The following is a 64,916-nucleotide window of genomic DNA, read 5'->3' on the forward strand; positions in this document are numbered from 1 at the left end:
GGACCTCAAACATGAAAACTGGAGCAGGGTGACCATACTATGAATTATGGGCAATTAAAGAGGCCCTGTGCAGCTTGGACCTCAAACATGAAAACTGAGAACAGAGATGATCGCTTCGTAGCGACTAGATCAAGCACTTGTGCATGCAGCTTGGACCTCAAACATGAAAACTGGAGCAGGGTGACCATACTATGAATTATGGGCAATTAAAGAGGCCCTGTCAGCCAAGGACCTTGTAGTCCAGTGGCATCAAACCCTTCCCTTTATACGAGAGGTGGTGGGTTCGAGCCTCAGTGGAGGCAATGCTGACTCTTGTGCTTCGCTTCAATAGGTTGAGAAAGTAGTTATGAACCCCATCCTGGGGAAGATCGTTCATATGCCGTGGCAGGCCCATGATTTGGCCAAATCCACTTCCATGTATAGAAACTCTAGGTATTGGTTTTTCGAACCCCGCATGTACCTTTGAGTTTTCTATTACGTAATGAAAGTTTGGTTGTGGTTTTCAAAAAAAAAAAAAAAAACTCGGAGCTACACTAGTATTTTATAAAACCATTGTTTATTTATGTATTGATTTGACCTCCAATCTCCAAGAGTAATCAAGCCAGATGCTGCAGTGTTCGACTTGGAACCGATTTCCATTATTTCATTTTCCAGCATGCATGATGCATGGTCGGAGGGATATTTTCAAATTTATTTCTTAGACTAACAATTTGATCACGTATCAAGTTATGATTTAATTTTTCCTTGCTAATTTTGTCTGGCCTTAGTGAAATCTAAGGGTTTAAAGGTATATTGTTAATTTGTCAACAGCGGAATCAATCACTGATTTTATTCTAGCAGCCAAATTAAGACACGATATGATTTTAAACACCTAAATCCATTGAAAACAGTTCCTATAGAGTTAAAAAAAAAAAATCTGTAACAAAAGCAATTTATGGAGAGATAGTGGCCAATGACTAAAATATGATCAAATTATTAGTTTATCACGTACTAAATTTGAACATATCATTGGATCATAATTATTAACTCTTTACAACTATGACACTGTATAGTCTGAGTCTCTGAGAAAGCAGACCCTACGACTGTTATGTATGATGGAATCTGGCCTGGAACCTCATGCAATGGCAGAGACATGGTGCAGTGGTCATTGAATCATATCATGATGAAACTTGAAAAAAAAAAAAAAAAAAAAAAAANAGAGGCCCTGTGCAGCTTGGACCTCAAACATGAAAACTGAGAACAGAGATGATCGCTTCGTAGCGACTAGATCAAGCACTTGTGCATGCAGCTTGGACCTCAAACATGAAAACTGGAGCAGGGTGACCATACTATGAATTATGGGCAATTAAAGAGGCCCTGTCAGCCAAGGACCTTGTAGTCCAGTGGCATCAAACCCTTCCCTTTATACGAGAGGTGGTGGGTTCGAGCCTCAGTGGAGGCAATGCTGACTCTTGTGCTTCGCTTCAATAGGTTGAGAAAGTAGTTATGAACCCCATCCTGGGGAAGATCGTTCATATGCCGTGGCAGGCCCATGATTTGGCCAAATCCACTTCCATGTATAGAAACTCTAGGTATTGGTTTTTCGAACCCCGCATGTACCTTTGAGTTTTCTATTACGTAATGAAAGTTTGGTTGTGGTTTTCAAAAAAAAAAAAAAAAACTCGGAGCTACACTAGTATTTTATAAAACCATTGTTTATTTATGTATTGATTTGACCTCCAATCTCCAAGAGTAATCAAGCCAGATGCTGCAGTGTTCGACTTGGAACCGATTTCCATTATTTCATTTTCCAGCATGCATGATGCATGGTCGGAGGGATATTTTCAAATTTATTTCTTAGACTAACAATTTGATCACGTATCAAGTTATGATTTAATTTTTCCTTGCTAATTTTGTCTGGCCTTAGTGAAATCTAAGGGTTTAAAGGTATATTGTTAATTTGTCAACAGCGGAATCAATCACTGATTTTATTCTAGCAGCCAAATTAAGACACGATATGATTTTAAACACCTAAATCCATTGAAAACAGTTCCTATAGAGTTAAAAAAAAAAAATCTGTAACAAAAGCAATTTATGGAGAGATAGTGGCCAATGACTAAAATATGATCAAATTATTAGTTTATCACGTACTAAATTTGAACATATCATTGGATCATAATTATTAACTCTTTACAACTATGACACTGTATAGTCTGAGTCTCTGAGAAAGCAGACCCTACGACTGTTATGTATGATGGAATCTGGCCTGGAACCTCATGCAATGGCAGAGACATGGTGCAGTGGTCATTGAATCATATCATGATGAAACTTGAAAAAAAAAAAAAAAAAAAAAGGTATGGAGATGCATTATGCTTACTTTTCATTTATTTGGTTAGAGCATCCTTATCAATGGAGTTTTTTCGCAGTTTTTGAGGGATTTTTGTAAGTGTGATTAGGAAAGAGAAAATGAGAGAAGAAAAAAAAAACAAACAAATCATATTTTTAAAACAAAAAAATAAATAAATAAAAAGAATGTCAACCCGCGCTCAGCAGGCGCGTGCACTCATTAGTTGCGCCTGACGCGGGTGGTGTGAATGCGCGCAAGGAAACTGCAGTACAGCTTTACTGTTCCAAAAAATGGGTTGTTGCAGGTTGATCCCATTTCATTCTCTCTCCATTTCTCTCCCTTCCGCCTCAGCAAATACTATTCTAATTATCTATTGATATAGATGCTCTTATCATACCCTTCTTAAAATCGATAAGTAGGTGAGCATTAACTATTTAACTACATTCATCCATGGTAAGTCATAACGCCACGTCTCAAATCAAGCAAGATTGAACTCGACCGACACCCAACACATATCCTCCCACTATGCATGATGCATTCATGTGCTTTTGATTGGCCTGGATCCCTAACTTTCTGAAATGATCAAATGAAGATGGAAAAGTGCATGTTTATCTGAATTCCATCTGTGGATGGAGAGAATCCCCTTTTTCCTCAAAACAATTAGCTGCAATTCTAAGCCACTAGTCCAGAGAATACAAGAATCTTGGATGGCCTAATTATATGTGATGATGAAAAGGCAAGTTGAGTGTAAAGCTACTTGCCTTTCCCTATACATAGATTTATCATCAGGGAACTGAACACCACCAGGAATCTACAAAAGCTAGCATATCAGATGGATGCCAGAAAAGCATTACAAATTTCATACCAAATAAAAAGGTGATTGTTTCAACTTGGAGAAACCTGACCACCATATTCTGTCTCCTACAATTGTTTTCTGGGAGACATTTACAACAAAGGCAAAAACTTCCCATGCAACCATAAAACTAACCAAAAAAAAAAAAACACAACAATTCACATCTTTCTACACTAATCTAGCCCTAAAAGAAAGGTTTTTACGAGGCGTAAACCAACCATTAAAGCAGAGGAATGAAATAAGCACTCCAATGGTCATGGGCATTTCTCGTTTCTGCCAGGACCTCCATAGTAAAAGTAATTTCCCCAGTCACCATTGTTTCCGAGCTGCACAGTATAGCAGTTGTCGTCCTCGGTGTAAATACCGAGGTCTTGGGGAGGCCTCAAGTTATTAGACCCATCCACCACCTGTATGTTTCTGAAATAACTAGCCTTGCCAAACCCTTCCCCGGGGAAGTGGCCGCTGCCCATTTGCGTGGTAGTGTGCATCCCATCGTTCTCCGAGTTCACCACCTCCCCGCCCCACTCAACCATGGAAGCACTGTCTTGTAGGTTAGAAAACAGAAATCCGGGCCAGTAACCCAAAACATAGTTATTCCCAAATTGCATCCACCAATTACCCTCTTTCTGGTCCTGTAAAATTAAACCGGCCATGAACCATTGAACCCACAATTTATTAATGTATCATACTAGGTTAAATCGTATTATATTGATGCTTATGAAACAAATGGCAAAAATTACTACAAGCATAAAGACAAAGAAAAAGATGAGCATACAATCAAGAACACATGTCAGAGATTCCCTTTGTTTCCAATAATGTATTTTTTATTTATTATTCAGTTACACCCAAATTATAAGGATATAATAGTTTGTGAAGTGTGGAGCATAACAGTTCTGTCAACAAAAGAGTCCAAGATTCATAGTTTAATGAAAATAAAAACTTAAGAAATTACCTTCCAGACAAGAATGCTGATATCATATTGGGAACCTTGATAGCTGGAAAGGGGGAAGATGGTGGCCCCCATGGCTATATCATTATTGATTTGAATAAAGCCTGAGCATAGCAGGTTGTAGCACCCCGTGGCTTGATAGGCATCACTCTGTCAATATTTGTGGAAATCAAAACTTGTATTATTGTATGTATTGCTAGCTCAATGAAGAAGAAGAAGAAGAAAAAGTGTAAACATACAGTCCAATAGGTGAAGAGTCTTGTGTTATGATCACCATACAAATCTGGGCTAACCTGTTCATTAAACAAGAGATTGTTAAACAATAGAGCCTAGGCTAGAGGATTAAAAAGGTACAATTAGCTATAAAAGTTTATCCCACTAGCAGCTCTAAATGTAACTATAGCATGACTTTTTTTACACATGACAGCAGTACAATAATGTTTCTCTGCAAGTCACGGACTAAAATCAGTATCACATTTGAATTATTGGAAAGCACTTACCATTCCTGGGGTATAGCTTGAAAAGATCTAAATGAGGACTTGGGAGTTAATTTATTGGCTAATCATTCTTTTTAAGTAGTAAAAATGGGGGTAATGTACAGTTACCGGACAATAAATAAATCTGAATTTTACTGTCTTTATCTCATTGAAAATTAAAGAAAGGAGGAAGGAGGGGTAGCCCCAGCCATCAGGATACAAACTTGTAACCACAAGGTTATAAATTCAAATCCCAGCCCTCTTGATTTGAATCCGTCTGCTATGGGCAATTTAGGCTGGTTTACCACCTTGTGATCCTTTGCGGGCAGGGTCACAAGGCAAGGCATACCCTCGGTACCTAGGGTTGGTTTTAGTCTTTTGCCAGCTATAGCCACAAAGCGGGGCACACCCTCGGTAGCTAGGCCGGTTTATCTTCTTGTGATCATTTGCCAGCTAGTGTCACAGAGGCAGGGTTTACTCTGTACACACCCTCAGTAATGGTTGCGGGTTTACCTCATCACCCGAAAAGAAAGGAGGAAGGAACTACCTGCCAACCAGCTTCAATGCTGTTGAGATCTGAATTGAAATCACCTCCCAGAATCCAAAGCTGAGACAAACTGAACTCATTAGATTGCTGGATTTTAGGCTCCCAAACGTTGATTGTGGCTTTTGCACCATAGTATTGCCCTCCTTCAACATAGGCTATTGCATGCTAAGAACTCCAAGAAAACAAAAGCCCAAGAGGAAAAAATTAATTTCAAGAAATTCAAAGAGGGTAGTACCAGCCACCAATTTCACTTCTATCCCTTTCATTCTAGTCAATTTTGATTTGGATATAATAAGGTGGAATGAAGTACCTGATGACCATTTTGAGAAATCAAGTCAGGCTCAGCAGACCTGGGTTTAGGAACACTTTTAAGATGCTTCTTTCCATAGCTCTTTATAGAGCTGGCTCTCAAAAGGTCTTCTTCTTTTGTCCTTCTAATAGGAATAGTTCCTTCTGGGCACTTCCCACTCAAATGCCAAAGCTGAGGAATTGTGTTTGACCCATCACCCCCAGACTTCAATGTGGAGGAGAACTTTCCATCCTTAAACAGCCCTTCTGGATGATAATTTGGCCTCATCTACCACAAACAAAAACCCTTTATAAAAATTTGGAAAACAAAAATAGAAGAATTGTTCTGAAAAAAAACAAAAAATACCTGAATTGTATGGTTCTTGAAAGAAGGATGCTGAAAAGCTGGTTGGTGAGATACATGAACACAATCAATAATATCACCATCTGGGCTCTGTTTTTTGGGGCCAAACAAAAACAAGGAAAAGAAAAACCACCATAACTACATGCATATATACATCGACAGAGAAAGATAGATAGGCAAAGAGAAAGGAAGGGGGAAACCTTTATGGACTTGATAGCAGGCTTGTTCAAACGATTCAAGTGTTTCTGCACCTCAAGCTTTTGAGTAACCATGCCCTCCTTTCTGACAGCACCAGAAAGCGAAATCAAGAATAGCAAAACCAAAAAGGCGCCCATTTCCACATTGAAATTCATAGTTGCCTCCTTTTCTTTTCTTTTTTCTCTTGGAACCTCAAAGGTCTCAACTTTCAGGTTTCAGCTCTGCTGATTATTATTATTATTCAAAAAGAAAAAAAGAAAGAAAGAATGCAAAGAATATGAAGAAGTGAACAGGGAGGAGTGGAAACAAAAAAGAGCAGAAAATTCCAAGATAGTCTGCCGACGCTCCTCGTGAAGAGGTAGATGGGTAGAAGAGGAAAGAAACGGAATGCAGAGAGGCGCGAAGTGTTGGGCGGTAGGGGTGGGGGTGAGGGGTAGAAGTGGTGTCGGTTTGCTTTCCATCTTCTCCATTTAACAGCTGCGTTTCTTTGTCTTTTTGGTCACACTCTGCTTACTATGGAGTTTGTGGACCTGCGATGTGATTTACTCTTCTTCTCCTCTTCATACACTCTTTTTTTTTCTTCTTCTTCTTTTTTCAAATTAAATAATTTGAAAAAAAAAAAAAGAAAAAAAAAACTAAAGAAATAATTGCGCCTTTTTATTGATTATGATTGCCCTTGTTTGGGAAATTTTGCGCTACTTTCATTGTATTACTATCAAGTCAAATGAAAATGGCAATTCTATTTAATAGGTTTGATAGCTTTATAGGTGATGAAAATATAATTTATCATTTGCACCACTTTTGTTAAAGTTAGTCAAATATTATGTCTTCTATTCCTTAAAATATTTATTATTTATTTGTATTTCTAATTGTGATAGTATAATAATATTATTTATAATATTTTTTAATTAATTATTTAAAATATTTATTATTTATTATTATTTCAAATTGTGATAGTATAATAATTTTTAATTATTTTCTGTAGTATCTAGCATTTAATAAATTTTCATGATAATTTTTTTTTGGTATTCTAATATTCTTTATAACTCAAATTTTTTGTATACATTATTTTACCTTATTATAATAATATAATAAATTAATTTTGAATCGCTAAAAACGGTAAAAAACACATTAACATCACAATAAAATATAAAAAGAAAATTTCATTCCATTTCAATCTAATATAACATTCTCATGAGTACGACTAGAGCGTACATACTCATTGTAACTATTGATCCGATTCACATATGGAGTAATCCATGCATCTGGACAATCATATTTAAAATAAACCCATTGTGGAGCAATAGTATGCATTGGGTACCCTCCTTTCAATGTTACCGTAACATAATGATTATTATTAACGTAACCAAGGGCAATTGCTACATGCTCGTACCAAGGTGGTGGGCTAGATCGGAGCGGTAAATATGTCGTACTGCCAGGTGGTGGGCTAGATCGGAGCGGTAAATATGTCGTACTGCCAGCCATACTCAAAACACGGAGCGGTAAATATGTCGTACTGCCAGCCATACTCAAAACATGTAGTATCAAATTGTATCTGGAAGCAATTAGTACACACATTTCCGACATAGTCATCTAGTGCTCAACTAGTCCACACCAATCTAATTCAAAAAAATTCAAAGAGTTATAGATGTTATACCATTCTTGAGGTCCGAACATATTGGTATATTCCATCTTGTGAGACTCTAGTTCTTCCATTAAATTAGATCGAATTTTGAACCATTCGTCCTTCGAAAAACCAAGACAAGTAGGTACTGCTCAAAATCCACAATTTCTGTCAAGTCTCACATCTTGCACTTGCATAAATATAAATGTGTGTAAATATGTCGTACTGCCAGCCATACTCAAAACATGTAGTATCAAATTGTATCTGGAAGCAATTAGTACACACATTTCCGACATAGTCATCTAGTGCTCAACTAGTCCACACCAATCTAATTCAAAAAAATTCAAAGAGTTATAGATGTTATACCATTCTTGAGGTCCGAACATATTGGTATATTCCATCTTGTGAGACTCTAGTTCTTCCATTAAATTAGATCGAATTTTGAACCATTCGTCCTTCGAAAAACCAAGACAAGTAGGTACTGCTCAAAATCCGCAATTTCTGTCAAGTCTCACATCTTGCACTTGCATAAATATAAATGTTGGCTAAGAAATTTAATTACACAAAAGATTAGGTATTGGAATTAGGATTTAAAAAAAAAAAGTATTGGAATTAGAAATATTATTTAAATTAAATTAAATTAAATAACTATTTAAAAATTTAAAAATAAAAATATTTAAAACAAAAAAAAACAAAAAACAAAGCTTTTTTTTTAACTATTTTTATTAATTTAATTTAGTTTAAATAATATTCATTCGATTAATTTGATAGCGGCATCATAGGGACACTCGAGTGTGTTTTGCAGAATGGAAGAAAGTGTCTCAATTTCACGACCACCATTGTTGAAAGGAGTACGCAATTATGCTTATTGGAAGGCCATGATGAAAGTCTTTATCAATTTTTTGGATGAAGAATGTTGGGATGTCATTGAAAATGTTTAGACTCCACCCATGATGACCGTCGAGAACGAAAAAAAAAATCCCTTAGCCAGTGGACAACAGACAAAAAGAAAAGATCATCAGCAAACAATAGGGCTATAAATGCTATTCACAGTGCACTTGGACTAGATCAATTTGTATTGATCTCAGCCACATATATTGCAAAAGTTGTAAATAAAAATGTTATATTTTCTAAACTAAAAAGAGATAAAGATCTACTCAAAAAAGAAAAGAAGAGAGAAAAGATAAAGATATGAATTGTATAAGCCATTAACTTGTATTACTCTTTATTTTGAAGAAGGGAATGCTTCTTACTCATTGATTGGTAAATACACACTAAGACTACTCGTTAGGTCATCTAACAAAGTGCCCCTCGATTTGTCCTCCAGAACCACCCGGTCAACCAGATCCCAGCCGTTTACAGCTAATTGCGTCGCTCATGTTGAAGATTGAAAAGCCTAGTGATGAGTAAAGACGCTCTAAGATTACCCATGAAGTTAACGGGCAGAGTGTCACCCGATCAGCCCGCTAGAGCCACCCGGTTGGTCTGCTATGTGACCTGCTTTGTAAGATGGAGAGTTTAGCGTACATCGCAAGCAAAAGAAGACCCACTTGCACTTGCAGGAAGGGTGGCTAACGACGTGTGAGAATGAGAACTCTGTCACCTAGGATAATCAGTCTACGCATAGCTGTAGAGTGACTGATTGGCTAGACCAACGAGAGCATGCCACGTCAAGCCACTTACGTATGAGCATTAAATGTATAACTGACTTCCTTAGTATAAATAAGAGGGTCCTCCCTCAGTTGTCATATTCACTACATTTTAACATTACACCACTTGTAATACATATTCGTAACGTAGTCGTGACCCCAATCTAATTTACACTATCATTGGTGCGTATTTACCCATTCGTAACGGTTGTAAACATTGTAACCTTAGGTTTTATTTTTTTTTTATTGTAGGGGTTACAAATTTATTTGTGAAATTTCATTAGTGCTAATAAATTTCATTTGATCCTATAAAAACCTACATTGGGGAGAATGCTAAGATGATTAAAATTACGAAGTGCTCATTTGTTGTTTAAGTTTGTTGAAAGTATTATATCTGAGTGCTCAAATATTGTAATCCATTTTATCTTTGGAGACTGATGCTGCAATGCTCCTAGCACCTCTCGGGAGGTAACGAATCGGTTTCAAGAAGAGTGTATGGTACACACGACTTAGATTTTTATTTGGAATTATTTTCTCATAAATTAAAATCTAATTGTCTTTATTTTATCATAAATTATTTAATCTTATCATGAATTTTTTTTTAAAAAAATTAATTTATTATAAAAAAATCTAATCAAAGTAATGTTTGAAGTAAATATCTACTACTATAAATAAATAAATATTTTTGAAGAAATAAATAAATAAATATAAATCTACTATAACAATAAGAGCCAATAAAGTTAGGCCTATAATGGGAACTAAAAAATGTCCGTCAAATTATTTGATAAAATGAATGGTTCATATTATTTTGATTTTAGTATTTTTTATTATTTCCTTCTTTACCCTTTATTATATTATTTTCTTCCATTAAATAACCTATCAATTTCTTCCATTAGTATAAACTTAGTAATGGAAACGAAATATTCCATTAACTTTTAACTTACCCATCAATTTTCATAAGAAAGGTCTTAGATTCAAACCTCATCTCAATCAGAGTTGGCATAATTGTAGAGCATATGCTACGAATATGTTAGAGTATATTATTGTAAAGTAAGTACCTCACTCTATTTCTCTTATTAAACTAAATAAATTAATAACTACAAAAAAAAAAAAAAAGACATATGCATTTCTTTAATTTAGAATTCTATGTTTACAATGCCTTTATTCAAAAGAAAATATTTATTATCAAAATTTTTTTTAAAAAAAGATATAATTTCATTATTTGTATTGTCTTTATTTTCTACAATGCAAAGATTTCTTACCTTCAAATTCGTTAATTAATTATATTTACTACATTATTCATTGTCTTCTTTTTACACTATCTTGTAATTAAATATCAAAGTTATAATACAAAATAATGCTATATATTTATTTACCAAGCTAAGTATTCTATTAATAACATGGAAAAAATTTTTAAAAAAAAAAAATTGAAGCCAATCATAGTAACTACTTGAGGAGGATTTGTTGACAAATTAAAGAAGACATTCAAATAACCCAATAAATTGAAGCGGGAAACTACTCCGTGATATTGTTAGACTACATGACAGTTGTTCACTTTAAAGGTAAATCGTATTTCTTTATTAATATGATTTAAAATGTAAATTTTTATTACCAAAATAGTATTTATTTATACCATCATTTTTAGACTAAGTATTTAGACTAGCATGTTTACAAAATTACAAACATTTATTTTAGTGATAATTATAATCAACCTCTCATATATTTTCTTGCATTCATATACTTTGAATTACCGATTTAAATAAATAAATTCAACATTCAATTACATATGCATGAACATCTCTTATATGATCTTGCATTAATATACTTTGAAGTATTTATTTAAAAATAAATGTTGGGCATTATCCTATTCGCGCAATGCGTGTAAAAAACTAGAATCTAAAAACATAATAAGTCTCAATCAAGATTATATCCTTGATTTATGTCCCTCTTTTTTGATGCTAATAAATGTGTACATTTTACTTTAAATGTTGTACACTTCAATGTTATTAGACAAAATTGTCCCTACTACATACTTGTTATACAAAACTACCCTTACACCGTTATAACACCGTTAGTTTTAACTCCATCATTATTACCCTACACCTATATCTATCATATCTTTTTCCTATTCTTTAATTGTCATTTTATTATAATTATTATTATTAATTTCTATTTAATGGTTGATTATATTTTAATTAAATTTCTATGAATGGTAAAATCATATATGTGTGTATAAAATACATATATTATTTGTGTATATATAATTTGAATTATACATTTTAATTATTTTTATTTATTAATATTTTAATATTGGGCATAAGTTTTCGCACATCGCGCGTACAAAATACTAGTAAATATAATAAGAGCCAATGATGGTAAGTTTATAACGGGAATAACAATTATGTTGGTATAATAATGTGAATTGATAACTTGTACATTTTAATTTATTCTTTGTACAATGAAAAAATATTTTAAAGTTATCATCTTTCACTTTTTACTTTTCTATTTATGTACAAACTTTACTACAAGGAATATTTTATTAACTATTTATTATTCTTAGCTTATTCATTACAAAATATTTTTTAACATTTTAACAACAACAACAACAATTACTACTACTACTACTACTACTACCTTAATGTGTGCGTTAGCTAAACCATGCTTTTGTGTAAAAATGACAAAAAAAAATATTGAATAGTGTAAGCATGTGTATGTGATGGGTTGGGTCTGCTATATCAAAATTTTATCTTGATTATTCAAAATTTTGAGTGATATTTTTAAAACACAATATCTGAAATGCTCGCTGATATATTCAATTTAGCAAACATATCCCAATTAATTATTCATTTAATACACACATAACATTGGGATATACTATTAATGAAATATATTATGTCGAGCCAATACAAGGATAAGCAACATGCTTAGGAAGAAAGCCCAAGGCCAAGAAACACAGCACCAACTGTACCTCTCAAGACTAGATGCTCGTCACGAGACCATGAATAGTTAATCTTATGTCACAAGCACACTTAGATTACAATGATGTAATATTAATGATGACTAGTTAGGAGCCGACTCCCCCGAATGCGACTTCAACCCATCGGTCGGGGAAGAAACGTCCGGGTGACACGAAGATAGAGGCCCCGACTACCAAGAGGATAGTGGTCGGGCGGGAGGCTAACCCCAACGAGGTCATTCACAAGGGTAAGTTCCCTGTGACTGAGTGGCTAGACAAGGTGGTCTTCCCCAAAGACATCAACTACATCGAGGGTTGCGACGTCGACGAGCTGTTCAGAGGAGTTGTCCACCACACCTACCATGTATGTAGTTGTTCCTACAATCACTACTTGCGTCTTTATAGTTAGCTTTTCCTTTATTTAATTCGTTCCTCCTTTCTTCCACAAGCCAAGATGTGCTAACTCACCCTCCGCCGCCGTCAGAAGGCCATTCTATCCGAGTTTGAGGTCATGCACGATGCCCGAACTGATCACGATAAGCAGACAAATGAGCTGAACTTGTAGCTTGGGCAGGCGGCCTCAACCCTAGAGGTAGAAAAGAGGCGGAGCGAGCAGCTGATGCTAGAGCTACACACTGCTCGGGAGGTGGCCCTAACTGCCTACATGGGGTCGGTCGAGTTCAAGCGGGACGTCAAGTTGCACGCCATGGAGTACATCTGGGCCCACGCGGAGCAAATGCCAAGGACTAGCTAAGCACGGCTACGGGTAAAAAAATACTCGGCCTAGCTTGGCACGAAAGACTACCAAACAGGGATGATGGGCATCTAGAAGGAGATATACACCGACCTGGCCACTCGCTTCAACGACTTTAGTCCACACCAACAAGCCCCAGCTACCCCAACACTTTACTAGGGGGCCAACGACCTGGACAACAGGTTGCGAGACAAGATAGCAGCTAGTAGATCCCACTAGAGACTGAATACCTAGGCTCGGCTGCTGGCTGCTAATCGCGAAGCTCTAGTTGGGGCCTTGGAGACTGCCCTCTTGGACTTAGAGGAAGAGGAATAAACAGTTAGCGGTTTAGAAAGACACCGCCCAATTGTTGATGATGTTGCTGCCCCGATTAACGGCCCCACTAGACCAACGAAGGAAGTTGCCGCTCAATCAGCTAGTTAGGGTAATCAATAGGGCCTTTCTTTTCCCCATTTTTCTTTTCAATGTAAAGTACTTATTCCCCTTCGCAGGATTTTTTTGAACGACTACAAGTTTTTGTCACCAATCGCTTTTCCTTTGCTTTTATGTTTTCGTCGCAAATCTTGCTACTCCCTCAGTGGATAAAACTGACTACCTGCCCTTCTTATCTTCCAAGGCTTGAAAAAGCCTAGTCGACCGACTTCGACAAGAAGGGCGATTGGTCGACTTTCAACCGCAAGACTACTCAACCCTCCCTTTTCTTCTAAGGCTTAAAAAGCCTAAGTTGACCAACTTTGCTAGGAAGGGTGACTGGTCGTCTCTCGATTGCAAACTCCATAACTTTCCCTTTCTTCAAAGGGTTGAAAAAGCCTAAGCCGACCGACTTCGCTAGGAAGGGCGACTAGTCGGCTCCCAACTGCAAATTCCATAACTTCCCCTTTCTTCTAAGGCTTGAAAAAGCTTATGCCAACCTACTTCGCTAGGAAAGGCGATTGGTCGGTTCCCAACTGCGAACTCTCTAACTTCCCCTTTCTTCTAAAGCTTTAAAAAGCCTAAGTCGACTGACTTTGCTAGGAAGGCTGACTAGTCGGTTCCCGACTATGAACTCCCTAACTTCCCATTTATTCTAAGGCTCTAAAAAACCTAAGTCGGCTGACTTCGCTAAGAAGGGCGACTGGTCGGCTCCCAACTACAAACTCCATAACTTTCCATTTCTTCTAAGGCTTGAAAAAGGCTTAAGCCAACCGGCTTCGCTAGGAAGGGTGATTGGTCGGCTCCCGACTGTGAGCTGTAGAACTCCTCGAGACCTCGGCTTTTTAGAAAGTATTTTCTCGAACTAACAAATTTTATTACTCAAAAAGCTAAGTAATATACTAAGTAATATGGCCACCGAGTGCCTACATCGAATAATATAGTAAAAAAAAAAAGCAACTAAAGTACTAATACTATTTCTTCAAGTTATGGGTATTCCAAATTCGATTCACCTGCCTACCTTCTATAGTCTCCAATCGATAAATCCCTAGATACACTTCCAAGATCTTATAGAGCCTTTCCCACTTGACTACTAGCTTACCCCCTTCGGTGGACCGATTGGCCTCCTCGTCTCTCAAGTCTAGGTTGCCCACTTGGAAGTGTTTGGCCTTGACTTGCTTATCTTGATAGCGCTTGACTACTTGCTGGTATTAAGCTATTCGGGCATAGGCGGCGTCCCTTCTCTCCTCTATGAAGTTTTTCTCGATCTTTAAACTTTCTTCATTACCCTCTTCATTATAGAGTAAAATCAGTCGACTAGGAACTTGGATCTTCATGGGCACCTTGGTTTCGAACCCATATGCCAAGGTGTATGGGGTTTCCATGGTTGCTTGGAGGGGAGTCGTCCAATATATCCACATAACTTTCTCCAAACTAGTCAACCCAAGTCCCACCTAACTCCTCCAATCTCTTTCTCAGGCCGTCTAGGATGGTATAGTTCAAGTTTTCTATCTGTCCATTGGATTGGGGGTAGGCTATCGATACCTTGATGTGGTAGATTCTATGCTGGATACAAAAAATGGCGAATGAATGGTTGTCAAATTGCCGACACGGGTAGTCGGTGATGCTTGCCAAGGGCTTGGCTTTTGCCAACTTAGTGAACTAATCAACCACCGCAATGCAGAATCGATGCCGACTAGGCTCCTGTGGTAGTGGTCCGAGTAGATCCACACCCACTTCGCGAAGCGGATAGTTGTCGTGACTGGTGTGTAGAAAGTAGCTAATCAGGTATCTTTTTGGCAAAGGACTAACAGGTGGAGCACTTCATGACCTCCTGTATGCAATCCTTCACAATGGTGGACATATAATACCTATGAATAACTAGCTTTCTAGCTAAAGTATTGGCACCCTGATGAGCTGCAAAAATTCCCCCATGGGCCTCCTCCATAATGGTCTTGGAATTTTTAGGAGCAGGTAGCGCAACAGAGGGCCCCCGAAGGAGTGTATTTATAACTGTCATTTGACTAGCTTGTAGGATGTCGCTCTTCTTCGCACCCGGCCATCCTCTACTTTATCATCATGCAGCTCACACTTGTCCTTGTACCTTATCACTTTCTTCCTCACAAGCAAGATGTTTGCCCTTATCAACTGCCTTGTTAGCCGGCCAGGACGCGGCATCCTGGTGCCAAAGCGGGCCGAGACGACACTATTGGTTAGTTGGGTGACCGAACTGAATAAAATTCTCAAGTTCAACCTTCTGGACTTCGCATTCCTCCGTTGTGTGCGAGCCATTTTGATGATAACAACAATAAGGGGTCGCATTTGAATCTATAATGTGCTGGTTATCCCCTGGACTAATTGGTGTCGTTGGTAGCAGTTGCTCGCAAACCTCGCGAACAGGTTGTGATTGCGGTCTATACGCACTCGGTCCCAACTTGTTGTGCACTTGGCGGGTGTTCGTCCGACCAGTTGCAACCCCTTCCAGCTGACTACTACGCGATTCATTTGGTCAGGAGTGCTTCGACGCTAATCCCTCCTACCATCTCTTCTGCATGGTCACCTCCTCTATATCAATAATAGGGGTGGGTGTCGGTTCGGTTCAGGTGATACCTAAATTTTATTTTGGATTTCCAAAATTTTGGGTGATGTTTTTGACACCCGACATCTAAACCAAATTTAATTCGGATATGTTCGGTTCTCATAAAATTATTTTGGGTTTATTTTGGGTTAGTTTGGATATATCCATTTTTTTAAATCAATTTTGAGAATTTTTAATGATTTTATTATTTTATTATTTATATTTTTTCCATATACTATCAAACTAAAAATAAGACAAATACTAATAATTAACCAATAGACTTTTAAAAATTAATATATTATTAATTATGAAATACATTTAAAACTAAATATATAATTTATATTATTATATTTATAATAAAATTTCGGTTAGTTCGAGTTTCGGGTCAGGTGTGGATAAATTTTAAACACCCGATATCCGAACCAAATTTATATTTGATATACCAAAATTTAAAATATCCGAACCTATAACTATTTGGGTTCACCTTAAATTTAAAATTCGGTTTTGGTTTCGGGTGTTAGTTCGGATAACTTGAATTACGCCCACCTCTAAATCTCTAATAAGAAAGTTGATTGGCTCTTTAGATGGACGACGCATAAGTTCGTGGATTTTCATCACGCATTTTTATGTACTACCCATCTGCATGTAAAGATTCCATGACAAAGGCCAGAGATGTATGATCGTCTTATCCTCATTCCATTGCCTGAACCTCTTTTTACTATTGCACCAAGTAATTCTGCAGGCTCTCTCCCTCATCTTGACGCACTAGGCCAAGTCTAAGAATTGCTTCTGCGATTTCATACTGCCCGCATAATGCATTAGAAACTGTTCAACCAAGACCTCGAAGTTCGTGATCGAGCCTGGTCGCAAAGATAGGAACCACCTCTACGTGGGGCCAGTCAGCGTATGCAAGAACGCTCGACGGATCATCGGGTCTTCGGCGCCTAACACTTGCATCTTAGCTTGATAACTGATCATGTGGTCGCGCCGATCCCCAAATCCATCATACGATGAGCGTTCAGGTAGCTTGAAATCTGACGGGGCCTTATAAGATAGTATCTCCGCAGTAAAGTGGGAGGTAGTTAGGAAATGCTTAGCAGTCGGCTTCTCCTTCTCTTCTACCTTCTACCGCAAGTCTCTAATTTCTCTCGCCAAGTCTGCAACGCAGGTTGGACGCACACTCTCCTGGTCGGTGTTTCCTTGCTACTTTCTAAGTCATCGGCCAAAACATCTCGCCAGCGCCGAGGGACCGCACGCCTGCACAAATTGTCTTACCCATGTCCTGCTACAAAGTGCTCCTTAGCCCCCCTCCTGGTCGGGTAGGCAAGCGATGTCTAGCTCGACCGCCCAGCCAATCCATAACTGACTAGCGGGAGTTGTAAATCCTAATCGCGAATGAATGGGTTGAGTTGACCTAGCTTGACTGGGTGCCCAGGCCTCCAAGTGCATGGAATGTTCAATTAACTAAAAAACAGTACGTCTCTCCTACTCAAGTTGCGCTAACTAGTTATTTAAGTTCTACCCAGCAGGCACGGGTAAACCCCCCACTCGTCCATACGCTTTGATCACTTGCGCTATAACTTCAGCCAAAATGGGTGTAGTGGGGGCTGCTTGCGGATTGGGTGTTACAACCGACACTTCGACCGACGAAGCATCGCGATTAACCATATGAGCTACCAATCGCTAATTGGAATTAGGTCGGCTCAAATGCTGACACAATTCAGAAAGTCCTTGGCTCAATTGTCTGCGCAAATCACTAGCGGAACCACGGTTAGCCCGAAGGGCATTCCGCGACAGCATTGCTAGCGTCATTGACGGTGTTTCCCGAACGTCTACTTTGATGTGTCATTAGCAAGGCTAGAGAAGGGACTCTTTGTATCATGTCCCCACAGACGGTGTCAATGTTGGTTTTATGGCCACGAGGTAGCCAGACGGCGGGCCAACACAATCGTAAAAATAAAATATTATAAGGTATCAAAAAACATGGAGATAGAGTAATTTCCCTTGTATTAAAATCAAAACTCTTTACAATGTGGCCTCAAGGAGTATTTATACAAGAATAATGAGCCTTTGGAAGGAAAGCAAGAAAAACTTAGCAAATTCAAACTTATGAAGGTTGCCTACACTACTAGAACCGCCATAACTACTGCCTAATATAAAATAGGAAAGTATTTCGCCAAATCCAGAAAAGATTCTTAGTGAATCTCTTTTCGCCGCCTCTGAGTGCCGCACCCGGTCGGACACCGCAATTAGAATGCCTACACCAAGTGGACCAGCGGGATACCGGACCCGGCCCACCTATTGGTCAACGCGGTCGAGTTGCGGGCTCCTGATACCGGGAGCGCTCCAGACTGGATATCCTACTCGGGAATATCCATCACGTCGTGGTAACTAGTTAAAAATAACAAAGATGAAAATTTAAAATACGTAAAATTATTATTTTAGCATAAAAAAAATCATTCGTATTAAGCATATAATCGAAAAGAAATTATACTATGTAAAAATTTGAAATAAAACAATTTGTGTTATGCAACAATTCAAATTGTAAAACTAAAACTTAATTAAACATTACACATTTGAAGTAATTGAAATCATTAAACTTAAACAAAGTATAAATTAGAAGACATTGAAATCATTCAAATTAAAGAAGTTACAAATTCACTTACATAAATAACATAAATATTCAAATACATTTAATTATTCATTTCGTGTCCACCAAATCGATTTTGTATCTCTTCGATCAAGTCTTCTGGTAGTTAATGGTTGGTTTGTTGGTCTATTACGAATCCTTGCATAATTTTGAAAACAATTCAATTACATAAAACAATTTGATGGTTTATTAATATATTATTTCTTTAAAACAATTCAATTACATAATAAATAAATAAATAAATGAATTGAAATTATTCATATTGGATAAATATTTTTTTTTTAAAAAAAACCTTAAAAATTATAAAAATATCATCATATTTGCAATTCATTCACTGTTTCAATTACATCTTTACAATTTTAATTCACTTTCACAAATAACAACAACAACAACAATAATAATAAAAACAACAACAACAACTATTACTACTACTTTAAAAAAAATAGTACAAAAGGCTGTATGCTAACCTTTTGTACAGTTTGGCAAGTTTTTACTTTGTAAAAGTTTACAAGACATGTGGATGCCAAAAGATTTTCAAAAGAAAAAAATGTCACATCACCTTACATGTCTCATACTTGCAGGGATGAGGTTAGCCTCAGTTGTAACTTAAGTATACTTTATAAATGGTTTAGGTGTTTCATTAATTTTTTTTTTTAAATTATATAGCTCATCAATTGTACTACTTTTTCAACTTATGAAGCTTATTTTACATTTTTTTCTTTAAATTTTAAACCTTAATCATATAAGGTTTCTAAATATCAATTTGATGGCACGAATAATAATAATTTTGTGTGTGTGTATAGTATAAACAACATGTGTCCTACATTCTGAGTGGGGTTTTAATTTCAATGTTCATACATTACAAAGGAAATTGAGGAGTTGAAATTCAAAGGCAGTGCAATTAATGTTGGTTGTCATTTGTGGACTTGGACAAAAGAGGGGGGGCTTAATGTTTTATTTGTAGCATGCACACATGGGTGAGAACATATCCTTACAAGATTGAATTATGACTACATGATATCACTCAACAAATAGTACCCCAAGTTTGTGCACCTAACCAATTATGTGATCTAAATTTGACTCCGATGCTACCCACATATGCCCAACCTAGCTTATAGATAGGGGCCTTTATTATTTTATGCAAAAAAAAAAAAAAAAAAAGTGAATTGAACTAATTTATACAACTATTTAAATTTAGACTTAAATAGGAATTACTAATTTAACAAGTTGATTTTTTCTTTAAGGTGTTTTCCTTATTTAAATAATTAATGTCATTTTCCCCTTCTGATTTTATCTCATAATCTTTATCTCTTGAAATGGCAGTAAAATTCTTTTATTCATTAGCTATTGTGAATTGATCAACTCATTCAACGTTAAAAAAGAATTTACTTATTAATTAAATATAAAATGAACTAATCACATATTGGCACGTAAAGAAGTAAAATCAAGAGAGAATCCAACAATACTACTTAAATAAATTTAAAAAAAGAAGAAGCTTATTCAATGTATTTAAAATGGGTTTACGACAAATTATATCATCGACCAAGGTGTACTTTGCATTGTGGACCTTAGTCCAAAAATAACCTTCAAAATCTATACCTGCAGTTGACACATTTTGTACATACAATTAACAGTTTATGTACCAGTAAATAAATTGAAAACACGTCACATGGTACGTAATTACAGACATATAACATATAACTACAGACACATAAACGCTTAACTGCAGGTACAAAATATGTTAACTACAGACAACCAGCATCTTATGTGTCTGTCGTTAACATATTCTATACTATAGTAGCAGCTAATAATTTATGTGTTTGTAATTGTCATGTTATGTGTCCGTAATTATCATATTAATTATGTGACTTCAATTTGTTTAGAGATACAAATATTGTTAATTATAAATACAAAATATGTTAACGATAGAAACATAAATTTGTAATCAGGTTTCATAATATGGTTTATGGTATAACAATTATGGATCTACTAAACTGATTTTTCACATTCTAATATAATTTAATACAAATTACATAAATTAGTTCAACCCACATGAATGGGCCACTTATTGATAGTGGATGCTAGCTTGATTAGTTAGGTCCTATCGCCCTATGAGATGGGAACCATGCAGGACCATATTTTAGCAAAGTTGACCTAAAATAATCCAATTTTTTAATTGACCTAAAGAGAAAGGTTGATCCTTCGGAGAAGATTCGGATAAAATTTCAGTGGAATTGCACCAATAACCCAACCTTCATTTTTAAAATTTTGTCAATCTTGTCTCTTTTTTCTTTTTTTCTTTTTCTTTTTTTATTCTTTTTTTTTTTGGCAAAAACTTGTGTGAGACCGTCTCACCATGAGACGGGTCGGGTCGGGTCGGGATGCAAATGTAACACTTATATGCACAAATGTCATACTTATATGCTCAAATGTAATACTAATCAGGAATAAAATTTTTGTAAATGTAATACTTTTATGGAAAATACAATACTTTTACATTTCGATTTAAAAGTATTACATTTTTCCACAAAAGTATTATATTTGCCCATATAAGTGAGGGGCACTTGTCAACATTACTTATTATGAAAAATGTATTACTTTTTCTCTAATAAGTAACAAAAATTGTATTCTTAATTAGTGTTATATTTGAGCATATAAGTATGACATTTGCACATATAAGTGTGACATTTGCATGGTGTCTTGACCCGACCTGACCCGTCTCACGAATAAGGATCCGTGAGACGGTCTAACACAAGTGTGACCCTTTTTTTTTAATTATGTTTGGGGTGAGTGATGAGTGGTGTTGAGATATAATTTAAAATCTTGAATCTTAATTATGTTTATAACAAGTTTAACATTAAGAATTTCCTGTATGTATTCAGGTTTTAATTTTATATCTGATTGGAGTAAATAAATTGTAAAAAAAAAAATCAAATATTCATCACTAACCATCGTAACCATGTTAATATGTTATCAAGAAGTCATCTAAGAAAATACAAATCAAACCTCATATACAATTTAGAGTTAATTTTACTGTTTGTCTTAAATTTATAAATTACAACTCACTTTTAGTCTTAAATTTATAAACTACAACTCACTTTTAGTCTTCTTTTTTTTTTTTTTTCAAAATATCCCCTTTGGTCTTAGTATTATTATGACATTATCATTTTTGGTCCTTCATCGGCAAAATTATTTAAATTTCGTAAAATACAAGGGAATTTAAGTTTTCAATTATGATTTTTTAAAATAAAATAAAATAGAATTCCATAAAAAAAATTATTTTAATTTAAGTTTTGGTCTTAGATTTTCTTTTTTCAACTCACTTTGTATAAAAAAAAGATCGAAATGTCTTTGTATTTAACAGCATTTCAACGATTTTGATGACAGATAATAAAAAAAAATGGTCATATCACAATAATATTAGAACCACAGGGGATATTTTGAAAAAAAAAAGATTAAAAGTGAACTATCATCTATAAATCTATGACCAACAATGAAATTAACTCTTTTCAACATGAAGCTTTTTGTTTCCATTTTAGTGTGAATAGAAACTTTAAAAGTGTTTCACATTTAAACTAATATGAGATTGTCAAGCACTTTATGCTCAGATGACACCTTTGTGGCTCTCCTAGAACTGGTAACAGGATCAAACCCAGTAGTAGAGTATTAACTCTTTGAGGATAGAGAAAGTATATAACAAATACTACCATATAATAGAGTCAATACTACTAAAAAAAAAAACTAATTTGAGTTATTTTTTACGCCATTTTCGGCTGTGCTTCCCCTTAAAAATGAAAAAGCGGCATTTGAGTTATATTAACTGGGTTGAGAATATGAGAAAATTGTGTGAATTAACAAAAATGCCTCTCTATATATTTCAAGTCTTTTTCTTTATATGTGTGTGAAATGGGTTTTTGTTAGATACAAAGGACTGAGACAGACAAATTACACTAAAAGTCTACACAAAAAATAAACCAAATAATGTTCAAGGAATCTAACAAAAATATAGTATATACAAAATAAACCAGAAGTAGTTGAGATGTTATACTCTTTGAGGTTTCTCAAAAACCTGCAAATTAAACCTGATCGAACTTTGATATGTTAAGATGATCATCATTTAATTAGTTAGTAGGAAATTTGTTTTTCTATGTAATTTTTAATCGAGCAAATTTAATGATGCTACATATAAGCCTCTTTATCAATCTAAGAAAGTTTAAGTTAGGGTTTCTGACTTGACACTATCGACTTACTTAACTAATCTTTTGAGTAGTCGTGAATAAGTTACTTTCTAACTTCATATTTTTGTCGCACATCTTTTTTAACACAATAATAATCCATGAAATAAATTTTTAGATTAATATGAATTTGTATACATCATGTAGTGTGAGCTAAAATAGAATTGTGGACTTGGACCACCTCTCTCCCAAGAGTTAATTGAGTACGTGAGTGTTCCATTATGGATTATATATAATATATAATACAAAGAGGACGAACACTCAAATTGAATTCAAACATCCATCAACTCCAAGTGCGGTTGAAAATCATTAATTAAGTTGAAAAACAAGTTCTCATCGATAAGTTGAATGGTTTCTGAGTGGTAAATTAGTAAATAACGGACAATAACACATTATGAGTCCTGCTAGTTGTAATATGAGAAAATTTCAGCCTATTATGTGTTGGAGAAACATACATTCAAATGGATCTTTCACCCAAGCCACTTTTTAAATAATAACCTTTTTAGGAAAGTTTGAAATATTTTGGAGGGAAACTAAAGGGGAATCTCATGCGCGCATTGATGTTGTTGGCGTTTACACGTGTGCGAGGTGTGATGTCATTGTTTCGTCAAGATTAAATTACTTAGCCAGAATATCTTTTATTGGGTTAGGCAATTATATTTGAGACTATATATACCGAGATTAAATTACTTGGCCAGAATATTTTTTGTTAATTTCGTTGCGTTAGGCGGTTATATTTGAGGCTATATATACCGCCTTTCCGGTTATATTTGAGACTATATATACCGCTGCCTTTCCCAGAGCTCATTCTGCTTCTCCTCTTTTTCTCTACTGCCTTTTTATCTGAGCAAAGTTAGTCAAGTTCCAACTAAGTTTTAATTGTGCCGGTTAAACGTAGTAGTCTATGTTACCCATCGGAAGCATACCGAGTATAAAGATCGCACAGTCTCCGAAATTCGCTTTTAAGGTAGTGTTTCATACACGACACAAACCTATTTTGAGCCAACCTAAATTAACAGAGTTCTATACTAGGACATTTTCCTACAAATTCTCAACAAAAATGACTCTTTGTGAGCACTAGACAATAGTTCTCCCATCTAATGGACTATTGAGTCACCATGATTTACTCATCTACAATCATATCGAGTAAGAGTATAGAAATCCAGCCTGCACGGACTTAAGTTATTGATTTAGTAGGTAGTATTTGATGGAAGATACCATGGTTCAAAACTCGGCAGCGGAAGTGTGGGGATTATGTTCAAAGTGGACAGATTATGTTCAAAATGGACAAATCCCTTGTGCGCACTGACATTTGGCCCTGTCTTGAGCTTTGAAGTTACCGTGATTTACATGTTCTCAAATGTTATGTCAGATCGGGACGAGAATTCAACTTCTAGGAGAAGAATATATGAATCCTTGAAGCGACAAATTTTGTTTGTTGTGGACATGATAAAAAACAGCTGAGAACTGAATTCAATGCCACTAGTCCACTACGTAGTTTGGTCTTTCAGCAGTTTAAATTAGTACGTGGACACGCAACTATATTATACAACTTCATTTAATTTTAGTTATTATAATAATAATAATAATAATAATAAACAACTGGTACTGCTTCCAACCTCCTCTCCTGGTGTCCATTACTATTACAGCATGTTTGGCTTCCAACCTCCTCTCCTGATGTCCATTACTATTACAACATGTTTGGTTCACAGAACGAATTTTAAGGAAATATGAATAGTATTTCATAAGGAATGAAATAGGCTAGGAACAGAATAGAAATTGTATTCTGGTTCGCGGAAGGAATAGACTTTGAATGTAATTTCAATAAGCAAACTGAATTTTCTCCTAATATTTAATAGCAAACTGAATTTTAGCTAATGTAAAATTAAATTATCATGAATTAATTAATTCAATATAAAAAAATTCTTTCAAATTTTTTTTACTACTTTAAAAGAGTTTGATTTTAAAAAAAAAATAGAATCACGAATTGTCAATTAGTTTACCTTGAGGACAAAACACTTATTATTCTAGCACATATACCAAAGATGATACACCTTATATTTGTTTGGGGAGTCATCAATGTTTTATTTTCACTACTTACTGGTGGAATTTTAATTTTAGTTTAAAAATAACATTTAAGTGACTATTTTGTGGTACAAATATATGTAGAGTTCAGTTCTGATTTGAGTTAGGGTCAAAGTCCATTTGCACTCCTCGTAGTGAGATGAAGAAATTGATATACTGTACACTCAAAACGTATAGTGAATATATGAGAAATTTATTCTCAAAATAGACCCATTTGAGTTGGAAATGAAGATAGATAGGTTTTGTAAATTAAACCGTACTTGTCTCACATTGATTTGGGAAGTGGATTTGCACCACTACATATACAAGAGTCTTTTAGAAGATGGTTGAATTGTATAGCATAGAGGTTCTCTCTTACGCAAGGGGTGACTTGGGTACTTAGGCGGAGGGTTACATGATTTATTTTAGGTATTAATGCTAACACTAAAGTCGTAATCCATTTTATCATGACGAATTGGTCTTAAGGAAAGTGTGTGTTACACACAACTCAAATTTCTCTTTCTTCTCGATTCTTTCATTGGGTTTAAATTTCGGATTTTGAAAAATCCTATTCGAAACTTGGTTTCGACCAGGCTGTTATTGGAATTAATTTTTTCTAAAATTAAATTCCAATTTTCATATATATATATTGGTAAATCGATTTATTCACCCACCATACAGATATATACATACTCACCCACCATTAGGGGTCCCATCCGCCCATCCGATCGGGGTTCGGACTGAGTTATGGTCATCCGATCCGTCCTTTTTTGTACACTTAAACCTACCGGATATTCTAATTCAAAGTACGAAAAAATAAAATCGGATATTAGGTTTTAATCGGATATAAATAAACTAATTTTAAAATAAAATTTATACAATTTTTTTCATTGCAAAGTTACTAAAAAATAAAAACTGAATTAGAAAATACTCCTTAAACAGAAAATACTACTTAACTACTTATTTACAATTTAAAAACACTGCAAAAAGCCCAAAAACTATAAAGGCTAATAAGCTATTCACTTTCAACCTCATCTAACTTCTAAGTTCTAAGCTTAACTACTTATTTACAACTTAGAACTTACATAATACAAATTACAACTTAGAACTTACAAATTACATCCAACTTCTACGTTCTAAGCAATTAGCAAACGCTAACTGTCTAATTATACAAAAATGGTTAACTGTCAAGTTTCAGCAAACAACACTAACTGTCTAGTTTTTCTGTTGCTAGTGAGGTTATTTTTGCATTGCACCTTATTTGAGTTCATATGCCTATTATGTTTACATTTGCATGCTACATTTTTATTTTTATTATTATTATTATTATTATTATTATTATTATTGCTATTATGCAAATTATAAAATTAGGCTTTAGATTTACAACATCAAGTTTAGTCAGAATTAGTGAATATATTTTTTGAAAACTATAGATTATGGCTACCATCACGAAATGTGAATTCATCGAGCTTGCGCTAGATGGAAGCAATTATTTGACATCGGCCCTTGATGTTGAGATTTATCTCACATCAACAGAACTACAACACACAATCATTGAAAATTCCCCGAGCAATGACGCTTAGAAAGCCAAGGCCCTAATTTTCCTCCGCCACCACCTCAATCATGATCTCAAGAATGAGTACCTCCCTGAAAAAAGCTCTAATGCCCTTTAGAAATTCCTTAAAGATCATTTTGACAGCCATACATCACTGGTCCTACCTCAAGCACAGTTTGATTGGTTAAACCTCCGATTCCAGGATTTTAAATCAGTGATCAAATATAATTCAACTTTACACAAGGCCGTATCTCAGCTCAAGATCTGTAAGCAGGAAATTTCATATATAGACTTGATAGAAAAAACCTTGCAAATTTAATGGTAATAATCTTGTACTCCAGTAGCAATACAGAGCCAAAAACTATTCTAAGCATTCAGAGGAATTAGAGCTGATCTCGGCATTACTGGTCGCTGAAAAGCACAACCAATTATTGATGCGTAATCAAAATGCACACCCAATCGGCGCTGCACCTATACCTGAAGTACACAATGTTACGCAATCGAGCAACAATCAGAGGGGGTGAGGTCGAGGGCGAGGAAGAAGCCGCAGTAGGGGCCCAAAGCGAGGTGGCAGAAGCGGAGCTAATAAAGATGATTCCCAAACCCAGAATAGGCAACCCGAAAATCAAGCTCATCGAGGATAACAAAATACATGACATCATAACTTTGGCCAATCACACGTCTGCTATAAGTGTGGGTGTAAAGGACATTGGTCCCGTACGTTTCGCACTCCAAAACATTTTGTCGAAGCCTACCAAAAGATGAAACACCAAAATAATGAGCAAAAGACAAACGAATCATCTCAAGCTACATTGCCTGAAACAAATGGCCTACTCAATTTGAATGATGACTTATTGGGCGAGAAGCTTGAGGATTATGGAGACCAAGCATGAATGTTTCAACCTTTTCATACATTACTTTTTTTTTTTGTTATTTTATGCATGTGAACATATATCTTTCACAAACAAAGACATTCTATTATTTTTCAATAATCCCTTATCTATGAATACACTATGGTTTATTCCCCCTTATACCTGATACGTGGTTTTAAAATTGTACATTTCCCAACTCTACAGTATGTAGTCTATTTTACAGTAACACCACAATGGCATATCTCTAGAGGCTATCAAATACACATTGGTTGTATGCCTCCGTCGGTTGTGTAAATATCTAGAGCCCATGATAAGGGATCGATGGATACACTGACTTCATACTTTATGAAGATCAGTTCATGGCATTAGAGGGAATATATGAGTCCAAATTTAATAAAAATGTCGAGAAATTTCACATAATGGAATGATCTTCATTTTTAAAACCACGTACTAAGTTAAGACTGAAATGGGAGTTCATAAAATAATCAATAACTATCTGCCAATCATATCTATTCCATAAAAGAGTGATTGGGTCCCATAAACATTTCTCAAATTGGACCATATATATCTACCAATGCTCCCAGACGCCACAAGTGCGGGAAATCTATTAGTTTGAAAGATAAGAATCTACAAGAACTAGATCTAGTAAAGAGTTTTGTCACTCTCAAAAAATGTTAAGAAGTTATGTTCGTCTAGAAGATTAGAAAACCCAGTAAATTTATAGGTGTACCAAATAATTACAATACTGGAATACAGAACAACTAGATACAAATATCTTTGGGAAATGACTATAATCTAGTTGACTTAGAAATTACTATAAACTTTTATATGTGAGAGAAATTTATGAAAATATTAGAGTTGTCGACAACACAATTACCTTTAAATTGCTCATATTCTATGAGAATCTGGATCCAGAACTTGGCGCCAGAAGCGCCCTGATTAATTAATGTATAAAAGGAGCAATTAAGACATATACAGCTCAACTCGCTGATAAATATATTCTCTATACACCATTAACCCTGTAGGTTACAAATGGGTATAAAAGAGAAACAAGAATGATGAGGTTGTGTAAATATAAAAATGAGTTCGTAGCCAAATGGTTCACGTAGAAACCTAGAATTAATCAAAATATACTCTCTCACAATGAACGTCATTAAATTTCCGCTACATAACTAACAGAATAATAAATTTGGATATGCAGCTGATATCCCTAATTAAAGGATTAAAAATTCCTAAAATGAAACATGTATATCATTTATAAATTACTAGTAGCATTTAAGTGCTCATCATACAATGAAGAATTGGAATAATCTTTAAACATATCCTAAAAGTATCTTTGATGTACAAAGTTTTTTTTTTCTTTTTTTGTAAGTAACCAAGTATGACGACCTTTAAACATATACTAAACATAGCCTTTACACATTAACAATTTCGAGTTCGTCGCCTTCCGCATTTCTTACTTCTCGTGTATCTACGTCAGTACGACCTCTTAGGACATCCTCACCAGCATGTTCTTAGTCATGTCCTTCAGTTTTGTTCGGTTAGTGGGCCTAGTCGTGCTATTCGTTGTAATTCTCGTTTATGTTCTGCGTGCCAATTAGGAAAATTTGTGCGTTTTATTTTGACATGAGTTGAGTTTACTAGTTCAGACAATCTTAATTTAATATACACTAATATTTGGGGTCCAGCTCCTATTTTATCTTCTAGTGGTTATCATTATTTTGTTATCTTTGTTAATGATCACTCTCGATACACTTGGTATTTTTCCATGAAACTGAAATATGACCTTTATGCCATATTTGATCAATTTCGAGCTATGGTTGAACATTTATTCATTGTAAGATAAAGTCAATTCAATATGATCTAGGAGCTGAATATAAGAAATTACACTCTTTATTTATGCAATTGGGCATCAGTCATAGGCAATCTTGTGCTTACACTCATGAGCAAAATCGTCGTGTTGAAAGGAAGCAAAGACACATTGTTGAAACTGGGCTAACTTTAATGGCTCATGCCCCTGTTCCTTCTCATTTTTTGGATTTTGTTTTTGAGACTGTTGCTTATTTAATCAATAGAATCTCATCCAATGTCTTGAGTAATTCTAGTCCTCGTCTCATGCTGCATAAATCTCCTCCATCATATTCCTTTCTTCGTGTCTTTGGTTGTCTTTGATATCCCCATCTAAGACCATACAATCATCATAAAATGTCATACATGTCTTCTCCTTGTATCTTCTTAGGTTATCCTGACTCTTTTCGGGGGTATAGGTGCATGGACTTACATACTAATAAGATATATGTTTGCAAGCATGTTCGGTTTGACGAAGCAATGTTTCACTTTGCTACTAAAACTGTTTTGCAGGCGCCCTTGGTTCCACCGCCTCGCCCCTAGGCTGAGTCTGTTTTACAATCCTGAACATATGTTGCTCCCATTTATCTGTTCAGCCGAACTCGCATGCACTCATGAATGCTTCTAAACAGCCACGTGGGTGTTGTCGTGGTCGCTCCACAAAGCCTACTACACTGACTCATGCCATGGTCACTCGGAGTCAATCTCGTGTTCCTCCTATGGTCTCGACTACACAGGTTTGTCCCACTGAGCCCACTTGTTACACGCAGGCGGTTAAGTACCTTGAATGGCGTGAGGCAATAGATCAAAGAATTCAATGCTCTATTGCAAAATCAGACTTGGTGCCCAATTCCCTTTTAGTCAGATATGAATGTTATTGGTTGTAAGTTGGTCTTTCGCACCAAAAAGAAAGTTGATGGCTCAATTGAGAGACACAAGCCTAGATTAGTAGCAAAAGGGTTAAATCAGGTTCCTGGACAAGATTTCTTTGACACATTCAGGCTAGTGGTAAAGCCCACTACTGTAAGGTTACTTATATCTTTAGCTTTATCATTTTGATGGGTCATTAGATAGCTTGATGTGCATAATGCTTTCTTAAATGGTAATTTGTCTAAAACTATATACATGCGTCAACCACCTGGATATGTTGATAGTCAGTATCCCAATCATGCTTGTCTGTTGAAACGTTCTTGTATGGCTTAAAACAGGCTCCTAGAGCTTGGTTTAATTGCCTACACATGTTCTTATTGTCTATTAGGTTTAAGACGTCTAAGACTAGTGTGTCATTGTTTTACTATTCGCAAGATTCTGTGTTTGTTTATCTGTTGGTTTATATTGATGATATACTTGTGATAGGGAGTGATCAGAATCTAGTGAATATCTTATTGTCTAAAATGTCTGCTACATTCAAGATTAGAGATCTTGGGGAGTGTGATTTTTTTTCTTGGAATTGAAACAGTTAAATGTGATGATGGTATTTTGCTTCTCAACATCGGTACATGATAGATATTTTAAAACGTGCTGGTATGTTAGATTATAAGCCCCTAGCTACTCCTATACCTATGTTGAAATATGTTCTCTCTACTGCAGATTTATATGATGATCCTAATCAGTACATGAGTCTGGCAGGGGCCTTACAATACCTAATGGTTACACTGCCTGATTTATCCTTTATAGTCAATCAGCTTTGTCAACACATGCATGCTCTTACAGTTTCACATTGGAAACAACTGAAGGGGACTATTACTTTTGGTCTGCATATAAGGAAGTCAATCTCGAATGATCTACATGCTTTTTCTAATTCTGATTGGGCTAGTTGTCCTGAAGATCGTAAGTCTACCAGTGGTTATGCTGTGTTTCTTGGAACTAATCTTGTGTCTTGGGTCTGTAAGAAACAAAGAACTGCTTCTAGATCTTCTACTGAGGCTGAATATATAGCTCTAGCATGCAAATGTTTGTGCTGAGGTAATCTGGATTGTTTCTTTGCTGCGTGAGATAGGTGTACCAGACATTATTGTTCCTAAGTTGTGGTGTGACAATCTTGGTGCTACTTATATATGTGCTCATCTAATCTTTCATGCTCATACCAAACATGTAGACATTGACTATCACTTTATTAGGGATAGAGTTGCTACTGGAGATATTCAAGTTAACTTTATTTTAACCAACGATGAACTTGCTGATATCTTTACTAAATATTTTCTTTTCTTAGAGACAAGTTACAAGTTACTAGATTACCCTGTGCTTGAAGAGAGTATTAGGACTCTCTGTATTTGAGTTAGCTTAGATTATGATTCTCTGTCTTAGTAGTGATTTCTAACTTCCTCTATATATTCCTGTAATCTGTGCATTCGTATTTAACTGATTTAATATAACTATTCAGTAGTTCTCATCTATACAATTGTGGGGAAACTGTATCCAATCAGAGATAAAATATGATAATGGCCATAAACATGTCTATACAAACTCAATCATTGTATAGTTCTAGGCCCGGCGCCCTGGGCAAGGGCGGGCTGGGCCCTTGCCCAGGGCCCACACTTGAAAGGGGCCCACCCTAGTCCACTACCTTTTATATATATATATACTATAACGTTTTAGGTATAAGTATTTAATATACATTTACATCAAATGAATATGATTTAGCTTAGATGGTGGGACTTAAAGCCTACATTGTTGAGGTTATGGGGTCAAACCCTCATGGCTACATATGTTTGTTTTTAGACTTTAAAATTTTGAACTCCCATGGATACTTTAAATTTTCCCACCCAAGACGAATTTAGGGATATTATATATAGTATTAAAATTAAAATAAAATTATAACTTATGAAATTTAATTTTCCCTCCCTACTCTTTAGAAGATGAATTTAGAAATATTATATGGTATTCAAATTATAACATATGAAATTTATTTTTATTTTTAATTGTATTTGTTGAATTGTAACTATGTGATTATTTTACATTTCTAGAATTATAATGAGATTTATAGTATAGATTGATTTGTGATTCATATCGAATTTTGAATATATTTCTATTCGAGTAATTTATTAATATTTAGAACATGTGTTATTTTGTGTAATATTTAGAACATGTGTTATTTTGTGAACTTTATAATGATTTATGTATATGTAATATATTTTGTGATTTAGTTATGAAATAATTTTAAAAGATACTCCCTCTGTCCCATTTTACCTGTCATATTTACTATTCATTGGTCAAACCAACTCTTCCTTCTTTGCTTATTTTCTTTAATAATTTTTTTTATTATTTTTAAATTTAATTTTTTGTGTTTAATAGTACTTTTAAAGTATTTTATAAATATATAAATTTTATATATTAATGTTAAACTTAATAATATGAAAAATTGAATTAAAAATTACTTTAGTTAAGTCTCGTTAAACGAACCAGACAACCATTTTTGGACGGAGGTAGTTTTTTTTTTTTTTTTAATGAATTATCTAGTCAATGTAGTTTAGAAGTTCTATTATGTGTCACTGACTCATTGTATTCATATTAATCTTTCTTTTTCTTTTTTTTTGAAATTGATCTTACTAAAAGAAAATTATTTATAAATATGATATCAATAGAGAATATGTGTGATTTACAATGTGTTTTCTATTCAAACTATTTTATCCAATTAATCATATTTCATATTTTGTTATGAATATCATTTATCACGTTTTAAAGTATTTTGATTTATTGCTCCAAGTAATTAAGATTTTATGCTCTACTCTTATTTGTAAGTTGCATTTTATAATTATTATTAATAATTGTTAAATTATTTACTATAATAACAATGTGATGGTCTATAAGCTTATTTAGTTTTAAATTATTTATTCGGTTTTATTAGCTGTAATTCTTTATTTATGAAGACACATTGTATTTTTTTAAGCCTACAAAGAAAAATCCATTCATAACTCAAGCATCTAGAGTTGTTTTCATTATTAGTATTGTGTAGGCAAAAATTGTTAAAAACTTGTAAATCTTATTTCAAGTTATTTGTCATTAGTTTTTTGTTTCCTTAGGCATATATAAATTAATTTCATATAGGGCCCATTTTTTATGCTATGCCCCGGACCTATAAAATGATAGGAACGGGCCTGCATAGTTCCTTATAATTTGGTGATACAAATACAAAAGTTTGTATATAATGAAGTTTCGAGTTTAATATTATTGTAGATCAGATGTAAAAAAGGTCAATCACAAAATGTTGAATAACATCCATATAATGATATAGTACTGTATTACCTAAGAAAGGACTTCAATCTTGATGAGCATGAGTATGTTGGAACCTAAGACAAGCAATCGGTTTGACTCCCCATGCCATCCAAATATCCAATGAATAAAAAACAAGTCATGTCAATACTCAACAGTAATTGTGATTTTACTTTTTTTTTTCCTTTTATTATTGTCTTAGCTGGAGAGCACAATTGGCTGGCTTATTATAATAATTATCCTCCAAATCTCCAATTAGATTTTGAAACCATAGCATATTGCTCGTTCTTTTATACATTAATTGGCACTAGCATCCTGAGGTGGGCAAATTATTATGTGGACCCAAGTTCAAAATACACATTTTACATACTGAATATTCACAATTTATATACTTAAATGTTCACAAATGAATATTCATAATTTACATACTAAATGTTCATAATTCAAATTCTGAGTATTCAGTATATAAATGGACACTGGCCCACCTTGCAAAGTGAACTCGGGTCCATGGTATAACTATTGTCCTAGGTGGGAATATTAATATCAAGAAATGGACTGTACAACATTAATATAATTAACTTGTCCTTTAGGACCATTCTCATCCTGAAAAAGAATGGACTTTCAAATTCTCTTTTTGTTATTATTATTTTAAAAAATAAATAAATAAAGCCAACCCTTGCCAGGCTTACAATATATGCAAGCTTTGCAAATCAGAAAATGCCAGATTTGATTTGATATTTTATGATAAAAGTTGGCCTTTTGGTTTTAATAAATAAATTTCAATGTTAAGATTACTTTTATATTATATTTTGAGAGAGATTGAAATTATAGAAGTAGAGAAAAAAGTGGGTAGTTGTAATCGTAATGATGAAGAAAAATAGTACGACGGATTTTTTAAAGTGATAAGAATATTTAGGATAAAGGTATAGAGAAATTTTTTTTATCAAAAACCCGTGACAATAAAATTATTTTTATTTATTGATTGACATGAATTAATTAATTCATCTTGCGTTTAAAATGAATATACTTATTAATTGATTGTACACTAGTCAAACCGGTCGGACGCGACCAATCAGTTATAGGGCTCGGGCGGTGAGGACCTAGCCCAAGGAAAAATTTTGTAATATAATAGGATTGCGCAAAAATATATGTCTAATATTTATATTTTATAAATATTTTTTTTCACTGAAACTCAAACTCACCCCCTCCCATGTGGGGATGCAACCAGGTGCCACTAAACCACAAGGTCTTTGGCATTTACAAATATTATTATCATTAAAGAATATAAGAAAAGATATGATGGATGCATGTGCATGATAAAGTTAGAGTGTGTTTGAAAAGCAAGAAAATGACTTCTGGAAAATGTTTTCTAGAAAATGAGTCATTTTTCGAAAAATGAAATAGTTTCATTTTTCGTGTTTGGTTGCATTCTAAAAAGCTGCCTTTGTATGTTTGGTTCATTTTCTAGAAAAGGTATAAAATTGAATAATTTTACATTTTAATTATTTTTTTAAAATATAAAAAAAATTATAATAATATATAAAATAGTGATATTTAGTTTAAAAGTATTAAAAAAAAAAGAGGTTTCCGGTGGACAGAGCAGTCTAGAACTACTCTGGTTTCGGCGGAAACCAGAACAGTCTGTTCTGGTTTTCGGCCAAAACTAGAACAGATCGCTCTGGTTTCCGGTCGAAACCAGGCTGCCGGAAACCAGCGCCGGTGTCTATCTTCTCAGCCAGGGCGAGGGAGATGAGCGTTGCGAGCAGACAGGCAACTCCAGAAGGTGAGGTCGGCTTGGCCTTGGAGGAAGCCAACTCCGGAAATTGACTTCCGGAATTCATTTTCCAGAAAAAAAATATTGATTTTCCATGGTCATCGGAAGTTGTTTTCCGTTGACCGTATTTTCCAAGCCTTCCCAAACAAAGGAATCCCGAAAAATAATTTTCGGAAATTATTTTTTGGGTTTCCAAACACATCCTTAATGGAAAAGATAACAGAGGTTATAACAGTAGGTGTATTTTGTCAAAAAAAAATTGTGTAGTACAACTCTAAAAACACAATGTACAAAATAGTTAGCACTTAAAACATGAACATAAATGAGGATATAACTAGGGGTGTGCAATTTACCGAAATTTTTCGGTTAATCGACTGAATCGAAAAATTTCGGCTAACCATTAACCGAACCGAAAAATTCGGTTCGGTTAATGGTTATAGGAATCTTAAAACTTCAGTTAACGGTTAATTCAGTTCGAAAGGTCGATTAACCGAATTTATATATATATATATATATATATATATATACTAAATACTAATTGGATTGAAGATTTAAAGTTATGGATGTTTGAATATTTGAAGTTATGGATTATTTGTATTTTATTTTAATTGGATTTATTATTTTAGGTGTTATTTTTAGAATTTTATATTTTAGGTTTAAAAAGTTCGGTTAATTGGTTAACCGAAAAAAATTTCGATTCGATTAATTCGGTAACACAAACTTTGATTCAGTTAACGGTTAAAGGTTTTAAAATTTCGATTAATTCGGTTCGGTTAACTGAATGCACACCCCTAGATATAACTTTGATTGAGACTTATCCCAATATGAGACAGTAAATAGCACCCCCCCCCCCACCCCTCAAAAAAATATATGAAAAAGAATAAGTAATTTTTAAGCAATACAACGATATTTATTCTCTCCATATTTTTCCTGTACTTTTATATTTGTTATTTTAATGATTGTGTTGACCAGCTGCTGACTACCCAAAAATCATAAAATCAACACTTATATTGTTACATTAAATAATGAAAATTTTTGTCCTTTCAAACTGCAAGTAGCTTAAAGCTAGAAATCTCCTATTTTTGTTTTAATTTTTATTTTTAGATTTTTTTTTTTTTTGAAAACTTTATTTTAAGATTTTTAGATTTGATTATATGACACTTTGCAATTTGCATGTATGAATTTGGGGCCCAAGAATGCAGCCTCAGTCTTTCACTGTCTATTTGGGCTGATCCATCTTCATAAAATCTCTTTCACAGAGTGGGTGATGAATATGATTGGGACAAGTCCGGTTGATGTGATTAACTAATAACCGCTTTCGGGATTTCCTAATAAAAATAAAAACAAAAACGGCGGAATCAGGTGGATATTATACAAATATGATTTGTGTTGACGGCTGCTGCGTTCCACTTATAAAAATACAACAACTTCTTTATATATATTGTCATTTTCGCAACCCTTGGATGTTGATCTTCTGTATGCGATCAACCTTTAAGAATGGGATTTTTGAAGAGTATCTCAAGAAGCTTGGCAAAGCATGGAATATAATGGATGGTCTTCAGGTTTGGAGATGTTGATTACTTGGACAAGATGCATGATTTGACATTTTATTGTTTTCTTTTTATTTAGTGTAACAAAAATTAAAAATTCAACTTACGATATTTTAAAGTAATGTCATAAGTAGGCATGTTTGCGGTCCGGTTCCAGCTCCGAACTGCAAATTTGTGATTCTAAAATTGTCGGAATCGGAACTAGAATCTTCTTTGGACGGTTTTCATCTTGTTTCAGAACCGACGGTTTCTGTTGGAACCGCTGGTTAAAACCGAACATTTTTATTTTTATTTTTTTATTTTTATTTTTACATTAATGCGCAAATTGTGATTTGCACAACTGAAAAATGAAGGGCACATGGGTTGTGGCCTTTAATGTGTGTGTATATATGTAGGGTCATAATCAGGTGTGACCGTCCCTTAACGTGCGGTCAATGCGGCCTCACCACTATGTATACAGATATACACCACTCAGTGTTAGAAAATGCACTACACAAATATGCATCATTAGATACGCATCATCAAAAAACACACCACTAGGTATGTAAATATACACCACACAATGTTAGCAAATGCACCATTAGGGACATGGGAGTTATGGTGCATTATTTTGGGTGTGTGGTGTGTTTTATGGTGTTTCTGTGTAATTTTATTGTGGTGTATTTTCTAACATTGAATGATGTATTTACTAACATTGAATGGTGTGACCGCACCGACCGCACGGGAAGGCGCGACCACATTTGAACAGATTTCTATATATATATATATTGTAAGTCTTTACACTTTAATAGTTAATACTTTTTTTTTAATACTATTGACTCTGTTACATTGTAGTATCTGTTTATGCATACTTTCTTAACCTACTAAAGCACATTGTAGTATCTGTTCATGCATACTTTCTCAACCTACTTATTATTTTATTAAGTTATTAGTTATTAGTTATTAGTTATTACTTATTAGATTATTAGAGTATTAATTAATACATTATAACATTAATAGTTTAAATGTTTAAGATTTATAATTAAAAAATAATAAAAAAAGCCCAGTCGGCCGGTGGCCTAGGCGCTGATTAACCGGTAATCGGTGCCTATGCGCGATTTTTGCAACACTGTATTTATTGAGGGCTAATTTTGAGATTTGGTGGATTTTATTACTGATCGATGGGGGGTCTCTTTTTTTTTTCTCCTTTTAATTATTGTATTCCACAATTAGGGTGGGTTGGGTTGCACAGTTGGTGGTGTAGTTATTTATTTATTTTTCGTTACCTTCAGCCCCCTCCTCCATAGCGGCTCCACCACCAGTCATGGCCTTCTCCTCCCCTCATCATCTACTGCAAACCTACAATCCACTGTCACTACTGGGCCATAGCACCACATGCCGAACAGTACACCGGCATCCTCTTTGGTTCTACAACCAGGGATAACTGAGGATCTTGATTGGCGATCAAGTTCGGCGTCCATCTCAACAGCCAAACCGTCGCCATTGCCATCATCGCCCGACCTTGAAGCCACGCATGTCTACAATCAGCCTCCAATGTGAATCGCAGTAGAATTGTTTCCGATTCAAGGATCCAATCTAGATTGCACCTCCTAGGCGAAGGCTGGAACCAATCTCTCTTTGAATTTCCTCTAGAGACGGCCTATGAGAGTGAGTTTCTCCTCTGCCTCCACCATCCTATCCCACTCTGCCTCCGAAAATCTCACTATTGGAACTCCAGACTTTCGCTGTGCTAGTGTCATTAGGGTGGTAATCCTTGGTGAGGGTTGTGTTAATTTAGGTTTGTGTTGATTCTTACTCAATTCATACCCATTACCCTGCTACCATTCACGGAGAGTTGATAATAGTTTTTTTTTTAAGGGTCACACTTGTGTGAGATCCGTGAGACGATCTCACACAAGTTTTTGCCTTTTTTAATAGTTTTTTTTTATATAATCACAATTGTATACCCATGACCCTGTTATTTTTAACCTAAGGTAATTGTTTACCGGATCGGTTATATATATATATATATTAATCTCATACATTGATTCAGTCAAGATTAAGGGTTAGAATGAAGCTGTTTAAAAAAAAAAAATGTGGTGGCATTATGATAATTTTGTGTAAGTAAATTTAAATTTTGTTTGTCTTTCAGAAATTTTTTTTCCTGCTTGCAGAGCACAACGTTGTGCGTTCCAAAGCACACTGATGTGCCTTTCAGAGTACACTGATGTGTCTTCAAGTGCACATTGTTAACTTTCTAGAGCACATTGTTGAGCCATTCAAAGCATATTGTTGTGCGTTCCATAGCACATTGTTGTGCCTTCGAAGTGCATATTATTTTGCCTTAGAGTACTCATCGTTGAGCCTTCCAGAACACATTGTTGAACCTTCCAGAGCACATTGTTTTGCCATGGACTACACATTGTTGAGACTTTCGGAGCACATTATTAACCATTCTAGAACACATTGTTGAGCCTTCCAGAGCACATTGTTGAAAATCGTAGGTGCCGAACTTTTTTTTAAAAAAGATTAGTTAATCATGATCACTAATTACTAATTTGAGTTGAATCTTGTTTGCTTGTTAGTTATTTACGGTCGTTTATGTTTTGTGTTGAAGATCCTATATTAAATTTAGTCTTTTCAGTATTTGTTGCACATCTTTGTGCCTTCCAGGCTTCCAGTGAACATTTTTATCTTCTAGTGCATGTTGTTGTGCCTTTCAGAGCACATTATTGTGCCTTCCAGTGCACATTGTTGAAGATTGTATGTGACAGGTTTTTTTTTAAAGAGCAGTTGATCTAAGGTTGAGATTTATCCGCATGTTTCACATGCGACCTTTTTCGCACCAGAGCCTAAGCATATGTGTGTATGTATGTATGCATGTATGCATGTATGTATGTATATGTACACGATTCCAAATCGGAATTGTAGGTTCTAGTTTATTAAAATAATCAATTGAAATAAGACATACGGTTTTAGTTTCGGTTCGGTTTGAACCGCGGTTATGCCTAGTCATATAAGTTGATATCACTTATGTAGTGTGAAAGAAATAGTGTGAATCTTTTTTAGTTTAACTAGAGGTCTTGAGTACTCTTGAAAAAAATGTTGGGAATTAGTTTTGATATGTGGGTACTAGTTAACTGGTTAAAAAATGTGTTTACATTTAGGGTGTGTTTGGTAACCCGGAAATCATTTTTCGGGCTGTTAGTGTTTGGAAACATCCGGAAAATGTGGTCAACGGAAAACATTTTCCGTTGACCACGGAAAATGAACTCATTTTTTTCGGAAAATGACATCCGGACAAAACATTCGGAAGACATTTTTCGGAAACGGAAAATGGCTTCACGCTACCTTTTTTTGTACAAAAATAATAATTTTATTTCTAATTTCTAATAAATATTATTAGTTTATATATTTTTATATTTTAAATAAAATAATAACAATATATAATTATACATTTCTACTAATTTTCCACTCATTTTTCAGAAAATGAACCAAACACACACAGACAGTTTTTCAAAAAACATTTTCCAGCAGCCATTTTCTTGCTTTCCAAACACACCCTTAAGGGAAAATTGCGCTTTTAGTCTTCTAGTTATACTCATTGCCTAAACTTAGTATCTGAGATGACCGTTTTAACCCATAAGTTATGTATGGAGTGGCGATTTTAGTCCTTGAAGGACCAAATAAGCCACTTTATTAAATGACAAATTGGTGGTAGAAATAGTTCTCGATGGACTAAAATTGCCACTTCGTGTTTAATTTAGGGGTTAAAGATAGATGGTTACACATATAATTCATGGACTAAGTTTATACCACGATTATAATTAAAGGACCAAAATTGTAACTTTCCCTAGATTTTTTTTTTTGGAAACTAACTTTCCCTAGATTTAATTATTAAAAATTATATTAAAATTTTTTTTTTTTAAAAAAAAGAAAACTTAACACCTCCCACTTGAGTGTCTCGTTTTTTATTTATTTATTTATTTATTTTTATTTTTTATTTTTTGTATTTAAGTTCTTAATGAGTAATATGCAATTGAATTAGAGTGTAGAGACCGCATCAATGATAGTAAAATGATCCTGGGATATAAAGAGACCAAAATTATAAGTTTTTCATTATATCTCATTTATACATGAGGTCTAAAAACACCATATTAGTTTTAATTTAGAGACTAAAAATGAAATTATCGATAATTGAAAACTAAAATCTACTATACATAATAATTAAATGACTATATAATTGTATTTATATACTTGAAAGTAGAGCTAACAATTTGTGACATGACCGGCTTAGCACACTAAATCGGACACAAAAATAATTGGTTAGTATTTACCCTTAATGTGTTCTTGGTCATTAACGGCATGATTCGTTACGAACTCATTAAAATTTGTGTCTTAACGGATTAGCCCTCTTAACCCATTAAGATCGAACTTGTTAATATTAGCATTAGTTATACTTTTTAAAATATTATTTTTTTTTCATTTTATGAATATTATGTATGTTATGAGTTAAATATATTTACTATTTAATTTAGGCAGGGGTGAAAACTAATGACTGATTAGACGACTAAAGATCTACTTCATCCAGCGCCTTTGGGGAAGGATTATGAGGGTTTAGGATTAATATAAAGTAAGCTAAGAAATCTAATGTATCAAAAAAAATCTTTACTATTTACTTTTAAAAAAATTTACTATTTTGTTGATTTAATTTTAGATTTAATCAAAAAGCTTAATTTTCTAACAAAATTTTATATTCTTTTTAACTAAATATATTTATTATGTCATATCATGTTGTGTAAACTCATAACTTGTTAACTAAACATGTTTATCGTGTCAACCCGCTTAAAATTTGTGTTTGTTTCATTATTGTGTTAAGTGGTTAATGAACTAATTACAACGAATTGTCAAGTCTAATTCAAAGGGAGGGAAATGCAAATATATGTATCATTGCCACTTCAATTTTTTTTTTAAAGAATCCATTTCTCATGGAATGATTTGCAATGCTTTCAAAAGATTTTTTGTTGCAAAACGTTTTCAAAATGTACCTTTGTGGGGCCCAGATTGCTTTAAAGAGTATTATTATTGTTGTTGTTCAAATTGAAAATGTGTGATATTAAAAAAAATGAATTAACTGTATATATGATGATATAGCAATATTTTTTTTAAAGTGAGAGAATATTACATGAATAAGTAAAAGCTAAAATACTAATTATATTATGGGAATATTATATTTTTTGAAATTACTATTTAAAAATGGTTTTAATACGTTTGGACAATAATGTAGAGAATTTCTCCCACTAGAATTTATCTTATACGTTGTATCGTTGTATCACATGTTTAGAGATTCGGTGTATTCATGGAATAGTGAAATGGGACAGATGAATTTTTGTTTGTTTTTATTATGCAAAATTGGCCTTATTTATGGCTGGGCCAGAGAGAAATTAGTATTATGCGGGAAACAATTTGGAATCCTCCAGAACATGGTGGACCTGCTTGCAATTTCCTCTGTAGCTGGGCCCTGAATAATATAGAGTCCAAGTCCGAGCCCAAAAATACAGGCCCATTAGACTCCCCTTTGTAATTTGTAATTTTTTTAGTGCTATTATCTCTATTACAACTTACAATGTAGTATTGAAGTATAAAGAGTCAATACCCTCGTTGACTATTTGGGAGAGACACTACAGGCCACTTGACTGGCCACAAGGTCATTGACAGATGTTAAGTTATTCTTATTCCATTCTATTCATTTAGGGTGTGTTTGGTTCCTACAATAAAATCGAAATGGGAGTGAAAATCAAATACTTTGTAATGGTAATGAGTTTTGGTGAAAGTGTTTTGCATGTTTGATAGTATGGCGAAATTGGAATGATTACCAATTTTGATATTTGGTTATGTATGACCCTATAATGAGAATATAGATTTTTAAAATACAAAAATAAAAATTAAGGCAATTGATCATAATATAATAACATCCAAAGCACCAATATGAAAAAAAAAATTTAAACAAAATCCTAAAAACACTAATCTAAACTTAAAAATCAAATTAACAATAAGATGGAATGATACCTATTTTTAATTAGGGAATGAATTTTTAATTGAAGGGTAATCAAATCTATAATTGTATTTTAAAAAGCTACCACTTAAAATCAAAACATTTATCACTTAAAATAGGTCTAGATATAGGGAAAAAACATAAACATTAATGCACTTATCACCTAAACCAACCAAAATTAGTCTCTTTAGTAGATTTTTAGCTAAATTCACACAAAAAATGGTGCATTTGCATACAGACAATTGATGACTAAATATGAATACTATAAACTAGACCCTATAGCAATTGGTCTAGCCCTGCCCATCCCATACGACTTGAGTCTTAATGGATTTTAGACTAATTCATTTATTTGACATCTCTAATTATAATTGAGAAATTAATTTACTAGTAAATTGATTGTATCAATTCAAACACGAATTATCACATTTTTATATTCACTTTATTCACTAAGAGCCTCTCCAATAGAACTTTTGAGATGGTTTTTCGAGAAGTTTTTGAGACTTGGAGTCCTTTGTAAAAGCGAGAAGAGGAGAGAGAGAATGTTGGGTTATTGTAGGAAGGATAAGTTTTTATCTCCTAATGTGAGCCCTACCAAATAATTAAAAAGAAAAAAAATGACAGCACCAGCAGCGCCTAGTGGGCTCGTTAAGGGTCCCTCATTTATTACTTTTTTCTTTTTGATTTTTCCTCCCTCTCTTTTTCTACTTGACTCTTAAAAACTTGTGCAAAAATCAAACTATTGAAGATGCTCTAAAATACCAATAAAATGATTAGAATAAATTCAATAATTGATAGATGTGAAAATAAATATAGACAACTTATTGGGAATACTCAGCAATATTTAATTATTTCTTTGTTGATGAATCCATATGATTTAGACCTAATAATTATGCCACACACCATGGGAAAGCTATAGCCCATCTTAATCAGAGCAGCAGCCTCATGTCTGCTTGTCATAATGATTTCTCCATACCACACAAAAGAAATATTAAAAATGCAGATTAATATTCTTTAATTCAGCATTCCAAATTAATCAATTATTTCTTCCGTCTCAATTTTTATATCACATTTAAAATTCTAAGAAGTAACATACTTTTTTTTTTTTTTTTGAACTCAAGAAGTAACATACTTAATTACTTATTAATCATAATAAACTAATTAAATCTATCCCAGTATCGCTATTGGAACTACACTAGTTAACTTTTATGCCTATAAATTTATATTTAATATAATTAAATATCTCTCATTTTAAAATTCTTAAATCAAATTTTGAAGAATTAACTTTTAGAACATTTATCAAAATAAAATGATATTAATTCCTAAAAAAGAAACTATATGTCTATATATCATATTTAGAATTAAGACATATAAATATAAAAACTTGTGTTTGGTTGGACAGAAAACATTTTTCATAGAAAAAAGTTTTTTTTTTTTAAAATTGGAGAAAAATGTTGTTTTATGTTGTTTGGTTGAATGAAAAACATTTTCAATTGGAAAATGAATTCCTCGAAGTTGAGGAAAATGAATTCTTTGCAAAGGGGTGAGACTTGGTTCTTCGCAAGGCTTGGGAAAAATAACATGATTGAACCATTATACCCTTATGAAAGTTTCTTATTTATTCATTCATCTATTTAGGAGCATATTGGTATTTATATTCATTATTCCTTACCTTTATAAACCTAACCAAACAATAGAATTCATATATTCCAATAATTCCTTTTCCACCAACCAAACAATTAAATCAATTTTCTTGAAATTTATTTCGCATGAAATATCAATTCCATTTCTCTTCATATCTTTATACTGTGATTATAATGTTAGTTTAAACAATTAAAATTTGGCAATTTAATTCACACTATTTTGTATCATGCGACAATTATATCAAATTATATTATCATGCCCTTTAAAGTTTCAATTGGTATTGCATGATATTGTCTCACATAAAACATATACTAATTTTTTAGGAACTCATAGAAAAATATAATATTTTCACTAAAAACTATTATGTGTTTAACGTATAATAATGCCACACAAGTTTTTATGTTAAAATGTTGACCATTTTGAGTTGATAATTATTTGGTTGTTATATGACTTGAACTTAATTTATATATGCGAAATATATCTTTAAAAATTTATTTTGAACTTTTTTTAGTAATATCGACTATATTACAAAGTAGTATGGAGAATCACAGAGATACCAACTCAACCAAAGTATACTTTTTATAAACAATTTGAACCTTTTAGTTGTATATGATGTGAATCTCTTGATTCATTGTGTTTAAAAATGATTTTGAGGTGTAACTTTTATAAATAATTTGTATGTAAACTAATACTAACATAGCAAAGTGGTCTTTTTAGTTGGATATTATAATTGAATATAATTATTAAATTTTAAAAATTTAAATACAATTACTGTACATAATTAAATATAATTTTCACAAAACATAAAATTTTATACAAAGCATTAAGATGTCAAAATTTTTAACTTTAAATATAATTATCATAAAATAAAAATGTTTTTATTAGCTAAAAGTAAAAATAATATTAAAAGAAAGAGAAAGAAATTAAAAGAATGAAGAAAGCTTGGTTGGAAAGCTAAGTAGGGAGCCCGCAAACAGTGACTTTTTCCCATGTGAATGGACATTCCAGAGGCTCACAATCTCCCACCGCCCTAAATGCAAGCAAATACTAAATAGATTTGAATTCATTAACAAGCACAATGCCCCACCTATGACCATGCCAAAGTTTGGTGGAATATTGTGACAACTATTTTCATGAAGCAACACATTTTTATTGTCACATATGCCTGCATTATAATATATATGTTCATACCGCAATTACGCTGTTATCAAATTAAATGATATGTTTTATCTTAATTAATTAAAATTCTAAATTGACAGTTGAACCGTACATTTGTTATTTATATATACTAGTATTTTCGCCCGTGCGTTGCACGGAATGGATTTGTTATAATATTTTATGAATATTTGGATCGATATACAATTATATAAATTATAACATCGAATATTGTATAGCGCAATTGATGAAATTGGTTGGATCAATTATGTTGTCCGGTGTTTTCCTTGCTTGAATTAGAGCAAATAATTGTTCAATTACCGGTGCGATGCACAAATAAATTTTTTATTATATATTTAGATAATAAAAAAAAGAAAATTATTAAAAAATTCTAATATTGAACGTGTACATTTATTTGATTATAAGATTAGTGCAAAAGTATAACTCAATTAATTGAAATATATATGACTTATTTGTCTACAATTATCTTAAAAAGATCGATATGTAATATGACTTATGTAATTATATTATTACTAAAATAAATATGAGAAAAATGAGAAATAATTTAATTATAATTATTATAAAAATAAATTCAACGACCAGTGTTATTATCATAATAATTATTAGGCAACTATTATTAGTCAATTACACTAATATATGTGCAATTATACTTTTATACCTTAAGTATATTAATTTTCACCCTATCGCATTTAGTTTTTCTTCCTCCTTCATATTTGAATGAATTAATTGTAACTATTATAAAAAATCTAACAGTCATGTTTAATTAATTTTTTTTTTAAGTTTTTAAATAATTTTTAGTCAATTAGTAATATCCATTCCCTTTTTCAATTTGCCTAATTTTCCTTTTCTATTATGATTTTTTTTTATATTTTCAATCAATTAGTAAAATCAGTTTTCTTTTTCATTTTCTCTTTAATATTGTCTGGGCGGAATTTCACAAAGGATGACTGACTCGGGAGAAATCCACATACAATTGACCTTGACTAAAGACCGATTTTTTTAGCAATAACCCAACGTGAGTTAGTGTTTGGCCTTAGCTTTTGTTTATAGTCATGCCATATGCAAATATCAATGAGAATTGTTTATGCTGGAACTTGAAGGACAATCAGTGGTTCTGCCAAATCAACATTATAGTAAGGCAAGACAGAATCCACGTGCTCCTCCCATAGAGTAACAGTGAGCCGACTACCCCTGAGTAGTGAAAACAACAATGAGCATGATGATGCCTAAATTTATACTTAAACAAATCAAAAAGACATCCAAACAAACACATACCGAGAGTCTCCAATGACAAAATCAATCAACCTTTGAGGATTTGAATTAACTTGAACAACTTTTTGCTCATTAATGAAAACAACACGGCCAATCAAATCTGCAAAAAACCAAACAAAAGATTTGCAATAAATGACCTTTTGTATCCTATATTGCGAAACTAAAATTTATATATTTTGTAGCAACTAAATATTTAAAGTATTAATAAGGATGCATGTATATTTAATATTATTTTGGTCTGATAAAATGTTTCTTGACAAAAGATTTAAAATTGGCATTCATGAATGTATACTATTAAAAATTTAGTATAACAAAAAGAAATAAAAACACTAAAAAAAAAAAAAAGAAATAAAAACACATCTAGTATAGAATAAGATTTAAAGAAGAATTTACCAATTAGCAATTTAGCATATTGCTATCCACTCCTCCGGGAGCCTTCAATGTTTCTTGAACTTAACCACAAACTCTTTAGGGATTTGTAAATGGATACAAGTTCTTTGAAGAAAGAAAAAAAAAATATTGTAATGCTCTCCAGGTGCAAATATTAAATATGGCTACAGTGTTCACTACAAAATGCCAACCACCGCAAAATTTATACAACCTTTTTTCCTCTAATTCATAGAACAAAATTCGGCCACGATATAGTCACAATCTGCTCTCCCTAATTTATATACACTTTTAAACTTAATAGCATTTACCTGGGAGTCATGGAGTAAGCACTCCAGTGTGTGTTGGTTAATTGTGGAATGTGGATATTCCCTTGACAAATAACAACGCATTAGCCGTAGTCTAATACAACTCCTTCTCGTCTTGGGAGATAGGTCTGAAGCAGAGACAAAAACAGACCCCATTAGTGAAAGAACAATATTGTTGAAAGATTTGCGTGACAATATCATTTTACTATTTCGATTTGTGTGAGTAGGTTATAAAATTTCTAATTGATGAATGTATTTATAATACGAATTGACGGAGGAATTGTAGTATAGGAATTGTAGAGGAATTGTAGTATACGAATTGTATTGGAATTGTAGTATAGGAATTGTAGAATAGTAGACTTCATTTTGTAGTATTAGATTTCGTGTTTTAATAGCAGATTTATTTGATACGAATTGTATTGGAATTGTATTGTTTTAATATTATTCTATTGTTTATACGAATTGTATTGGAATTGTAGTATAGGAATTGTATTGTTTTAATATTATTCTATTGTTTATACGAATTGTATTGTAATTGTAGTATAGGAATTGTATTGTTTTAATATTATTCTATTATTTTAATTGTTTTAATGTACAATATTTTGGGCGGGAAGGAATATTTCGTTTTGGAGGATTTTGTTTTTATATATAAAAAGATTACTCTTGAACTCTATTTGGCACGTTTAGCTGAAAAGTCAGTAGCTAATAAGTTAATTAATTAAAATTAGTATTTGATAAAATTTAATAATTAGCTGATAACGGTAAAAAAACAAAAAAAAAAAAAACCTAAGATATTATGATTTTGATTAATGAGGCATATATAATGTCATTTTTATAAATTAATAAAGATTAAAAAAAGTTAAAAAATCATGGACTTATTTTGAAATAATACTTAGGGTAACATTTCAAAATAAGTTATTATTTTAAACTCCATGTTTTTTGAGTACTACTGACTCTGTTACAATACAGTAACTACTTTCTCAACCTACTGAAACACAAAGAGTCAATATCGCCTTCACTGAGGCTTGAACCCATTCCTTCCATATGGGAGTGCAACCGGGTGTCACTCAAACCACAAACAAAGAATTAATAGATTAAAATAAGCTATAAGATCTGCTACACATAGAATTAATTTGATTGAAAGCAAATGAAGTTTGGCATGGTAAAATCAAATATCATTGGTTTTTAAAGATACAATGTATACATAGAGGGGCCCTTTCAATATGTGATGGCTTTCCAGGTGTTCCAATGGCAGCTAACCTTTTACCTTCCCTGCTTCTCTTTTACAACAAAGAATCCTTGTATCCTCCATTCCTCCTTTTTGAACCCCCCACTACTACTCCTCCTTTGAATATGACTGCTGCTATCCCAAGGATCCTCATTCCCAATTCCTGTAAATAAAGACAATCAACAGTGTTACTTGTATGCAAGATCTCAGTGCCCAACAATTCCACATACACTTGCCTTCACAGGTAATCCATATTTAAGACAGGCTTACCCATTGATTAAGAAATTAATTGAGAAGAAATGGAAAAAGGAAAGAAAAGGGGTAGGGGGGTTAAGATGATTAATTATCAAGGGACAGAAAGTCACTTAGTGGGGGCATTGTTTCAGTGATTTCACAACTAATCATCTTTAATACCCATTGATCTAAGAGAAAGTTTGAAGGCAACAATAATACAAGAGGATCACACTTTAATTTACAAAGCTAGTAGTAGAATGGGTGTGCTTAGGTAGTGCACAGCATAATGAGGAGCACAATGACCTTTTCCATTGCAGCAGAAAAATACACAGTTAAGTACAAAAGACTATTGCACAGTTGTCTATCCCTTATTACAATGTAGGCACACAACAACACACTGGGCAACATGAATTTTTTCATACCTGACTGAGATCTGCATCTGGTGCCAAGTCAGCATCTGGTGCCAAGTCAGCACAGAATGGTGACAGCAGGTGGGGGAGGAGGGAGGTGGTGGCCGGTGGCCGCTCTCTCCGCCTTTTTCTTTTGAATAAACTCCTCCACCACCACCACCACCACCTCTGCTTTTCGCCTTCTTTGAAACATTCTTTTTCGACATTCTTTCCCACTTTTCTATCTCTACATTCTACAAAACCATCATTTTTTAAGACCACACCTTCTTCCTAGAAAGGCTTCTTCACTCTCTCTTTCATTTAGACTCATCATCCCATTCTGGCCTCCATGATCATATAGCTTCTTCAATCACAAAACATGGTGAGTTTTATGGTGATCATATTCTTATTCCAATCCACTTTTCTTCCTAACTCAACTGCCTAATCCCAATTTTGATGACTCAGGGAACTCCAGTAAACATCATAGTTGGATCCCATGTTTGGGTTGAGGATCCTGAAATCGCCTGGATTGATGGAGAAGTCACAGAAATTAATGGTGCAGATGCTACTATTGTTACAACAAATGGGAAAACAGTAAGCTAACCTCGTTTTCTGCTAATCACTATGTCAAAACATGTTACGGTTTCTTATGAAATTCCAAGATCCATTCTTATTTTGCTGAATTTTCTCTGTAGCTATGCACAATTGCATATGCTTTAAGTCTTTAACTGCTGCTACTCTGCTACACATGACTATTAGATTTCAACAGTGTTCTATAGGAACTTAAACAGTTCTTTAGTCTAACACACACTTCAAACAAATCTTTCCCCATTTTACTGCAAAAAAAGTATCAAATCCCCCCGATCATAAATTAAAGATGCACTCGGTTTGAAGACTGATAGAATAATTGAAGAGAGCATTAATCGAGTATAAAGAAACAGTCATAGTTTCTTCCCACTAAAGCTGATAGCATCTGTCAAAAGTATGATCCTATACTGTTCTGCCTCTACTTCAGAAACACTTCTCCCTGTACAATCCTATCGGCACAAACACTCAAAACTAAGAACTAGATATCTATCAATTTCAGATTATTGCATCTATTTCCAGTATATACCCAAAGGACACAGAAGCACCGCCAGCAGGGGTTGATGACATGACAAAGTTAGCTTACCTCCATGAGCCTGGAGTTCTATCCAACCTTGCTTCTCGGTATGCGCTCAATGAAATATATGTAAGTCATGTCTGGAAATTTACGCAATTATACAAATTCATCAAAATTTCTGGAACTCTGAATCCAATAATAAAACTTTGAATTGTACAGACTTACACTGGGAATATTCTGATTGCGGTCAACCCTTTCCGGAGGCTGCCACATCTCTATGATATCCATATGATGGAGCAGTATAAAGGTGCTCCTTTTGGGGAGCTAAGTCCACATCTTTTTGCAGTTGCAGATACCTGCTTCAGGTTGTTCATCCATAAATAAAGCAGATACATAATGCAAAAGCTTTTCAAATAGTACAGAAAGTTAATGAATGAATTCCATTTATCAGAGCAATGATTAATGAACACGGGAGCCAATCCATCCTAGTCAGTGGAGAGAGTGGAGCAGGTAAAACAGAGACAACAAAAATGTTAATGAGATACCTTGCGTTCATGGGTGGTAGATCTGGCACAGAAGGAAGAACAGTTGAACAACAAGTTCTGGAGGTTAGTAAAATCTACTACCCTTAGTTTAGTTCACTCTTTTTCTCTTGAACATGCAACAAATTAAAAAATTCATATTTCTTCTTATTCAGTCCAACCCAGTGCTTGAAGCTTTTGGAAATGCCAAGACTGTCAAAAACAACAATTCCAGGTAGACCCAAATGATCTTCCTTCTGAATTACCGAGTAATTTTGTTTATGGATGGATTTACAAGAAATTTACATGATTGAGTGGGGGTACCAGTCGTTTTGGTAAATTTGTAGAGATCCAATTCGATAAACATTCGAAGATCTCTGGGGCTGCAGTTAGGACATACCTTCTTGAACGATCACGCGTTTGCCAAGTCTCTGACCCAGAGAGGAACTACCATTGTTTCTACATGCTTTGTGCAGCACCTCCGGAGGTAACTTCTATCGAGCTATTGAATTCACAGCCTTTTTCCTGATCAATTTGTTTGTCCTGTAGTAAAGCTTGTTCAGGTCATTCTCACAGGATGTGAAAAGATACAAAGTTGGAGATCCAAGAACATACCATTATCTTAATCAAAGTAGCTGCTATGAAGTGGCAAATGTAGATGATGCAAGAGAGTATCTTGAAACCAGAAATGCCATGGATGTTGTTGGAATAGGACAGGATGAGCAGGTTTAATTTGTTCCTAAACAAGTACACAAAACCACATAATAATGCATTAATGCTTACTTACCTTACTTCTGTTAGGATGCTATATTCCGTGTAGTGGCTGCAATACTACATCTCGGAAATATCAACTTCATCAAAGGGAAGGAAGTTGATTCCTCAGAATTAAAGGACGAAAAGTCCCTTTATCATCTTAAGACAGTAGCAGAGCTGCTCATGTGAGATCCTAATACACTCACTTTTCAATCCATAATCTTCACGTCTGTCTAATATACTTGTGTTCAGGTGTGATGAGAAGGCACTGAAGGACTCACTTTGTAAACGTGTAATTGTAACTCCCGATGGAAACATTACAAAGCCACTAGATCCAGCTGCAGCAGCTACGAGTCGGGATGCCCTGGCAAAGACAATATACTCCAGATTGTTTGATTGGTAAGTAAATTTATTTTGTGGTACTATCAAAAGTCAAAACCATCTTTAATGTGTTCCTCACATGAAACATGGCAGGATTGTAGACAAGATAAACAGTTCAATTGGTCAAGATCCCAATGCAAAAAGCATCATTGGAGTGCTTGACATTTATGGCTTTGAGAGCTTCAAAATTAACAGGTGCATTTTGAATTTTGACTACTGCAACTAGTAAAGCTTTCTCTTTAATTTGGGCTAAACTTCTTATTACATATGTCATATTATAGTTTTGAGCAGTTATGCATCAACTTAACAAATGAGAAGCTGCAACAGCATTTCAATCAGGTACCATGAGATTCTTTCATAAACTCAGCAATAAGCAACGACTATGTTCATTCTTACCAAAAAAAAAAAAATGGAAATTGTTAACTAGAAGGAACATTTTACAGCATGTATTCAAGATGGAACAAGAAGAATACACAAGAGAAGAAATCAACTGGAGTTATGTAGAATTTGTCGATAACCAAGATGTTTTGGACCTTATTGAGAAGGTACTCTTATTTAAGACTCTTTTTGTTACTTTAACATGTAATCTAGTTAGTAAGAGATTTTGTTTATGATCATCTGTCTTATATGCAGAAACCTGGAGGCATAATAGCTCTTCTTGATGAAGCCTGGTATGCAGTTCTTCCATTTTAAATAACAATAATCTATGTAAAATGAAAATTAATATAACTTTTCTATAATTCATCAAGCATCCATGAGAGGTATACAGCTAAAGCTAAAGTTCTTTATTGTGCAGTATGTTCCCCAAGTCAACACATGAGACCTTTGCCCAAAAAATGTACCAAACATATAGAGGACACAAACGGTTTAGCAAACCAAAACTTGCTCGTACCGACTTCACAATCAATCATTATGCTGGTGATGTATGTAACTTTCAAATTTTACCACGTTTCCAATTAATACCAAACAGTTTTGTCATGCCAATTTTTTAATCAACCAGGTCACTTACCAAGCTGACCACTTCCTTGACAAAAATAAGGACTATGTGATAGCAGAACATCAAGCTCTTCTGACTGCCTCTCTCTGCACTTTTGTAGCAAATCTCTTCCCTCCATTACCCGAGGAAACATCCAAGCAGTCCAAGTTCTCTTCCATAGGTACCCGCTTTAAGGTTGGTGGAACCAAAAAATTAGAAAATAAATAAATGTAAGAGAAGTTTTCGAAATTTTGAAAAATTCTTAGAACCTAAGTTTTCCACGCCAATGTTTACATATAGCAACAATTGCAATCTTTAATGGAGACCTTGAGCACTACGGAACCACACTATATCAGATGTGTAAAGCCCAACGCAGTTCTGAAGCCAGGAATATTTGAGAACGTAAATGTCTTAAACCAGCTAAGATGTGGGGTAAGATGAATTGCTTCCTAAAATACCTATCAGCATGATTGTGATTATTCACAATTTGCTCGCACTGACAAGGTTTTATGTGGTATCTGTGTCAGGGTGTCTTGGAGGCAATTAGGATTAGTTGTGCGGGATATCCAACAAAAAGAACATTTGATGAGTTCCTTGACCGATTTGGTATGTTAGCTCCAGAAATTCTTGACGGGTATGTGGTTTCACATTTCTGAATCCTTGGTTTTATAACTTAGCTGTTCAAGGGTGTTACATAATTGTTGAACCTCAGGACAGAGATTAGTCCTAGAAATACCCTATACTTAAATTTGTTGTTGTCTTGAAGCAGATGTGATGAAAAGTCTGCATGCATAGCAATTTGTGAGAGGATGGGTTTGAAGGGCTATCAGGTATTCAATCTAGAGTGTATAACCTTTCTATTATGTATGAAACTGCAGCGTCCCCTAAATGCACATAGAACATGACGAGAATGAACTTACCACTATGTACTTCAGATAGGGAAAACAAAGGTGTTTCTCAGAGCTGGGCAGATGGCTGAATTAGATGCTAGAAGAACTGAAGTTCTGGCCCATGCTGCAAGGCTCATTCAGAGACAAATTCGAACATATCTTACACGCAAAGAGTTCATTATTCTTCGAAAAGCTACAATTCATCTGCAGAAACATTGGAGAGGTAAAATTATTTTCTGGAAAACCGTATATAAAATAATTTAACAAGAAAATAGCAAGTCAAAGTAAGTACTTTTTTCCAGCACCTATCATCTCTGAATTTTTCATGTAAATATTCACCAAAACCATTATTATCTAACATGTTTACTTCCTTTTTTTTCCCCCTATTTGATCACATTGAGACCGCCAGCAACTCTTGGCTAAAACTGATCATCTTTACATGTATTTTTGTCCAATCATATTGAAATAAGTTCTATATTACAGCACGACTTGCACGAAAGCTGTATGAATGTATGAGGAGAGAAGCTGCTTCAATCCACATACAAAAGCATGCGCGTGCTCTTTTTGCAAGAAAATCTTACAAGCAACAACAAGCAGCAGCTATAGTTATTCAAACTGCAATGCGAGCAATGGCAGCAAGAAATGAATACAGGTGGAGAAGACAAAACAAGGCTGCTTGTATTATTCAGGTAATCAATTCTCACTGGCATAGTGAAAACAAATAAGGAGTTGAATCCAAAAATTACCAGACAAAACAAAACTTGTTGGCATAGAATTACAAAACATAAGCCAACTCAATTATTCCTGCAAATTTCCTTTCTATGCATAGCTTAAGAACTTCAATTCCTTACCCGCGTCAGGCCTATTATAGAATGAAGATATAATAGTACCTTATTGTCTTGTGGTCTAACTGATTTGTTTTATTTGCACCTCTTTTTCCCCCAGACAAAATGGAGAAAATACTATGCTCAATCTGTCTATAAACAGAAGAAGAAAGCAACTCTTTCACTTCAATGTCTCTGGAGAGCCAGGCTAGCAAGGAAGGAGCTCCGGAAACTACGCATGGTAAGTGCTTATTTTTATTTTTATTTTTAAATTTATTTATAAATATTTGGAAACCTGTCTGCCAATTCTGGTGATTCAAAATGTAAAAATAAAAATGCCAATAAATGTAACAAGAGGACATGATTGTAAATATTTTCTCCTCCTGCAGGCTGCAAGAGAAACAGGAGCACTTAAGGAAGCAAAGGACAAGCTTGAAAAGCGTGTTGAAGAGCTAACATGGAGACTAGAACTTGAAAAGAATTTGAGGGTATGTTAGAATTACATAACTTATGAGACAAAGAACAAATAACAGCAGTCAACAGTACTAACCGTGAATGAAGCTTTGAGATGGTTTATGAGAATTAGCTATATATCCAAGGTCCTAGCACAGTCAGCTTAATGCCTAAATGTAACTATGAATCAGATCTAAATCAACTCTTAGGACTTGGAAACAATTTCACTTTTTCTTTTTGGCTCATGATTTATATGCTCTAATGAGATTTTAAAACTAGTAAAGAAAAGTATGTGTGCATGATGGTATGACACAGAAGTAACAAAATGCGGAAACCATTGCAGATAGATCTTGAAGAAGCAAAGGGGCAGGAAATAGCAAAACTGCAAACCGCTTTACAAGAAATGCAAGGGCAACTAGAGGAAGCCCGTGCTGCAATTATTCATGAGAAAGAAGCAGCAAAGATAGCCATTGAACAAGCCCCACCTGTCATAAAAGAAGTACCTGTAGTGGATACCACTAAAGTGGAGCAGTTGACAAATGAAAACAATAAACTTGAGGTAAACTCAAGAAATTTTGTTGAATCAATTTTAATTTCAATGCTGAAAGAACAAAATCATAATATCCCAACGGTTCAGACAATGAACTGAAAACCGGTTCATAATATCTCCCCCGATGAGATTCATGATGGAAGCATAATACTTTTGTCTAACATATTACACAGCTCATAAATATAATGTATATTATACATGCAGGATGAAATAACAGAGCTGAGGAAGAGAGTAGATGAGTTTGAGAAGAGCTTGTCTGAAGCTGAAAAGGAGAGTCAGGCTAGACTTAAAGAGGCTGAAGAGTCACAGCTGAAAGCTTTGCAACTTCAAGAGAACATTGAAAGGTATTTGAACTAGAAAATATAAAAATATACAAGTAGCAAAATTATGAAATATGTTTTCCTAGCTTAATCCTTCTTGATGTTTGTTTACAGATTGGAGCTGAATCTATCCAACCTTGAATCAGAAAATCAGGTTCTACGCCAGCAGGCTTTAACTGCATCAACTAATGATGACCTTGCTGAAGAAATGGAAGTGTAAGAATCAGTCTAGAATAGTCATTAGAAGCTAAGAATTTAAGGCCCACTATTGTTCTTGGAAAAAGTTAGTGGAGATAGAAGTCTAAACTATTAGCCTATAAGCAGAATCTGGAAACTTTGGGACCTAACCGACAATTGGACAAATTCAAATGGTAAAACAAATATGCATATTGTTTATTAAAAAAAATATATATTTTAACCACAGTATGTCTTGAACCCAAAATATATTGACCATCCACAAGGCAAAGCCATTTCCTAAATCTAAACGCTCCCGGTTTACAGGGACAGAAGTGATCAATACATTAACATATGGCATCTAATTTAAGTCAATGAATCAATTTTGGCTGCCTATTTATCCTATTTGAGTATTTCTTCTATGACAGTTTTTATCTTTAAAGTTAAGCCACAGATCATATGTAATGGGGCCTTTTGGTTTCAATTGTAAGAAATTGGAATAGTAATTCAGGAAATATTTCAGTTCTAGTATCTAAAACAAAACATGTACTTAGCATCAGAGACGGGAATATAAATTTTAAAGATATTTTCTTAATCAGACTAAAGAGCAAGATCAAGGATCTGGAGTCAGAAAATGAGCTTCTCCGCACTCAAAGAGTAGTTGTAGAGCATGTAGCAAACTCCGACCAAGCAGATTCAGCATTAAAGGTAACAACATGCCGATATTTATTTCTTTCTGATTAGTGTTGAATGTAAAACTTTTATATGACTCACACTGTCCCTCAATGACTAGCAAATTGAAAATGGATACCAAGTTCATGAAGATGTGAAGACAGAGGAAGTGCAGCAAGTGACAAAAGTGGAGCAACAAATAACAAAGGTACATTAAACTTCAAAGTGATAGTTTCCATGGAAGGAGAGCTACTGCTATCAGATTTTTACTGTTTATACTTATAATAACGAGGAAATCTGTGTGACTGTCTGCAGGATTCCTATCCTCCCATCTCTTTAACGAAACAAAGATCACTGACAGATAGGCAGCAGGCAAGTAGTAGAAACTTGGTCTTTACAAGAAGTCTAATGGATAATATTTGAATGGACTTTATAATCATTCTTCTTTATTACCTTACCAGGAAAGCCATGACATACTCATAAAGTGTTTCATGGAAGAGAAACAATTTGACAAGGGCAGACCTATTTCTGCTTGCACTGTCTACAAAGCCCTTCTTCAGTGGAGATCCTTCGAAGCAGAAAAAACAAACATATTTGACAGGATTATTCACACTATCCGGATGTCTGTAGAGGTAATAAAATTCATACAGCATAAAAAGCCTAGCCAGTACATGATCCATCAGTGACCAAAAAAAGGTCATAGGCTTTTAGTTGACTGCACATATTATATTTATGCTCACACGCCCCCTCAACGTGTGCGGTGGGTGATGCGGAGATGACCTTTTGCATGGCTCTGATACCAAATTAAAGCATGTGCTCCATCTCAACTAAAAGCCTAAGCTGATAGTTGGACTGCACATATTATATTTATGCTCACAGTTTTATGCTAGTGTAGACTCCTATTTTACAGTGCATTAATCTGACCCTGCAGAGCCAAGATAACATCAATGATCTAGCATATTGGTTGTCGACGACTTCAACTCTGTTGTTCCTTCTACAAAGCACAATTAAAGCAAGTAACATGCCAACTAAAGCCACATCTCGCAATCGCAGCTCACCAACCACATTGTTTGGCAGAATGGCACAGGTAAAGGATTCTAACTTCAAGTTATTAACTGCATCAAGTCATCAACATGAAAAATTAACAATTTGGGAGTTATAACCAGGGATTCCGCACGCCTTTATCTAGCATGGGAATTTCCAGTGGATACAGTGGAATGGAAGGAAACCCAAGTGCCCGGTCAAGAATAGAAGCAAAATATCCAGCATTGTTGTTTAAGCAACACTTGACTGCATGTGTTGAGAAAATATATGGGATGATCCGTGATAGTTTAAAGAAAGAAATAAGTTCATTCCTAAATATGTGTATTCATGTAAGCACTTTTATTTATGCAGCAAGGGTGTCTACATTAATGCAGAGTGCATACATCTCAAACTAAATGCTAAAATTAAAATTAACAGGCACCGAGATCTGCAAGGATAAGACCACTAAGAGGTTCATCCAAAAGCATACATTCAAGCATGATTGCAAAACAACAGGCATCCAGTATACATTGGCAGAATATCGTCAAGAGCCTTGATCATACCTTAAGCATACTGTCTGAGAACTATGTAAGGAACTTTTTGTCATGCTTTTTTCAATACCGCACAAAAACTCAAAAAGCGAAAAATGGTTTCTCCATTGTATTTGAGTTTTGTCCTCTTGTACAGGTCCCTTCAACAATCTCAAGGAAAATATTCAGCCAGGTTTTCTCATACATAAATGTCCAACTTTTCAATAGGTATGAAGCTCTTCTCTCATCAGTCTAGGGATTTCATAACATTTCCTATCACTAAACATGTAATGGACTTACAGCTTATTGCTTCGGCGTGAGTGCTGCTCATTTAGCAATGGGGAATATCTAAAGGCTGGTTTGCTAGAACTGGAGCATTGGTGTGTTAGAGCATCAGAACAGGTAAACTGATCTATTTTTGTAAGAACTTTTAAAGAGGAACTTAATGAAAAAGTTCTCAACAGAAGTTATTTTTTAAATAGAAAGTTTTTTGGGTATTTGACAATTAAAATTCTTTTTATATTAAAGATGATCAAGGCTACCATAAAGGACATGCATTTATTAAGTTAGGCATTAGAGTTCTTTAAATGTATGGAGCTATTTGGAATTCCAAAAGTGTCATTAAATTTCCTAGACTTAACAGAGAAGAATTTATTTGAAAAGTTTCAATTTGAGGATATTGGCTTACATAAGTTTTTTCCTCTTATGTACTTAAAAGCATTTCCTTAACAATGGCCAACTTTTAGTTTTTCGGAGTGGTAAGCTCCAAAATTTTATGGACCTAACAAGCTAACACAAGCACTATGTTGGCATCCAGTATGTTGGATCATCATGGGATGAGCTTCAGCACATCAGGCAAGCTGTTGGGTTTCTGGTGAGTGTTACTTTAAGCAATTATACCTGCAAACAACAATTGACTGAAATTGTGTATTTATTAGAATATGCCTCGAAATTGCAGGTGTCGCATCAGAAAGCTCAAAAATCGTTGGAGGAAATCACAACTGAACTCTGCCCGGTAATCCCCCAACTAAGCCCACACCCACTAGTCCTCTTCTAAAGCTGAGGATATATTCAATGAATCCTACAACTAAAGTCACTCACAAAAGAAAGGCTATCTAAACTCTGTTCTGCATTAACTTTCATTCTTTTTTAGATGTTGAGCATACCACAAATATACCGCATTGGAACTATGTTTTGGGATGACAAATATGGAACTCAGGGATTATCTAAGGAGGTAAGCAGTGTCCTTGCAGATTAACATATATATAGAATGAATAGAATTTGTCTGAACATCACCGCTTAATGTCTAAAACTTCAGGTAATTAGCAAGATGAAAGTACTAACAGTAGAAGATTCATCCAATGTGCCAAATAACACATTCTTGCTTGATGTGGATTCAAGGTACTTAGTAAACTAAACACTTAAAAAAAAATCACTGCACAAAAGATAACTGCTCTTTGCTAACTAATTCGTGAAATAACAGCATACCATTCTCAATTGAAGAGATATCACAATCTTTCTGTGGTATCAGCCTATCTGATGTTGATCCACCTCCTCTCCTCCGCCAAAGATCAGACTTTCATTTCCTACTGCAGTCAACAGACTAAAAGTTTTTCGATATTTTTTCTTCTACATTTACCTACTCCACACAGAAAGAGGAACGATACAGCTACAGATCTACAGCAATTCATTGATTTGATTTGATTTTTTTCTCTTTTTTTTGGGTTGATAGAAAGTGAGTGACGAGTGTTGGGTTCTAAATCTTTGTATTGTGACGAGTGTTACAATGTATATCCTTTCTTTGGTGTTCTACTTTTTTTTCTCATGCATTCGGATGGTGATTCTACAAAATTTTGGTGTGCGGAATTGAATTGTAGTAAAAGAGAATGGAGTGAATGAGAAAACGGAAAATTCATCGTCCCAATTCAAAGAGAACTTTCTATTTTCAAATCTAAAACTTCTTAATATTTTCCCTCCCCTATTCTGATCAAAGAATCTTATGAATGATTCATGCACATTAGATTATATAGCAGTTTTGCATGTGTAAAAGCATATGTTCCAATCTAATTAAAATGCAACATTATATATATCACTGTAAGACAAGCAGGATCAAAGTTTTGTTTTTCAACAAGATTTTATGTTTGAATCTCATGAACGAATTGAATTTTACAGTAATAATTCAGTTTCAAAGTCTAATATGATTACATGATATCAAAAGTCTGTGAGAGTACTACAAGATTTAAACAATAAATGTATACACCAATGAGTTAGATAAATATGGAGTATTCAAATTAAATGTAAGGCATATTAATTAATGAACATTGTATTCAAACGTAATAAATAATGAATGGAGATTACCTCAATGTAGATTTAGTTGCCACTTATAGAAGAGAAGTGTTTTTTTATACCTATCGAATGATAAAATATCCGTAGGGAACATTCAACAAGCACTTACAGCGCATGCGAATTGATCACTCCGACATTCATCAATGTAATGGTTGGGGAAAATTAAAAAAGAAGAATTCACAGAAGTTGGGGGTGGAGATGAACTGCATATATATATATATATATATATATATATGCCTCATCAGATGTGAACAGCCTCCTACGTGCGGCTGTGCGGCTTGATTTACACCATCGGATTCCATGATCTAAGGCTTCGTATTAATCCACAGAATAAAGGCGCTTGATCTTTAGTTACGCGAACGGGAAGGATAATGTTGACAATTCACTACAATTTCAAAATCAGACGACGACGGAGACTTGAAATCGACGAGCAGTGAGCAACGAACACTAGACGAGCGTAGAAGGACTCCATTACCAGCAACGAACGCTCCGTTCCGAACAAAACGCATAGGTGGACTCCAACAGAGGAACGCAAATGCACATTAATCTGGTTCATATTTAAGATAATATTGGTGTAATTTGCAATAGTATGTGTATTTGATGTGGTGGTTAAGTGGATGCATTTTATAATGTATATATAATGGTGTTTTAATACGTTTATTGGTGCATTTGAATTGACTAGGTGTATTTGGGTATGGTGGGGAATTGTGTGTTTTAATTTGTCAAGTGGTGCATATTATAACGTAGAATGGTGTGTTTTAATATACATGGTGCTGAATTTTACGAGAGTAGTTGTATTTGGTGTGTGGTGGTTAAGTGATGTGTTTTAATATAAGAATTGGTGCATTTTACAACGTAGAATGGTGTGTTTTAATACGTTTGTTGGTACATTTGAATTGACTAGGTGTATTTGGGTATGGTGGGGAGTGGTGTGTTTTAATTTGTCCAGTGGTACATTTTAATACAAATGTTGGTGAGTTTTACGAGAGTAGTTGCATTTGGTGCATGGTGGTTAAGTGGTGTGTTTTAATTTGAGAACTGGTGCATTTTAGTACGTATAATGGTGTGTTTTAATACGTTTGTCGGTGCATTTTGTACCCTAACATTACATTCCCCACCTACAATTACCATAAAGCCCCACTTACCTTACGCGAATTAAACTTCTTAAATCCTAATATATAACATCCACCGTCAGATCACCTCAATCCAGCGGCATATGTTGGGCCACACGATCGCACGTACTGTGCAGGCTACATATGAATAAAATTCTATATATACATATATATATATATATATATATATATATATATATATATATAATCATATTAATCATGTGAGAACCAACCTAAACTTGCAAACTATGGAAAGATTGCACGACAACTACTATTTGATTGCACTGTAATGGCTCCCAAACATACCTGCTGGACCTCGTATATTCATATTTGGTGCGGTGCAACTCTTCAGTGATTCGCAGGTTCGCATGTGAAGGTATACATTATTTGAAGCTAATTATATTAACTACTTGGGATTGGTTGGCAAAGAGAGTACTCAAATAATAATCCAACAAATTGAAGTGGAATCACTCTATTTTACTCTTATTGAATTAAATAAATTAGTAGTTACACCAAAAAATGATACATATGTATTTCTTTAATACCATGAAAAAATAAAAAAGAATAGTTTGAAACCAATCATATTAATTACTTGGGGGATTTGTTGACAATGAAAGTACTCAAATAACCCATTACCCAGTAAATTGGAGCGAGAAACTACCTTTTAATATCTTTGGAATGCATAATATTTGAAATTTTCAAATTTTTATTAATTTATTTAATCTTTTTTCTTAAAATAGGGATTTCTTTATCCACAATAACTCATTCAACAATAATGGTTGAACCAAATGAACCCCCAGTAGAACTCCTAAAGGAAAGTCCATAGCTCCTATATCATAATCTTATTGCACTATGCTACCAACAATATCCGATCCGAATTGCAAATAACACACTACCAACAAAAAGGAAAAGAACAAATAGTAAAGATGAAGACAATGACAATGTTACTCAAAAGAGAATTAAGAACCACTTAGAAAAATTCAAATTAAAAGTAGTATTTATTTAAACTATCAGTTTTAGACCAAATATTTAGACTATTGATTTTACAAGGTTGCAAACATTTATTTTAGTAATAATTATAATGAATTTTCTATATTATCTTGGATTCATATACTTTGAGTTAGATATTTAAATAAAAAAATTCGACATTCAATTACCCATGTATAAACTTCTCCTATATAATCTTGCATTGATATACTTCCAAACATTTATTTAAATATAAACATTAGGCATTAATTAACCAATTCGCGCAATGCACGTATAAAACTAGTGTATACTATAAAGGTTAAAATAGGCCAAGACTTAAATTTTATATGGAGCTTTGTATGCAACATATATTTTCCAAAAGATTATGATTCAATAGGTCTCTTTTAAATAGAATGTACCATTGGTAGATGTTATCCGACAGATAACTTAGAAGGATTCCAGTAGATCTTGCTAGTTAGCTTGGTAGCTGATCTTATAAACAAATCATAGCTTTGCTACAAGCTTTACTTAAGGAAGGTTACTTCATTCAAGTGCTAAGGTCTTCTGGTAGATTTTCTATCATTTTACTATAACTGGAATCAATAATAGTATAATAATCAAGGTACTACAAATTTGAGTATTACTCGCAAATGTTAATATGAGGAATATAAATGTCTTTTTTTTTTTTAAGGAAAAGAGTTGTTGAGCACTATTCTCAAGGACTCCTAACTTCAAGATATATTATGAAGAAAAGCATACATACTTTTAAGGAAAAATCATTTCTTTCTAAAGTGTTAAGAATTATCTTGTATAGAATTTTTTGATGTTATCTTATGTAATATAAGGATTTTAGATTCTCTAAAACATTATTGTATTTTTTGTTGAGATAGATATACTATAAAGGTTAAAATATGCCCGTACTTAACTTTTTATATGGAGCTTTGTATTCATCAACATATATTTTCCAAAAAATTATGATTCAATAGGTCTTTTTCGATAAAATCTACCATTGGTAGATGTCAAAAAGATTATGATTCAATAAGCTAATATTAGATTATTTAAATATATTTGCAAGTGAAAAAATATAAGTTCTCCAAAACCTCAATAATTATCTAATTAAATTCTAACCAATAGTCTTCAAAAGAAAAATCAACAATCCCTAACCTCTTTGCAAAGATTGGAGATATTTTCTTATGGCATCTTTGTTGATATTTAGGTTCATATAGTTAAGCTAGAATGCACAACTGAGTGAAGAAAGTCATTTCAAGGAATGTTAAAAAGGGGTTAGAAAGCAACCAAGTTGACTTAGTCTGTAACTATCGTGAAAGGTTAAGTTTTCACTAGTATTCATATCATACTAGTGAAACCTTCTTTTGTTAAGGAAAGGAGTGAAGTATGGAATTTCTGAACTACTATAAAAATATTGTTTCAATTTCTCTATTGCGTACTCTTAAATTCTACTTGAACTCAAACACGCATTCACTATCCCTTAACACTTGTAATAAAAGCTACAAAATCATACAAGGTAAGCTAAAGCCGTTCGCGGCTAGAAAACATCTTGATATTTTATTTTAAAAAAGAAATTTTTAAAAATTTTATTCAACGAACTCTCACTTCTATACTTTTTGCTTGCTTATGACCAACAAGTGATATCAAAGCAATTATTTGCATGATCTATCAACTAAGCTAATCAACTTAAAAATATCTCATGATATATTTAGAGATGAAAATTGTAACAATTTATCAAGACTAGACATAAAAATTCATTATATATATAAATATTGGCCAATTAAGTTGTAAGTTAAATTGTATTGTATGTGTAAGCTTTAAAAGGTGTTTATTGAAATTTTTTTTAATAAAAACTAAAAATTCAATCCAAACATGAAAAAAAAAAAAAAAAAAAAAAAAAAAAAAAAAAAAA

General features: G+C 33.9%; 2 protein-coding genes across 3 annotated transcripts; one reads left to right on the plus strand and one right to left on the minus strand.

Annotated features, from left to right (window-relative positions):
* Window positions 1-3,134: 3,134 nt before the first annotated feature.
* LOC116030802 lies at window positions 3,135-6,439 on the minus strand. The gene is made up of 7 exons (XM_031273137.1): window positions 6,004-6,439; window positions 5,807-5,893; window positions 5,462-5,728; window positions 5,152-5,316; window positions 4,368-4,421; window positions 4,132-4,278; window positions 3,135-3,811 (listed from the first exon to the last, which is right to left on the minus strand). The coding sequence occupies exons 1-7, from the start codon at window positions 6,154-6,156 to the stop codon at window positions 3,434-3,436; spliced, it is 1,251 nt and encodes a 416-aa protein (XP_031128997.1). The 5' UTR covers window positions 6,157-6,439; the 3' UTR covers window positions 3,135-3,433.
* A 42,863-nt stretch (window positions 6,440-49,302) lies between these two features.
* Window positions 49,303-60,521, plus strand: LOC116028659 (myosin-12). Of its 2 annotated transcripts, none has more exons than XM_031270436.1 (40): window positions 49,303-49,784; window positions 49,868-49,996; window positions 50,490-50,633; window positions 50,724-50,869; window positions 50,956-51,112; window positions 51,202-51,260; window positions 51,353-51,512; window positions 51,602-51,751; window positions 51,827-51,963; window positions 52,031-52,177; window positions 52,253-52,354; window positions 52,441-52,498; window positions 52,603-52,704; window positions 52,793-52,830; window positions 52,956-53,082; window positions 53,160-53,330; window positions 53,436-53,567; window positions 53,663-53,769; window positions 53,902-53,965; window positions 54,071-54,248; window positions 54,509-54,714; window positions 54,971-55,090; window positions 55,239-55,337; window positions 55,646-55,861; window positions 56,057-56,196; window positions 56,287-56,388; window positions 56,946-57,054; window positions 57,140-57,226; window positions 57,334-57,390; window positions 57,480-57,650; window positions 57,950-58,105; window positions 58,185-58,391; window positions 58,480-58,629; window positions 58,729-58,799; window positions 58,874-58,973; window positions 59,389-59,445; window positions 59,530-59,586; window positions 59,725-59,805; window positions 59,890-59,972; window positions 60,055-60,521. In XM_031270436.1, the coding sequence occupies exons 1-40, from the start codon at window positions 49,782-49,784 to the stop codon at window positions 60,176-60,178; spliced, it is 4,704 nt and encodes a 1,567-aa protein (XP_031126296.1). In that variant the 5' UTR covers window positions 49,303-49,781; the 3' UTR covers window positions 60,179-60,521. The 2 variants fall into 2 exon arrangements, with proteins under 2 accessions (XP_031126296.1, XP_031126297.1); XM_031270437.1 differs by having other exon boundaries at window positions 49,304-49,784; window positions 53,905-53,965.
* Window positions 60,522-64,916: the final 4,395 nt, after the last annotated feature.

Source organism: Ipomoea triloba, chromosome 9 (assembly GCF_003576645.1).
Source record: "Ipomoea triloba cultivar NCNSP0323 chromosome 9, ASM357664v1".
In the NCBI taxonomy this organism is placed as follows: domain Eukaryota; kingdom Viridiplantae; phylum Streptophyta; class Magnoliopsida; order Solanales; family Convolvulaceae; genus Ipomoea; species Ipomoea triloba.

Excerpts from the sequence above, each read along its gene's own strand:
- LOC116030802 (XM_031273137.1), bottom strand. The coding sequence starts at position 6,156 with ATGAATTTCAATGTGGAAATGGGCGCCTTTTTGGTTTTGCTATTCTTG. Across the intron at positions 4,279-4,367 it reads GACTCTTCACCTATTGGACT|AGTGATGCCTATCAAGCCAC; the intron begins GTATGTTTACAC and ends AAATATTGACAG. Across the intron at positions 3,812-4,131 it reads TCAGCATTCTTGTCTGGAAG|GACCAGAAAGAGGGTAATTG; the intron begins GTAATTTCTTAA and ends TTAATTTTACAG.
- LOC116028659 (XM_031270436.1), top strand. Across the intron at positions 59,446-59,529 it reads GGCAAGCTGTTGGGTTTCTG|GTGTCGCATCAGAAAGCTCA; the intron begins GTGAGTGTTACT and ends TCGAAATTGCAG. Across the intron at positions 59,973-60,054 it reads TTGCTTGATGTGGATTCAAG|CATACCATTCTCAATTGAAG; the intron begins GTACTTAGTAAA and ends GTGAAATAACAG.